Raw genomic sequence first — 72,089 nt, forward strand, 5'->3', positions numbered from 1 at the left:
TTCCAAATTAGTGTCAAATGACATTTTCTCTTAATCTTCAGAAAAAGTTTTATATTATACTTTATACATTTTTAATTCATGACATCGAGTTTTATTATATAAATATCTATTTACTTTAAATTCAGGCAAGAATTATCATAAGAAGATTTTATGTATTAATTTATCTTTACATGAACATTACTTTCAGTATCTTCATCTTAAATATCACTATTTGTCTATTTGTCATATTTTTATAATAATCTTCATCTTTACTCATATCATCCTTATCACAATGCTATCTTTTTAAGATAGTTAATTTGTGATGAAGAAATAAATAAAAATAATGATTTAAAAATTCATTTTAATTTTCTTATAAATGTATTAAAAATATGAAATAAAAAAGTTCTTGACTTTAGACATAGGGAACATGACCAAAATTCAAGAAATTAAAATAATAAAGATTGGAAAAGAGATGAGTGTTATAATGAAATATGATGGAGTAGACAAATAATGATATTAGATATAAAAATCTTAGAAGTAATATTCATATAAGATGAATTAAGATATGAAATTGAATGTGAAAAAGTATGAAGCAGAATATGAAACTTATTTAAAGAATTTAAAAAACTCTTACAAAAATGATATAAAAATATCCCTTGACACTGATACGAAGATTTTATAATAATAAAAAATTAAAATTAAAAATAATTTTTCATATGAGAATTAATATATAATTTTTTTATCTATAAAAATTAAATTACAAAAAAATGGTCTTGTATAGATACTTAAAAGACAATTTAAACTTACTATAGTAAATAGAGAAAAAGTTAATATTTCTACAACATACATTAATAATAAGGACAAAATTAAAGTAAATTTTTGTATTGGGACTGGTATATAATTTTTTTACTTATACATACTAAATTACAAAAAGAAATATTGTATAAGGATTAAAGGATTATTTATTCTATTGATATATCTATTCATACTCCAATAATATATTTATATATTCAGGTTTAACAATAAATATAATACTTATTTATAAATTAATAATTTTATTTGAATATATTTTACAGCGCTGGAAATTTTAGCTTATAACTAAAATAATTTATAATATTTAATTGATTATGGCGACAGATCTTCAAATGCACTTTGCATGTTTGAGTACGGATGATGACTGGGTAGCTATTATATAACATGTAAGTGATAACGTGAGAGAAGTAAATTTTAATTGTATAATTAAAATAAATGGTTAAGATTATAATTAATAATTAATTAAAATAAACTTGAATGTTTACATATGACCGTCTGATCAAGATTAAATTCTTTTGTATTTCACATATGTTCTCTTTAGTTATGTTCTTTATATATATACACTGCAAATAAATATGAAAATCATGATAAAAATACATACCTTTTTTTTAAGTCATTCTCTTATATTAAAATTTAAAATAAGAGTAATGGGTAAAGGTTTAATTTTAATATACAGTCAATGTAAAAAAATAAATATTGTTAATTGATTAATACTTACAAGATACATATATGACTTTTGAAGTAATTATTATAAAAGTCAGTAAAGTTTTATAATGTGAATATATTTCAATTAAATTTAATAGAAAATTAGGTATCTCGATAAAAACCACATTTTCCTTCTAAGTAAAATGTTTTTATTGCAGCATTTAATTAGGTGGAGAAAAGTATTATTTGAGAGTTCAACTTGTTCGGAATCGTAAATGTGTAACCAGGAAGCTAAAATGCATACAATACTCGATTCTTTCTTGCTTGTATATTCCTTATCTCGTACTAAGGTTTATTTTTTGACCCTTTTAAGAAAGTAGTAACATGGAAGCTTTGTCTCAAGGGAGCCTCAGTGCCTATCATGGCTATGGGTAAGAGATGCCAGTCAAATGTTGACCTTTCCTAACTACCAAAGCTTGGCAAATTTATTATAATATTATAAATTAAAAAATAATTTATTATTTTATAGCAAATCTGAAACAATTTTTTAATCTGGAGTTTTTTTGCCACGTGGATCAAATTTTTGCCAAACGACTGGCGAAAGTAATTAATTTTTAAATTTTTTAATATCTATTTCGCCATAAAAAGTACGAAATATGACTTCTTAGAGCGGTTAATTTATAACCGCTCTCATAAGTCTATTTTAGAGAGCAGTTCGAAAGGAACTGCTCTCATAAGTCTATTTTAGAGAGCGGTTCAAAAGGAACCGCTCTCAGTAGTCTATTTTAGAGAGCAGTTCATATTTGAACCGCTTTAAAATTTCATTATTAGAGAGCGGTTCCATTTGAACCGCTCTCAGAAGTACGTATTAGAGAGCAGTCCTGCCGGAACCGCTCTCTTAGATAGATTTTGATACACGTGGCAACATCTGAGATGATTCGCGCTGCTGCTGGCGAAAGTTTATTTCGCCCTGCAGTTAGCGAAACCGATCCTTGATACATGTTTTGCCTTGTTAAGAAGATAGGTTAAATTAAGATTTATAAAATTTGTTTACAGGAATTATTATAAATATTTATTAAAATACAGAATAATAAAAATAAAAATTGAGTTAAATAAAATAATTATATAAAACTAAATATAATAATTTATACTTAGTTTGATTGTAATAAATAATTTTTACACTTATATTGAAGTAAAATTTTAAAATTGTAAAATTTTAAATGCAGTAATCATAATTTATATGAAATGTATGTATAAAATTTGTATGTAAATAATAAAATTTTTTACTTTTAAAAACGTAATATAATTTATATGATTATAAACTAAATGTAATATATGTAAATTTAAATTAGAAAAATAAAAAAATAAAAATATAATTTAATTTTATGCTAGTAATTAGAGTTTTGTATTTATATAAAATTTATGTAGATTTAAATTAGAAATATAAAAAAATAAAAATGTAATTTAATTTTATGCAGTAAGTAGAGTTTTGTATTTAAATAAAATTTGTATGTAAATAATAATATTTTTTACTTTAAAAAACGTAATAGTTTTTATATGATTATAAATTAAATGTAATTTATGTAGATTTAAATTGGAAATATGAAAAAATTAATTTTTTTTAATTTTATGTTAGTAATTAGAGTTTTGTATTTATATAAAATTTGTATGTAAAATTTATATAGATTTGTATGCAATTGGCTGTATATACCTAAGAGAGCGGTTCCGTTAGAACCGCTCTCTAAAATAGAGTTATGAGAGCGGTTTCTTTCGAATCGCTCTCTAAAATAGACTTATGATAGCGGTTTTAAATTAACAGCTCTAAGAAGTCATATTTCATACTTTTTGTGGCGAAATAGATATTAAAAAATTCAAAAATTAATTACTTTCGCCAGCCGTTTGGTAAAAATTTGATCTACGTGGCAAAAAAACTCCAGATTAAAAAAATTGTTTCAGATTTGTTATAAAATAATAAATTATTTTTTAATTTACAATATTATAATAAATTTGCCACCAAAGCTTAGCTCGGTGAAAGCTAAAAAAACTCTCTAGTTGCTTCTTTCTTTTTCCAGTGCTCGTAGGTTTAAAATTTTTTATATTTGATTCAAATTTTTTATTTAATTTATATTTAAATAATTATAATTTATTAGTTTATTGATATAAATTAAATAAAATATTCATATTAAATATAAAAGTTTTTAAATTTATATTAATATAAAAAGATCATATATATATATATATATATATATATATATATATAAAGTTAATTTTAAACTTTGAGTTTAACTCATTAACTTATTTATTTTATTTTACAAATTTTAAATAAATTTGATTTACTAATTTAATATTTAATAATACTTTTTTTATTAAAAAAGACATATAATATAATTTTGTTCATGTGATGTTGCTTTAAGATTAAAAATAAATGCTATACCTTGAGGGCATTTGTAAAAAATCCATTATTACATTTTATTATTTGTAATGTTGGGATCAAATCATTTTATTTGTTGGTTAAATAGACTGATCCAAAAACATAATGATTTAAACAGGTTGATATGTTATTAACACAGTTTATATAAGAACCGCTTTTGAAGTTAAAACGGGATGGCATTTTTTATTTTCAAATTTAAAATATTAGCAACTGCAATTTTTTTTTGTGGGGTCCACACTCCACAGCAACTACAAGTTACGATTGGTTGACTCGTTCAACCCTTGCGTGTAGGTTTTTCTTGGGTCAAGCCCGTGTGTAACTGCATGTAGTTTTAGCCTAGTTGTATTTTGGTCGTGAGGTTAAAGACAAGTGAAAAATGATTACTTTCCTGCAAAATGGATCAATATTTTTTAAGCCCAGCCCATGAAATATTAGTATATAGACAAGCCAGCATAACGAATTGGGCCGATTTTTAAGACCCTAACTGAAAACCTATATATGTAGTTTATCTTTTCCAAATTCCTGTAGAATGTTGACCCAAAAAGTAATGGTAGTTCTTGTAGAATTAAAACAAGTGTTTAGTGTTTACTATGATATCTATACAGTTGAGGGAATATTTTATATTTTTTTAAATTGAGAGTGTGATTTTTTTTAATATTTTAGAGATTAAAAATATTTATATTTTTACTAAGTAGATCACTGATTCTCACTATCTATCATGCATATTTAATATAAAATAAAGGTGATAATTATTATGTGTGTAAGAAAATATAAAATACCCTCTTAATTTAACCACAGAAGTTATCATTAAAATAACCATCAGTAAAAATCTAAAAGATTTTCTTATTTGTTTGAGAGAGTTGAGACTAATTTCTTTTGGGATACTATCTACCTCAATTAATAAATGCAATTATTTTTGTTATTACGGGGCCCATTTCATCGCACTTGATATTTGAACTAATAATTCCAGAGATATGGGAACTTTATTCAAGTGGAAGAGACATGATGTAATGAATATTAGAGTAAATATATTCTTAAAATATTTGTGTATGTGTGTATATATCATTGCTCTGAATCTGAATATTAATCATTTGGTGCTTGGTTAGTGCGTTGTTTGTTAATTGTTATGCTTCTGTTTACTTTTAACATACGTACAAAGAAATTTATTTCCCTTTTGTATTATTCAAGCTATATAAAGAGCAATCATAATTCATAAGTTGACTGCAAGGACTTGTCTCATTGTCAATGAGTATTAGATTTGAAACTCCGTGCCTCTATGATATAGCATTGCTATAAACTATTGAAAAAAAACCAGAGAACAAAATTTCAGTTTTTCTGATCTGCAGCTTGTTTTAAAGAGACAGAAAATCATATACATGAATCGTTTGATAGCTCATGCACATATGTCCCTCTTTGGCATATTTCTCTCAAAAAGCATATGTATGTGGTTCCATACCGTTTGAGAGTAATTTTAGCATAAAATACTTATTAAATATAATTAATGATTTTAACAATAATTTAAAAGGCAACGAATTTTGTTAAAACTATTTTAATATTGTCTTAAAATTCTAATTAATTATGTCTACTTGACAAATATTGAGTAGGATATTCTTCTACGAAAGCCTAGAGTAGCTTTGAACAATTCTGTATACACTATAGTTCATTCTTATTAGGAATCGGATTCCTATACAGCAATATTTTTCTCCATCTTAAATTTGAGTTGTTAGATTAAAAGTTAACAATTAAAAAAGAACACTTCAACTAATAAATCTTTGTTTAAAGAAAAATTGATATGTGTTGAATTTTGATTGGATGAGAAGGTTCCGAACTACGAAAAATTTGCTCCAAACTCGCTGGGTTGCTGAGAATAGTAAACACAGAAATACACTGTGCATCTCACCCTCCAAAAGTAGGATCAACTCACATTTTATTGCCCTGATTTGATTATCTGGCTATAGAAAACTTTTGAATCAAACTTACTATTAACTAATACGTTTATTCCTAAGAAATAATTAACGGAACCCAAACAGTATTTTCAAGAACAATATTCCAAAAAGTTCAGCACTTTCAAACATTTAGTCATATCAGTCACGGAAAATGAGGTAATATCTTCTTATTGCTTAAAGTAAATAAGTTGTTAAATTTTAAGCATGCATGTTAATTGGAGGTATTGATTTGTATTTCAATGCTTATAATGTTCTTTTGACGGTTACTATTTTTTGGCAAATGTTAATTAGTGTTGTTTTTAAGGTACTATTTAAAGAACCAAAATTGATTTTTAATAAAAATCTTTCATTTCTAAGCTTGTATTCAATCTCTTAGGGACATGTTAGGGATAACTATATATGTATATACGTTGTCTTTTAAGTGTATGTTTAATCATTTTAGAACATAGCAGCATTGGTGTGAATGAATGGGGTTGATTATCATACTGTGCACACTCTTTCAATTAGACAGCAATCAGAAACAGTGCACATTGTTGGAAGGTAGCCATGATTATCAAGCACTGCAACAAGTGTTGCCATTTGAAAAAGCTTGATAGTTGGTGGTGCTTTTAAGGACTCTTTGTTACTCGCGCTTTGATTATGTCGAAGAAGCTTGTTTGACAAGGTTGTGTGGTGGTCTCCTACACAACCATTTATTTCAGCTGATTAAATAATGTAAAATATATTATATTACTTTTTTTATTTATTTAAAAAATATGTATTGATTGTTATATTTTTAATGAAGTAAGCACTTTATTTTTTTAATTAATACTATTATAACATTATATATCATTTGTTTATTTTTATTTCGCATCCAAGCGTTAATTATTAAATTTAATAGCAAAAGCTGAAATGTCAAATTAGGCAAGTAAATTATTATTTCTTTCATTTCTTTTAGTATGTTTTTAAAATTTTGTAAACAGATTAAGAAAATTGTTAATCCCTTTATTTTTATCATAATTAATCGTAATTTTTTAATAAATCTTTTTATCTCTTTTATTTATTATGATTTATGGGGTATAACTAGGAGGAAACAAAAATTTAAGTTGTACCTTTAAGTGTGAATAAAGCAAGCGAGTGCTTTTTCTCTTTACCTTTTCTTTTTCTTTCATATTCCCTCTATTCGGCATTATTTGTAGAAAGTGGTGGCATATGGTTTGATCTCGTTACTCTTCGCTGTACGGCGTTGCTTTGTTCCCCATTTCGTTTTGTTTTTCCTATCCAAGTTTTTGGTTTCACGTGGAAAGTAAAAGCAAGTTGTATCCTTTTATTTAACTTCTTCCATGCCTCTCAGGAAATAAAATAAAATATTCTTATGTATATTTTTATTTGCTAATCAAAGGTTTGTGATTTTCTTAAATTTTTAATAACCCATATTTAACCACAAATACCCCATGTCAAAATCTATGTAGTTCACGTGATATAATGTAATTTCACTAATAAAAGAATAGAGTATAAATCTAATCGGTTTTTTAGTGTGTCCAAAGGAATTTCATAAAAAATTCATAAATCCATTGTATGGAAAGAGTACTATGAAAAATTGAAAACACCATTGTATGGGCAGTCAAACTGGTGAAGAAAAATCCAGTAGTACAACTTGAGATGAACAAAAGTAAAGGAAAAATGAAAAGATATGGTGAAACTTACAACAGCTGAAATAAGTGAAAGTTGGATAAGAAATTGACAAAATTCTTTGCATGATGTATGGCTTTAAAGCAAGCAAACTGGATTGTTCTTCACCAGAAATTGTAATATATGTTGTGTCTCAATCTCTAAAACTTAAAATTCATTATAAATCCCCTTGTCCTTCTGAAGAGCATTGGATCAACTCTAATATGTTAACTACCTCAACCATATCTGGACGATTTGAGGGTACTTGAGATGCACAAACTAAACCCAATTTGATCACAGGAATTGCTTCCTCTGAAGCAAAATTTCCCATAAGTTTCTTATCAACACATTGCTCCACTTTGCCATCATCCAATGCACCCCTTACCTTGTCACATAGAACAACCACATCATCCTCCATATATTCCACAGGTCTTTTTCCTGTCACCACCTCCAAAATCAAAATTCCAAAACTATATATGTCACATTTTTCAGTTATCTTAACAGTGCGGCAAGCAAATTCAGGAGCCATGTATCCAAGTGCACTTTGAATTTTGCTGCTCAAAACACAATGGTCTAACATTGGCAATAGCCTCACCAAGCCAAAGTCTCCTATTTTTGGCTCATCAGAACAATCAATGAAAACATTGATAGACTTAAGATTATAATGAATTATGTCCATTTGATGCAAATAGGCCAACCCTTTTGCCATTCCAAGAATAATCTTGAACCTTCGTCTCCAAGAAAGGACATTTTTGCTATTGTCATCATGTAGAAGCTTGTGCAAACTCCCTCTAGCTAGGTACTCGTAAATTAGGAGGTGCAAGGATGGAGTCCAGTAATAGCCCTCAAGTGCCACAAGATTTTGATGCTTGATCTTCCCAAGAACTTGAACCTCTCTCTCAAAGTCTTCTTTAGATTTGGTCAAAGTTGACATTGTAAGTTTTTTTATTGCAACAGAATGGCCATCTCTAAGGACAGTGCAATAAACAACTCCAAATCCACCGCGGCCAATTTCGTTGTCTTTGTTGAGAAGATTATGAGCACCTTCAGCAAATTCAGCATCTCCAGAAAACATTACAAGATTGCCATTGTTTGGATCATTCGCGGGCGAACAACTATAGTCCTCACCACCAGAGAATACAAATGGAGCAGCAGAATGTGAAATTGAAGACCTCACATGAATATTTAGGACAGTAACAGCCACCACACCAATGACAATAAAAATAGCACCAGCAATAGCAATAAGGACAGATATACTAAGCATCATCTTATGATGATGGTTTTGTAAGGAAGAGCCTGAGTTTGAGTAAGAAGAATTGGGATTTAGGACTATAGGCTTTGGATGAACAGAAGGGCAAGAGTGATTAACAACAGAACCACATAACAATGGATTACCAGAAAGTGATGAAGGAGAGATGATGTTGAAGAAGCCACCCTCTGGTAACTCACCTTGAAGGTGGTTGTATGAGACATCAAATGAGAAAAGCTGGGAAAGATTTGTCAACTCCTTTGGTAAGCTTCCTGATAGTTGATTCCATGACAAATCTACATACTTTAGATTTGTTAGGTTTGTAACGGCTGCAGGGATTGAACCAATAAGCCTGTTGTGAGAAAGATTCCTGTACCATTCCATTGAGACGCACAAAGAAAAAAATCATCAGAAAAAATGTAGACTCTTAAACACAATATTTAAATTTTCACTACTAAAATAGAACCAAAGGAAGGATTTTCATTTGTATAAACAATTCAACCGAATTATGTTATAGAGAATAAAGCATGAAAGGTGTCAGCTATGATAGAGAGCTTACAGAAATGTTAGTGCTGAACAATTCACAATTTGGGCTGGAATTCTCCCACCTAAGAAGTTCTTTTGAAGCCTCATTTCACTGAGTGAAACTGCACCTTCTATTTCAGAAGGAATGCTTCCATTAAGCTTGTTGTCACTTAAGTCAAGAATGTACAAAGATTTAAGTTCCCCTATACTCACAGGAATAGAACCAGAGATATTGTTGGTGGCCAAATTTAATACCTGCAAGCTACTAAGACCACCAATTATGGATGGAAGTTCACCAGAAAGTGCATTTGAAGACAAATCCAAAACCTGAAGGCCATGAAAAGATACAGGAATTGGAGTAAGTGAAGGATAACTGCTCCTGCTGAAGCCAGTCCCCGAAAGTGAGATACTTTGTAAACCCATTCTAAATATCCATGAGGGAAGATGGCCTACCAAGTGATTGTGGCTGATGTCAAGAGCCAAAAGCTTAATGCAGCTTACCATTACCTCTGGCAGGTTTCCTGTGATCTGATTCCTTGACAGATTTAATCTACTCAGAGACTCAAGATTTCCCATTGATTTTGGAATCCAACCAGAGAATTTATTTGCTGAAAGATCCAATATCTCTAGACTTTTCAATTCTCCAATCCAATATGGAATGCCTCCTGTAAATGAATTCCCTTGCAAACTGAGGAATGTGCATGAGGTGAGTTTTTGTATTGACTCAGGAAGTCTCCCAGAGAGAAAATTACCACTGAAATCAATCAATTTCAAAAGCAAACACTCTCCAATATCCTCAGGGAGCATTCCAGTAAAATGGTTCTTCCCAAGCTTTAACTCCCTCAAATCATATAGATTCTGAATTCCTTCAGGAATCTCTCCCTCTAGAAAATTATTAGACAGATCAATTGATTGTAGTCCCCTCAAATACCACATCCAGGATGGTAATTGCCCATTTAGATGATTAGATGAAAAGTTCACAGCTACCAATGAGTAGCAGGATCTCAAAGAATCAGGAATCTTACCTGTAATGTTGTTGTTGGCAAATGACACCACTCTTAGAGACCAACATTGCTGGAAAAACCCATCTGGGATTGACCCTGAGAGGTTGTTCTCACTCAAATCAACAATTTGTAAATTCCCAAGGCTAAGAAGATCTGGTTTTATAGTCCCGGTGAAGTTATTCCTAGAAAGTGAGAGAATTTGAAGGAACTGCAATCTGAAAATACCTCTATCAATGTGCCCAGAAAGAGAAAATCCATCAAGAAAAAGTGCAAATACCCTATTGGTTGCAGGGTCACATTTGACACCAACCCAATTGCAAGGACTATAATCATCTTCATTCCATGTAGAGAGTTTACCTCTTGGATCTTCTAGACCAGCCTTGAACACAATCAACCCCAAAACATCATCATTGAAAGCTGAGTCTATTGAGATCACAAGGAGTGGACCAAAAAGAACAAGACATAGTGATAATATGAATTGCACTTGCATCATCAGAGTGAAGTGATATCCAGAATGCATGAATGCATTCAGAGAAGCTATTCATGAATTTGCAGAAATCTATTTCCTTACAAGAACACTGCTATTCCATCTGCTTGCATACGGTAGAAAATGGTTGGCGGGTCCCAACAAAGCATGGTATATAAACAAACGAAAACAAACAACAACCTTGCCACGCACAAGTATAAGAAAGTTTGAAATGCAAGAAAAATAATGAGAGAGAGAAGCACAAAGGTGCTAGTGCTACTATATGCAACTGCTACAGTAGCAGCAAAAAGGACACAAAAAAGTTGGAGAAGTTAAAATCAAATCCTCAGTGGATATAACCAAACAAAAAGAGCAGTAAAAACAAACAAAGGAATAGACTACACAGACAATAACCATGTAAAGGTGAAAAAAAAGAGACAACAAACAAAGTAAAGCAACTTCAGCAAACTCAATTTCTGCTTTTCAAAGTACAGAAATTTTGAGGAATGGTGATTATTGCACTCACAATGGAGCAGAATTTTAGTTTTTGAGACAAGCAAAGTGAGATGACTCAGTCCGTTTTTAGAAAGAAAGCAAAGAGTTAGTGCTTGTAGAGAAAAGTGCACTGACATGTGTTTGAATTGGCATCAAATCCACTCGAACATAAATCTATATTAACGCTATAAATTATAGCTTTCAGATTGAAGCATAGTTTAACCTGATTTCAGTGAGTTTTCAAATACATAAGCATGAGTAAATCAGGAGCAAAAGATAATCACACTAACACCATGTTGTGATATGGTGAAGGAAAAACGTAGAAGCCTTTTTGAGATTGTAATATCCATATAATATGAATCAAACAGTAATTGTGGGTGTTGTTGAGGCTTGTGAGCTGAAGTTGGAATCAAATCAGAATTTGCTTTTGACTATGATGTATAGAAGCAGCTAAAACAACACTGATAGGGAAAAGGTCTAAGAATAAGAAACTGAAAGAAGACACAGAATTTGAAAGAGAAAGTAAGTATAAGTAATCATGGTTCCAATCCAAGTCCAGTTGTTCTACAGCTTATTCTTTTTATTGTGGTTCTGATTTCTGAGAGAGTAAAGTGAGACAATTAAAGGCAAAGAGAGAGAGTGTGACAGTAGAGAAGCTTTTTCTATTGCATGCTTTGGCATGGCCTATGGGAGGAGTTGCTATGGTGTGCATGGCGTGGCATATAGCTTTGTGGGTCAAACCAGAATCATGGGTGTGAACAAGGTTGTTACTTTTGGGACAACCTTTTCATCTGATGTGGTTTGAATAATCCTTGCTAATATTTTGAAACGATTAATATACATACGAATTGAACCAAAAAAAAAGATTTAAAAAACATATTTGTAGAATTAAGCTTTTTAGTTGTTTAAAAAAAATAATGATATTCGTAACTTTTACATTCCTCTTACATTTAATTTTTTATGAGAAAAAATTATTTAAAATGAAATTGTCCCTTTTCCTTTAATATCGTAAAAAATGGTATGAGAATAGTATAAAAAATTAACGGTACGAAAAAATATTTTTCTATTTTAAAGAAAAAAATGTTAACTTTAATCTTTGAATTTTATTAGCCCATTACAAAAAAAAAGTCCTAAAATCTGTCAATGATAATATAATTAATCTAAGGAAGTTACTTTAAAAAAGATTTTACGGAATTTATAATAATTGAATAAATTGTTTGGTAAAGTACTTCATATTTACAAATTTCTTTAAATTCATAGAATAAGTAATTTGGTATCTACACACGTAACATAAAGAGAGAAGCAGGGTCAAATTACGCAATATAAATTATGTCAATTTTTATTGGATAAGTTTATATTAAAACTAATAGTTAGATTATAATTTTTTATTATATATAGATTACATTTATAAAATTTTATACTAATTCAAAATTATTTGATACATCATTTATATTTATCAGCATTATTATAACATATGTTTTTAAAATATATAAAATAATAATCCTAATATGTTACAATGCAATAATAGGATCAACAATACTTATATTTTATATAAGCTATTAATAATATAATAATTAATATAATTTACGTGAATATAATTTCATCCTCTTTATATGAATAAATTAATAGAATGAATATTTCAAATTGACAAATGGAAACTTTTATTAACAATACGCAAAAGTAATATTTTCAGATATGCTCTTACTTTATTCAAAACTTTTCAATTATCTATGAATTGTTATTCACGTAAAAAGTTAAGTGAAGCAAAATTTTTAACTTTGATCATATTTTTTTCTGTCCTTGCCAATGCATTTCCATTTTTCCGGCTGTAAAGCAAATCTCATTTCGGGTACTAAGTACAAGTGCTAATGGCAGCCATTGCACAAATTTGTAAACACTTTAAATTTAACACGTGTATGAAAACATTAAAAATTTGTAAAGGTAAATTTAATGCCACTAAATATTTAAATGTACATCCAAACAGTGTCAAACTTACTAATTGAGCCTCTTCATTTTCATGGGTTCCTACATCATATCCAACGAAGATATATTCAACTCTAACTCGTTCTGAAAAGTTGAAAAAAGAGCTTCGTCTTATTTGTTAGAGTTTATCTATCAAAATTTCAGAATTTTTATGATAAAATTTCTTCCTCTTTCCCCTTCTAAAGCTATTGATGATAGCAACAGGTACTGAAGTGCAGTGTACGGACTACAGATCCAAATGAATTGTATCAATCAAATGTGTGCAGTATAAGAATAATGTTAATGGAAATGTTCATGAGAAGGAAACCTAAATGAAAGTAGTTCAAGGCCTCAGGCAATAAAGGGAGGCAAACCATTGAAGGGGTAAAAACAACAGAGCAATCTATTGAGATTGACCAGTCGAACAAAAAAATTTCTGTTCAGATTGACCTGAAATTGTGGCATGGATTTACCTGAAGTTTGAACCAAATATGATTAAGGGTGAATAACATTCACAAGGCAAAAGCTTTTCTAAAAATGTATAAGTCTAGTTTATGTATATTTTTAAAAAAATAAAAACAAATTTTTTCATAAGTTAAAAATAATTTATATTTCTTTATTTTTTAAATTTTTTTATTTAACTTCTCTAAAATTTAAAAAGATAAATAATTAATCTTAATTTCTTTTCCTACGAGCACGTTTATAGAATTTTTTTTCCAAATTAAGTCGTAGTTCAAACCATTCAAAAAACTTTTTCAACCTCACAAATTGACTTATAATAATAATAATAATAATAATAATGCATAACTGAAATCTATATCTGTAGAATCTGTTTGAAAATGGATCGAATTTCCATGTCTCTGATTACCCATCACCACATCAATATGGTAAACTGCTACAAGTTGCGTAGCCAGACTCGTAGGCTCTGTTCTTATTCTTCAGACTGCTCATCAAATAGGAATAGGAAGGCAATCATGCCTCGAAGAGATGTGTCACCAAACCAGTATCAAGTCACACAGGATTAACGCCCGACTAGAAGAAAAGGTATGTTCAACTAGAAATTCAGCTATACGTAGTCTCGAATTTATAAACAGAGGTGAACAAAATATAAATTAATTTGACTGGCATATATGATTGGCAATCGATCTACACAGAAAGTTCAAACATTTATAGCTTTCAATTTCAAGCACTAAGAAATGACTAAAAGAACTAAAACATATTTCAACAAGTGCAAAAACATAAAAAATGTAAAAGAAATGCTTCCTACGATCAGAAATATTTTAAATTTTAACTGTTAAAAAATTAGCAGAGTATTGAACCATAAAACAAAAGCAAAGGAGGGGGTGGATCCAGCAACTGAAGATCTAAATTCCATAACAATCTGTGTATTAAAAATCCAAAAATGGACCTAACTTCTTGACATATTCTCTAAGCCTCCTCAGTCCTTACGCACAAAATACAGCTTGCCCATCACATGAAGGATGGCAACAAATGCTATAAAGCCAATGCTCATTACAAGAACCACATTAGGGGAGATCTTGAGTCCAGGGGCGTCATCAGTGTAAAATTGAAGCATAGTTCCAGCTGCTCCTCCAGAGGCCCCACCACCGGTTGTTCTCCTCCTCCTCATGCTTGCAGTTGCGGCTGCACTTCCTCTTGGGGGAGCTGTTCCACCTAAAGCCATTTTCTGAAACACAAATTTCATACATACATTACGAATGTTAAACTAAGACCAACATACAAAACCTCCTCAACGATCAATGAGTACAATTTCATCTTCTCAAAACTCACACTACCTTACCTCAAGAAGAATTTGGAAACAAGTTAGTGTTGCAAATGCAACGAAAATCTAAAGTACTCAACCGTCAAACAAATGAAAAAGTAATGCATAACATTTGAAATTAACTCAAATTAACTGCTTATCCTATTTATTCTTGAGGTTCATAAATCTTAGAAATTCCGATACGTTCCTGCCATGTTACATCTGCTATGAATGCATGAACAAGCCACATGAATACTCAAACAAAAGGCACAGACCTTAAACTTAATCAATTAACAATAACAACCACTAAAATTCAAGATCTGCAGAACCTACAGCACAGAAACCCTACCCAGATCCTAAAACACACAAGCAATCAATTTATGCACAAGTGGTACACCTCACTATTAAACAATCACGAACCCTCAAAGCAAACTTCAACGGCCAGATTGAGAAAAACTCATTCAACGAAAAACAAATAAAAATTGGATCCACAACGTCATAGTTCACATCAATTACACCCAAAGTTGGCAGAACCTTTCGGGAACAAACCACGAAAACCAATATTCAAACTAAACTCATTTGAGTTAATAAACAATTCAAATCGGAGAAATCAACCAAATTCATAATTCAAAAATTCCAACTACGGAAAAAATTGAAGCAGAACAGATCGTTGATATGAATCTTCACTTTCAGAACCCTAAAATTTTAGAATAAAAAGCGAGATCCGTGATACTTGCAATCTAAGGGAATGAGAATAAAGAAAGCGAACAGAAAAACCGAAACGAACTTGAATGATTAATTCCGGTGAGCGAGGTTTGTCGGCGTCGGAGAGTTTAGACGGAGAAGTCGCCTCGGAAATATAAAATTGCGGTTGAAATGTTATTGGTCTTATAATAGAAGGGGAATTTGACTAGGTTTAGTACACGTGAAAACAACCAATCACACTTCACCATGTCATATCAAGACTAATAGATCAATAATCGGCTTAATGATTTAAATAATATTTTTTTAAATAATTTTTTTATATTTATTATAAATAGTAAAGTTAGATTAAAAATTGAAGTTTTATAACTAAATTTATAAAACTTTATTGATTATAAATTTTTTTATAGTAATAATTAGATTAAAAATTAAATTAAAATAATTTTAATAAATTTGTAAAAATATAAAAATAACCAGAATTTGTAAAATTAAAATTTTATAGTAGCTGATACCATATAAAAAAAAGTTTAAAGAATAATTCTGATATCTTATTTCAAAGAATAATGTAACATATATATACATACAAGGGTGCTATAATTCCTCCTTTATTAAAGGAATGACAGCTACACAAGTTACCTCACAGCGGTAATAATGCCTAAATTACAGCTAACACAATATGTGATTGTCTAATACTTGCTAATAGAATATTTGACATATCTTAACAACCCCACTCAAGTTGGTGCATGGATATTGCACATTCTCAACTTGAATAAAGACTCATTAAACACTCTGCTTGACACTCCTTTGGTGAGAACATCAGCCAACTGCAATTCTGATCTTACAAAGGGAAAGGAAATTATTCCAGCTTCAAGTTTCTCTTTGATGAAATGTCTATCAATCTCCACATGCTTTGTTCTATCATGTTGCACTGGATTGTGAGCAATTGCTATAACCGACGTATTGTCATAGTACAAACTCATAGTTTCATTTTGTTTAAAGCCCAAATCTGATAGCACATTTTTAATCCACAAAAGTTCACATACAGCTAGTGCCATGCCCCTGAATTCTGCTTCAGCACTAGATCTTTCTACTACAGGTTGTTTTTTACTCCTCCAAGTTACAAGATTCCCTCCTATAAAAGTAAAGTATCCAGAGGTAGATCTTCTATCATCTTTTGAACCTGCCCAATCTGCATCAATGTACCCTTCTACTTTTAAGTTTCCATGATTTGAGAACAAAATTCCTTTTCCAGGAGTGGACTTCAAATATCTCAAAATCCTCTCAACAGCATCCATATGAAGCTTTCGTGGGTCATGCATAAATTGACTAACAACATTCACTGCATAGGTAATATATGGACGTGTATGAGACAAATAAATTAATTTTCCTACCAGCCTTTGGTATCTCCCTCTGTCTATGCTTGCTGAATTTGAGTATTGAAAGAGTTTATGATTTTGTTCAATTGGTGTATCAACTAGTTTACTCCCAAGCAGTCCAGTTTCCGATAGTAAGTCAATAGTATATTTTCTTTGGCATAAAAAAATACCATGTTTTGATCTAGCTACTTCAATACCCAAAAAATATTTGAGGTTTCCAAGTTATTTCATCTCAAATTCAGATGCAAGGTATTGTTGTAAACTAGAAATCTCATCTTGGTCATTTCTTGTAACAATCATGTCATCTACATATATAATCAAAGCTGTAATTTTTCCTTTTCCTCTCTTCAAAAATAAGGTGTGATCAGAGTTACTTACTCTATAGCCAAAAGCCTCCATAGACTTGGTAAACCTTCCAAACCATGCTCTTGGGGATTGTTTTAACCCATATAGAGCCTTCTTTAATTTGCAAACCTTCATTCCAATTGAATCTGTCATGCCTGGTGGAGAATCCATATAAATTTCTTCTAAAATTTCTCCATGTAGGAAAGTGTTTTTCACATCAAATTGTAGAAGAGGCCAATCTTGGTTTGCTGCTAGTGACAGAAGTATTCTCACAGTGTTAAGCTTGGCTATCGGTGCGAACGCCTCTTGGTAATCTATACCATAAGACTGAGTGTAACCTTTAGCCACAAGTCGTGCTTTATACCTCTCAATAGTTCCATCAGCTTTATGCTTAATTGTAAATACCCATTTCCAGCCCACAATTTTCTTCCCTCTAGGTACGGACACAAGATCCCAAGTGTTGTTTTTTTCTAAAGTTGTCATCTCATCAACCATTGCTTTGGTCCATCTAGGATCTGCCAAAGCTTCCTGTATATTACTAGGAATAGAAATTGAAGATAATTGAGATACAAATGATGCATATGACTGGGATAACTTGTGAGATGACACATATTTACTAATGGGATATTTAACTTTGGCTTGGAGGTCTGGTTCATATTTAGCTGGAGGTTGACCACGGTTAGAACAGGGTGGAAGATTATATTGGACAGTAGTAGATTCAGTATTTGGTGTGCTGGTGGTCTCACGCAGACAAGGATCAATTTCATGATCGGTTTCATCTAAATTAGTATTATCAAGGGTAGGGTCAAAAGAAACAATTTCATGATTAGTTTCATCTATATTAGTATGATCAGAGATAGGATAAGAAGGTACCTCTGAAGAGTCAAGCCGAACCTGTGGAGAAGATTGAGCCAATTGGTTATGATCAGAAGACACTATATTATCCAAAAAAGAAGTGTCCATATTTAGAATTGGCTCACTTCTTGCAGAATGATCCTCACACGATAATTTATCTTCACAGTATAATTTTATATCTGGGATATCAAACATACTAATATCATGACTATGTACTTCACTTTCATTGCCTCCCTGAAGTGTAGAATCAACATAAAAAAATTTATGTTCATTAAATGTCACATCCATAGAGATATAAAATTTATGTGATGGTGGATGGTAAGCACGATAACCTTTTTGAGTTGATCCATACCCAACAAAAACACATTTTAAAGCTCGTTCTTCAAGCTTTGTACGTTGATGTGGGTGTAAGTGAACATATATAACACATCCAAAAATATAGGGTGGTAAATAAACTATGGAAGGAAGGATACAATGATCAGACAACACATCTAAAGGCCTTCGAAAGTTAAGCACACTAGAAGGGGTTCGATTAATCAAATAAACTGCAGAGCTCACAGCTTTACCCTATAAATGAGATAGGACATTACCATCTATCAAAAGTGATCTTGTCACCTTTAATATATGTCTATTTTTCCTCTCGGCCACTCCATTTTGTTGTGGTGAATAAGGACATGTAGTTTGATGTAAGATGCCTTCAGAGTTCATGAACTCTATTAACTCAGTCTTAAAATATTCCCCTCCATTGTCTGATCGAATGATCTTAATATATGTGTTAAATTGTGTAACTATCATATGATGGAAGGAATGAAACACATTAAACACATCACTTTTATGTTTAAGCAAATACACCCAAACATCTGTGTGGATTAATGAAAAAGGAAAATCTATTTTTTTATTGCTTAAAGGAAACACAACACGATGACTTTTTGCCATTACACAAGTTTCACAAAGAAAATCAGAAATTTTGCATTTATGAAATAGTGATGGAAATAATTTTTTTAGATAACCAAAAGAGAGATGTCCTAATCGTCTATGCCATAACCAAATTTCCTTTTTGTTTTTATCTTGTATGTGTTCATTCGCAAGACAAGCCAACGCTCCGTTATGGGTTTGTTGTGAGACATTTTCAAGATAATATAGTCCTTCACTCTCTCCACCACTGCCAATCTTCTCCTTGGAATGGATGTTCTGAAAAAGACAATGGGTTGGATAAAACGAGGCAACACAAGAATGTGATTTGGTTAACTTGCTGACAGAGAGAAGACTACAGTTCAATGTAGGAACAAATAAAACATCAAAAATTAATAAGGATGGTGAGAGGGATATAGTACCTACACCTTCAATAGGAGATGAGACCCCATTGGCATTAATAATAGCAGTTTTAGAACAATTAGGGAAAAAATTAGTAAATTTATGTGAGTCACAAGTCATATGATCAGTAGCACCTGAATCAATTATCTAATCACTATCCCTAGTAACAACAGAAAGATTAATAGCAGAGTTAGATATACCTGACTTGGTCACAAATCCGGCAGCAGTAGAACTATGGCTCTTGGAAGTAGCTTCTACCTTGGTATTGGGAGTAGTTTTGCCTTTTGGATGCCAATCTGGATAGCCATGGAGTTTAAAACATGTCTCCATTACATAATTATCCCTATTGCAGTGCGTACACTTGCGGATTCCTTTCTTAGGAAACTTCTTAACAACAAAGGCAGTCCCCATAGTAGACTAACTATCAAGCATAGCCTCTTGGCGGTTTGTCTCGGCACAAACAGTTGCATAAATTGATTAAACATTTGGAAGGGGAGTAGTAGCAAGGATACGACCACGAACTGCATCCAAATGTGTATCCAGGCCAGCCAAAAAGACATAAACTTGTTGAGAATTAATCATGTTGTTATACTTTTCAACATCTTTAGGACATTCCATGGTACAATTCGTGATAGTATCATACTCCAGCCATAATCTTTGCAATTTATAATAACAGATCCTCCATTTTGCTGAGTAGAGATTACCTCATGATATAATTGATATGATCGGGACGCATCGTGGTTGACTGAGTATGTTTGTTGCACAGTGTCCCGGATGTCCTTTACCGTAGTTAAGCGAATAAAGAGGGATCTGATTTCTTTCGTCATGGAGTCCAGAAGCCAAGACTTGACTAGACAGTTTTCATCTTCCCATGCTTCATATTCATCAGATTTCTTATTTTCTGGTGCAGCCTTTGTTCCAGAGATGTAACCCCAACGTTTTCTGCCTCTGATCTTGTTCTGTGCATTCAACGACCACTCAACATAGTTGGTGCCGTCAAGCCGTTTAGGGGTGAGCGCTTCGTGCATATGGGTAGCAGCGGAAGTCCCAGAATCATGTTTCTCCTATTGATTTTTATCGGAAGAAGCCATCAGAAATATTCAATGAAATAAAGAAGCACTGATTCCTATATTGTAGAGGATGTCGGTGTTTGGCTCTTATACCATATAAAAAAAGGTTTAAAGAATAATTCTGATATCTTATTTCAAAGAATAATGTACCATATATATACATACAAGGGTGCTATAATTCCTCCTCTATTAAAGGAATGACAGCTACACAAGTTACCTCACAGCGGTAATAATGCCTAAATTACCGCTAACACAATATTTGATTGCCTAATACTTGCTAATAGAATAGTTGACATATCTTAACAATATTTAGATTAAAAATTATAGTTTGCATTTACAATTATTATAGTAATTTGAAGTGTGAATTTATAAAATAATAAAAAATAATTAAAATAATTAAATACAATAATAAATAGTTAAATAAAAAAATAAAATTTAGAATAGAAAAATAGAAAATAGTAGTATCAAATTGGTTGATTAATTATATAAGAAATGATAATTAGAAAATAGTGTATAAAAATAATAACATAAATTCTGTTTTTTATATTAATTAACATAAAAAAATATTAAAAAAAATATTTATTTATGATTAACGAACAGATAATTACCAAAAAAAAAGTTATAGTTAAAATTAAAAATATTAAAATTGATCATACTAATTTATATTAAAATTATAGTAGCAAAAATTTGAGTTTATAAATAATTGAAAGAAAAAATTAATTAATATTAGTTAATTATCATGAAATAATAAATTTAGTTATGTAATTTAAATTATTGGAGTAATATTAATTAATTTAGAATAAATAATTATAGTTATATAATTTTATTTATGATGAAATAATAAATTTATTTATTGAATTTAAATTTTAGAGTTATACTAATAAGATGAGATTAAGTTATTTTAATTAAATAATTTAATCTTTAATGAAATAAAAAAATTAGTTATGCAATATAAATTTTTGGAGTGATACAAATTAGTTGAAATTAATTATTGATTATATAATTTAATTAATGATAACTAATAAAAAATTAAAAATAAACAATATAAAATTGTATTATTAGGATTTATGTTATAAATTTATTGAACATGTTATATTTTATAATAATGATGAAACTAATACACACATATATATAATATTTTTTAGCTGACTTTATCTTCAGAACATAATAGGATCATTCATCCTAAACCACAGGATCCTTCATTATTACATTTGCAGAAGATTCACGTGTCTGAACATATTTGGGGTAGTCGGGAACATCCTATTTTGAATGTTAGAAATAGTCAGTTTATTCTAGCTGGTTTGGATGGTGTTCCACAGGAGATCCTTTCACATTTAGAGCTTGCGGGATTTACTGAGATTGTTCATTTATGTCATTTTTCATTAGACCTCTTGTTGATCACTTTTCACTTGCCTCCAGTGAGTGTACGATCACTTTACAGGATATATTCATGTTGTTAGGCTTATAGATTGATGAAAGACCTATGATAACACTTATTAGAGGTAATTATGCTGATATTGTTGAGGAGAGTATAGGGATTAGACTATTACGTGATGCTTTTGTTGCTAACTTCGTGAAGACGAGTTGGTTAGACCAACATTTTACCCATGTGACGACGCATGCACAAAATCCTTTACAGATCATCCAGTTTGTTAAGGCTTACATGTTGCGGTTGATTGAGAGTTTTATGTTAAGCGATCACTCCAGTAGTAGAGTGTCAGTGAGGTACATGAGGATAGAGCTTGAAAAATTGAGCCCACTAATTATACAAATATCTTATGTAATATTTGACATATTTATGTTGTTCCATCGTTTGTAGCTTTACTAGATGTTCTATGACATATGATACTTCGTTTAAATTCATACATTGTTCAATTTACATTAACTTATGTTATGCATATTTCTTATAAACAGAAGAAGGGTCATAATGAACATATTGCCAAATAAATAAACAACAAAGAACCATGCTGATAATTAACATTATACATTGTATAACTTCATACATAAAAGCCTCTATACTACTCATTAGGCAATATAGAAGTACATTGACGTATATTGTGACCAATTTGATGACAAATACTACGTCTTTATCTACTTTGTGACTTAATCCAATCTATTTCATTCCTAATTCAAGTTGATTTTGGTCTTCCCTTACTTCTAATTCTTGTCTCATCAGGAACTAACTTTCAATCACTGCGTGTAAACACATTACTGTCATTTTATAGGAAGAACCACTGTGATAAATATGCATTGACGATATTTTATACAGAGTAAACATCATCAACATATTGCCAAAAGTCAATACTTATCAATACACAAGTATTTTTTATTTTTTGATGTCGAAGGATTTAAATCTTTTTCTAACTTACTACTGAACTACTACGTAGTTGGGGAGGATTACTTTTGCTTCGTTTAAACTTATTTTCTTGGTAAAAATTTAAATGGGTTTGAATTAAATACTTATTTTATGGGTAAAAATTTAAATGGAATTGAAGAAGTTGTTGGGCTTTGGGCCATCATCTTAAGTTGACCTTTTTAGTCATCGTCTAAACTGGTTAAGTAATGAAGACTAGTTGGATTATTTAGAATGTATATAAAAGAAGTAGAAAAAAAATGATTGGAGAATAAATCTTTAAAAGAAGTAGATGAAACAATTAAAAAAAAAAAGAGTGGTTGTTAGAAAATAAAAAATCATAAAAAGTTGAAGTATTTTATCTAAATAATAATAATAATAATAATAATAAATGAGATTTAAAGTTTCAAAAAGTGACTATAAATAAAAAATTTAAGTCCTCAGTCAAAATTTTTGTATATGATAAAAGAAAAAAATTGGGCAATAAATAGAAAAAAAAAACAAAAGAATAAACTTTATTTAAGATACATGTAATAGAAAAAAAAGTTATGAAAAAATAAATATTTTAAAAATACTAATATATACAAAGGAGAATCAATTTCTCTTTATTTTTTTTTTATATATAATTCTTGTTTTTTTTCTTCTTTTTTTTTTATTCTCACTTGTTCATGCGAAATTTTTATAAAAAATTTAATCTAAATATTTTTTCCTTCTCTTCTTTTCATCTTACTAGTAAAAATTTAATTTTACAAAACTCTAATTTTTTAAATATTTTTTCAAGTGTAAAATATTTTTAAAATTTTTTAAACTAAGAATAATTTCATGCAATATTAATTATTTTTTTATAATAAAATAAATATTTTTAAAGTTAAAATATTTTTTATATAATTAATTAAAAATTAACTATTTTAATCAACAAACATAATAAGATGTACCTTTTATACCCGTAAACGATTTTTAAATTTAAATATTTTTTTAAATATTTTTTAATTAAAAACTTTTTTAATGTTTTTTTTAATAAATTTTAGTAAAATTTTTTTGTTATTAATTTCTTTTAATTAATTATAACCTTTTTTCTGTCCTTTTTTTTAAAAAATAAACTTTGTTAGAGACTTTTTATCATCAATTTCTTTTAATTGATTGTAACCTTTTTTTTACCCTTCTTCTTTTTACATGTCCTTGTCATCCATTTGTGACAATATTATTTCATCACATAAGATTAAATTAAAAAAAAAATTAAATGAGAAATAAATCTTAAAAAATTAAAAAAAATTGAATTCCATATTTTTTTCATGTTTATTAATATGGTGGGTTAAAAATTAAATTTTGATTCAAATTAAGATTGGAAAATTTTAAAATAATTGAAATTTATAAGTATATAAAAATATATATTTAATTTAATAAATTTTTTTAAGATTTGAATTTTAAATCAAATTAAATTTTTTAAATAAAAAAAATATTAGAAGAGATCACATCTTTCATTTTTGAACAAACCCTAAGAGTATTAGTTAATAATATCCTGTCATAAAAATAAAAATTTCCACAACTAACAGATAATATGAAGTGAGTCCCCGTTGCTCTTAGTCTCTTCGTTAATAAACAAATTGTAGTATATAACTATTTCAGTCCCTTCTTCTTGCCAGCCACTCGTAAATTTTATTTTGAATGATAAAGATATTCTATTTCTTTAATCCATAATGAACGAGTTCTGTATCATACATTTCAGCGTTCAAAACAATTGTGGTCCTCATCAACATGTGTTCCAATGTGTTTGTACCTAATTTTATAGACCTTACATCTTCGCACAATTCACCTTCTCTTACTCACAACCTATATATTTATATATTTTAAAATTAATTTATTATTATTTCTAGACTATTTCTATTTTTCCAAACATTTAACATAATATTTACTGAAACTTATATTTAAGATAACAAATTAAATTAGAATATATTTGTGCTAATTGATCTGTTATTTGAATTTTTTTTTATCAAAATATCTTAACTTCATATGATTTTGTATAAAAACAAATTTAATAAAAAATTATATTATGTGATGTTTAAAACCATAATCACAAAAATAAAATTATATAATTTAATTATTATATTAGTAAAATTTACATTCTACAAAAAATATTAAATAATATATTATTTTTTATAAAAAATTAAAAATTACAAACTTATAGCTTCTAACCGTAAATTTTTACTTATAATTAGAAGTTTATAGTTGTATAATAACTTAAAAAAATAAAAATATTTGATATAGACTTAAAATTATGTCTCTTATTAATTTAAAATACATTTAAATAAAAGAGATAAAAAATAAAATAAAGAAAAAGAAATAAAACTATCATAAAAAAATTGATAATATATATATATATATAATTTTAATTGTACAAAGAATAAATTATTTTAAAAAATTAAGAGTAAGAATGTAATAAAAATATTAATAGTTAGTTTTTAAAACTAAACAATAATTTAAGTAACTTTTGAAAGTTGAGTAAATTAATAAATTATAAATTACCTTTAATAAACACAGAGAAGGTCTAATTATTTTAAATATTACAAATATTTTGATTTGATGTCTTTAAATATCATTACTTTCCCGTTTATTTTAAATGTTTGATTTGATCCTTAAATTATTGATACATAAAGAGAAGCAGATAGGAACAGAGTGGGTAACAATCCAAACGCATGAACGTTTTGCTGAGTGCTCTGCATCGATCTGGATCCTGTCTAGCTCATAAACAAGGCGGAACAGAGTATTGGCTCATAAAATTAGTTCAGAAATGAGCCAGTGTGTGCCTAGCTGTGATGCCGACGACAATATTCCCATCGCCACAAAACTCCCTCTTCTTCCCAACTCCAATACCATTGCCTTTCAAGTCCCCATGTAAATTTAATCTCTCTATCTTGTTTCAATTTCACTTTTTTCATATTAATATATATACATATAGCTGCTAATGGTGGAACATGAATTGCAGGTTCGACTACACATGCAGAAAGGGACAACTTTCGAAGCTCCTTAACGAAGACAGCACTGGAAACTTTAACACATGGGACAAGTCTATTGCAAATGATACTTTAGCGTCCACAGTTCAATGTGTCGGCGAAAACAAGCATGAAAGTCAGTTAATTTCATGGCCTAACCCTCGCCAAATTGCGATAACTGTGGACGCTTTAGTGCCATGTTCCTCGGAACAGGGCATGCCGCAGGTTGTAGAGTCAGGAACGCTTGGCGCGTGCGTGGGACGTTCCTCTGAGACTGTGAGGCGGGAGTTAAGTGGCTGCGGAGATTGGAGTGCGAGTGGTAGTGCCACTTGTTGCAAGGACGTGACTGTGGGTTTCAATTCTGCCTCCATGGGTTCGCCGGAAAACACCACCGGCTCCGCCAAGCACTGCACCGGGACCACCACCAACGACGACCACGATTCCATTCGCCACCGTGGATCACAGGTAAGGCTCTTGATTTTCACTTTGTTTAGGATTTAATTTTTTAATACGAGGAAAAAGGAAAAATTAATTTTTTAAATAAAGATTAAAATGATATTTTGTAAAATCAAAACCTAAATTATCGATGTTTATAATTTGACAGGCTAAATTATTTACTCTTTTAAAATTTATAAATATTGATATATTTAATTTTTAAAACTATGAAAACATAATTTTAATCTTTAATATTATCAAGCAAAAAAGTTATCATAATAAGTCTTAATATGATCAGAAGAAAATAATTTTAGCGTCTAAAATCATAAGGATATAGATTTACATAACTTGTATTTGATAATTTTAAAGTTTGACATATTCTTTAATTTTAAAAATTAAATCGGTTTATATTCATAATTTTACAACGTGATTCGATATACCCTAAATCTTTTCTTTGGTAACAGTTGATTAATTAATTAGAGTTTTAAATTGTTTTACTCAAGAAAAAGATTTTTACCAACTTTTTAATAAATTTTTTATTTCCAAAATAAATTAATCCAAAAATATGTGACCAAATTTGAAACAATTTTATTTTGGACAAAATTTAAGGATAGCTTTTCTAAGTTTTGTTAGTATTGTTTATCAATTAAAATTTGAGTTATTTTAATAATCTGTGGTAACATTAAATATAAATATTTTATTAAAGTAATTTAAATTTTAATTGATAAAAAAGATCAATAATATTTAAAAAATAACATGTAATTACAGATAAGCCTTTGAAAGAACTTCTTTCAAAATTTAAAATACATGAATTTTTTTTCCTACCAAAAGTAGTGAATTAATGGAGAGAATTGATGCTAATTTGGTGATTTGTTATGATGTTATGCGATGGAAATTGTATAGAGTGAGGCAGGGGATGGGGATTACAAGGCAACAAGAATTGATAGATCTTTGGGGTCCAATAAAAGAAGCAAAGCTCAAGCTGTACACAAACAATCTGAAAGGGTTACTTGAATTCTCTTTTCACCAATTATATTTTCCATGTATTTTATCATCATAATCTGGAACTTGTTAATGCTTTGCTTTTCAGAGGCGGAGAGATAAGATCAACCAAAGATTGAAAACATTGCAAAAGCTGGTCCCATATTCCAGTAAGGTAAGGAAGGGTAGCAATTTATTTCCTTTGCTGATATTATAATATTTTAATGTGATAACTAAGCTAGGTTTGTCCTACAAAAATGGAAAATTATTCATTTGTAAAAGAAAAATATAAAAAAAGTAATGGATGAATGCAGTAGATAGAATAATAAAAATTGATAAAATACGACGAAATTATGAAAAAAATCATAATTCTAAAACATGTTTCCATTATTTTTTAAAATTATTGTAAGTGATAAACGTGGCCATTCAGCTGCCGCATCCTCCTTTCTTTCCCCTGTCACTCAATGAGTGGTCCCATGTGATGAGGATACAGTACCATGGCATGAACCCCATATCACATGCTGGCATCTCCTTGTACTTGTTTTTTGTTTACTTGTGTGTATTAAAATATCTTAACCAAGTTATAAACATAAATTTAATATTAAAATGCATTACATAGAATGATCATTCGCATAAACCAAACACATTAAAGAAACAGATAAATTAAATACGAAAAAGTTGAAAGTTGATTAAAATAAAAATTAAGAAAACATAAATGAAATTCAATACCTTGGTCGTGCATGTCCAATTAAAACAGTGTTGAAGTACATATATGCATGGGGCCCGGGTCGAGTTGGGTCGATTGGGGATGTGTCTATCTGATAAGAAACTTGGTCTTGCCAATCAAATGGCTACAGGATAGTTATGGAACACGATTATGATATTTTCACACTTTTTGGAAAGTGTTTTTGGCGTGTAAGGAAGAAATACGAGTAAAAAGAGAGAGAAAAAAATAATAAATAAAAATATAATCAGTAATGTGATTTTTGAAAAAAAGAGAAAGAAAACAATTAAAAATAAAAGATATGTAAAATAAAGATGTGAAAATACTATTATTGCACATAGTAGTTATTATTTTTAATGTTAATATTTTGTAAAGTTAAGTATGTATTTATATTATTTAAATATAGAGATATAATTATTTACATATTAAAAACCCACTTAAAAACTGTTAAAAATAATTAAAAATTTCTTTTAAATAAACTAAATCAGATGCTCATTAACTCTTACTCAATGTGACGTTTGTCCTTTTCTAACAAAATTCAGGAACCATTCTATAGGGCTTTATTTTGCAGTCATGTATTTGATACAGCGGTTGTAGTACTCATGACGTGTTTGTGTTGTTTAGTAAACATTTTCGTTAATTTGTTGAGAAAGTTTTTGAAAAACAAGATTATTTTCTTATAAGTAATCTGAACCAATCGTGCACCTAATTCTCGAATAAAAACATTTAAATTTTGTTTAGATGTTTGAAGGGAAAAGAGAGAAATGAAAAGAATTTTTTTTAAAAAAAAAGAGAGAAAAAAAATACTTAAACCCTTTATTTAAGCGTTTAATATTAAGAGAGAAAATAGTGTTAAAGAAGCTTAATTATATAGATAAAATTATTGTTTTTTATATCTTTTATTTATATTTTTTATTTTTTTTTAAAATGAAAAAAAATTCTCTTTAAAAATTAATATTTTTTATTTTTTATAATTTTTTTAAAAATTATTATTTTAAAAACTAATATACTTTGAAAAAAAAAAACTAACTACGAAATAGTACAAGAGAGTGAGAGTGAAAAAAAACTCTTAAATTGAAAAAACTAAAAAATTATCATTCGATGTATTCACAAAGACTCCTAATTATCCTTCTCTTAATTAAGTAACTTCTAAAAAAATAATAAATTTCATTTACTATTTCTTTCCTTTTTCCTTTATTCGTAAACATGACACTCAAACATAGTTTTATTAAATTTTTATAATTCTTATACATATGTGAAAAATACACTAGTGTGGAAAAAATATTTTATAAAAAACAAATTTTCATATCAGTTGAAGAATCAACATAAATATAAATGATGTTTTAATAGTAAGTAAGAGCATTTTATATAGAAATTATTTTTATATTAATTTTATTATAACTGATGTAGAAAGTATAAATATTTCACATCAATTTTAAATGTTGAAAGTGCATTATTTTTATGAAGTTTAGGTGTGTATAATCAACATTTCAAGAAATTTAAAATATTTTTTATATTGCAATTGTCAATAAAAACATCAATAAGGAATACATTTTATCTGTTTATTTTAAGTTTTAATACCTTTCAATTACAAAAGTCATCAAAACACTTCTACTCCATCAAGATTTTTCAACCAATCACAAACAATTCCAAACCATGATCTATACAAGCAATTTTATAAACAAGAGGAATATTTACTAAAATTTAAGCTACTTTCTATTCTAATATTATCAGTGCAAACTTACTCTTTGTATGTCATATAAATTATAAATATCTAAATTATTAAGTAATTATTCAAAATTTTCATCAACCATAAAATTGACTAAACAACTGCTGTATCAATGTAAATAGTTTAAAAAATACTAATAACAAAATATCCACCATTCAAAAGTAAAGTGCTATGCACATAAAGTCTCTAGAAAAATAGTATAATAACTTAAAATAATGTCAACTAGTTTCTTTTAATTTAATAACAAAATATTTGTTTCAAAAGTTAAAAACGGTGTTAAGATCTTAAAAAATAAACTATATATCAAACCAATAGTAATGTTAAAATATAGAAGAGGATGCTTTCAAAATAGAACGAAAATAGAATGAAAAGAGAGACATTTAGATACAATGACAAGATGTAATCAATGACCAAAGTTGAAAATATTGTGGCAAAAAAAAGAGAGAGAGAGAGAGAGATTATCAAACTTGCACAAAAAAGAAATAAAAAGTCTAAAATGTTTTGTGTAAATTATTTTGCAAAATATGTGATATTATGTTCATAAAATTGATAAATATTTTTCTACATCAATTGTCTTTAAAAATATATGAAAAACACTTTCTATATTAGTTATATAATATAACTGACGTAAAAAATGTCACACAAATTTTTTTAAAAAAAATTTCACCTTGTTTTTTATAATGATTATTTTTATAACTAATATTAAAAAAATACTTATTACATTGATTATTTTTATATTAGTGTAAAATTCTATTGGTGCAATGGAAAACTATTTCCTAACTTTTAGCATTTTAGTAAAAATCAATAGAAGTAACTTTTATAATTTCTAACTTTGAGAATTTTATACTAATTAAGTGTTCCAACAAATTAAATTTTAAAATAAAATTTTTAAACATAAAATACTTTCCAAATAAAATGTTAATAGAAATAAAGTTCATAAAATTTTGATCATCCTAAATCAATAATAATATAAATAATTACTCAACGCACACAACTGTTAAATATTGAGACACATCTTAGGGCATATGGAGACATTCCACTACTCCATCTAAACACTTTCAATCACTTTCAATTGGGATAGGGTCTTATGTAATTTACAGGCTCAACTCAGGGACAGCTCAAAACAGCCCTAAATTTTTTCTTGTTCAAATTTTATATACCTTTTACGTTATCATATTTGTAAAATAGCCTTTTATTTCTCTTTTCTTCCTTTTCCTGTTAAATGATTTAACATCTTAAATAGAGTGTAACAGAGTAAAGGAAAAAATGATATAAACTAATTAAATTTGTTATTTAAACAACTAAAACTTGATACTTAATACAATGTTATATATTTACTCTTTTTTTTTTCTGTATATTCTATCCTAAAATTACATCACAAATATGTCTTCTCCGGGGGTAGAAAATCATGCATAAGCCTAATATCGTTCAACATACCCCTCAAGCATGCATAAACACTCACCGGAAAGAAAGAAAATTGGAAAAAAACGATGTAAATCTTTTATTAACCAAGTCAACATTTGAATGACAGCTCACAGGTTGAGTATAGAGTAATTAGGAAATTTACTACCAGAAATCAAACATTGTGACAGGGAAACAATAGTTTCAATAATAGATTATAAAAATTGGTATAAAAAATAATAAAATTACTCTCAAATTATAAACAACTTTATCTTTTCAAATTTTCAGACAAAATATCTTGATTCTATCATGGGAGCTTCTTGACCTTGTTAATTTTGCAGACCGATAAAGCTTCGATGCTGGATGAGGTGATCCAATATTTGAAGCAATTGCAAGCTCAAGTGCAAACGATGAATTGGATGAAAATGTACTCTTCCATGATGCTGCCAATTACCATGCAACAACAACTTCAAATGTCTATGATGGCTCGTATGGGCATTGGAATGGGGAAGAATATGGGTATGGGTATGGGTATAGGCATGGGCATGGATATGAACATTCCCAGTTTCTCTCCTGTATTTCACCCTAGTCCCTTCATGCCTATGGCCTCATGGAGTGCTTGCGGTGGCGATCAATTTCCAGGAGCACAATCAAAGGTGATGTCCCATGTACTCATTATTTTGCATTCCATAATGAGTGCATGATTTACATTTCTTAAAAATCACCACGAAATTATTATGACCATTTGGTTTCTTTTTAAAACTTTAAATTATATGATAGATGCACTATCACCATGTCAAAACACAACCTTAGAATACTCAAACTTGTGATTTTCTTTTTAGGGTGGGGAGGAGTTGGTAAAAGAATGAAGCTGACTTTTTTTTTTCTTTTTCAATTATTTCAAATAATGCCTTGATCGACTTGTTATATTGAGAAAATCAATTATTTTATGGAATTAAATTAATACTTTATTGTTTACTGCGACGTTTTCAGTAGCTTCCGAAGAACTTCCTCCAAAATGTTAATTAACACTCTTCTGCATACACTCTTTATTACATTTTTGGTGATTAGTTTTCAAATCAATTTATAAGATAATTATTTTAATTTTTTTAAAAATTGACCAATCACGTATAGCATATTACGAGTAGTTTCTTCTATAAATTACAAAATAGTGATGTTAGAATTATACTATTTAACACAAATTTAATTATTAGCTAACGATTTATTAAAAAATAAATTAAAAAGTGTGTGCTAGTAATATATATATATATATATATATATATATATATATTTATATATTTTAAATAGTGATTGTTAAAAAGGATTAACTACATGCAGCCCGTGACAGTGGATGCATTCAGTAGGATGGCTGCTCTGTATCAACAGCTATATCATCCTCCGTCCGCTTCTACTTCTAAGAGTTGAGCTCCTACATGTTCTATGTTCCCATAACAGGGATGAGCAATGAAAAGGGTGTGTATATTTATTTTATTGTGAGAGAATGAAATAAAGACTCATCAGTTTTTTTTTTTACTGTCAGCAAAATATGTAAAATGTAATTTCATTCCAAGATGATCAAATCCAATAGTGGAAAACAATATGTTTGGAAATGTACATAGGGTAGTTCTTCCCCATTTGGTCACTATTACCACTACAATGTGTGACTTTGAGACTTCTTTGGGAGTAAATAAGCAATTTTTTTTTATCTTCCATACTTTTAAATAATTAATAAATAACATTGTTTTAAAAAAAAAGTGAAAATATATTAAAAATCATAAAATAGTGTATTATTATGTTTTTCTAAAAAGTATTTTTAATCATTTAATAAGTGATTTAACATTTGAATAAATGAATTAAATCAAAAAGAGTATTAGATGTTGTTATTTCAATTTTTCTTAATTTATTAGCCACATAAACCACCCTACGATCGATTATCCAACTGCTAAAAAACGATTCAATCGTCGCGAAGACAGCGTCCAAACAACGTACGATTTGTAGATGTTATAACCAAGAAATCTGACATGCATTGTTTGGTTAAAGTTCAACATATATAAATTATTGAATACTGTATAAATAGTTGCGATAATGAGTTTGGTCTCTCACATTGTTCGGTTCCACGTGCATAACATTGAGATTTCCACCTAGTAATATACATTCAACCTCTTATTGCTGAAAGCAATCATACTGCTGGAAAATATTCATATATTAATTTTAAGTTTAAATATATTTTTTATATTTTAATAAATTTTTAATTTTAGGCCCTTTAATGATTTTTTCATTTCTACTTTCTTAATTTACATCAGAAAGCACTTTTTCAAATTGGACAAGTTTGTACAAGTTTCTGTTTTAATTACTTAAAAGAATGGTTACTAACATTTTCTCGAGTCATTCACTCTTTCTCACTAATAACTTCATTCTCACCATTGTTCACGTACCCTAATTGCTTGTCTCTCTGTTAGGTAAAATTTTATATTCCATGAAAGGGATTCAACTGCTGCCAAACTAGAGAATGTTATCCAAGTTCAATCTGCAATAGTTAGATTCTATAATACATGCATATAATATATTTTAAAATATCTCCTTGTCTGAATAAGCGATTTGTATAGATATGACTTCAACTTCTTTTTATATATATAAAAATATTATTATTTTACAATATTTAAAATATTTTTTTTTATTATAAATTTTTCATTAAAAGACACTCATTTACTATTTATATAAATAAATAAAGTTTGATTAATATATGTTTTATTATTTTTATTTATTTTTTATAAAAAGAATCGTATAATAATAATTTATTATTATCATTATTATAAAAGACGGGTCCATTATACAGCTCCCTTGATCAGGTAACTTTGATGACTATAAATAACAAGTCTAACTATGCCCTTTCAATTATGTTTTCCTAAACCTCATTAAACACTTTCAACGTGATCCCAACGCTCCCGATTTCATTGGAGTTTTTTTTTTTTTTTTCTTTGTTTTCATGTGAGTTGACAGAAAATCATTTGTCATTTCAGAAATAAAAACGTGTGTTGTTCCCCCCACTGTAACAGGTGTTCAGAAGTAATTTTAGAAAATAAAAATCATAAATTTTACTTTGTCTAAAGAATAAATTGTATAAAAAAAAAGTTAATTAAAACTTATTTGTACAGATGTTTATAATATTTGTCTTTAAACATCTGGTATAAATTAACTGTGTAAATTAAATAACTTTAAATATATTTAATTAGTTTCATAGATTAAAGAATAAAATAAGGTAAATTTGAAGTATATTTAATTAGTCTCACAAATTATTTTTTAATTTATTTTATTTCAACATATTGCAAACAACTGAAAAATAGAGAAAAACAACATATGCTTCACCCGTTGTGGTTTCCGTTTTTCATGGTTCAAAGCAATTCATCGTAAAGTTAAAGTTAATTTTTGAAAAAACAAATTATGTAAGAATTTTTATTTAAGAGTTTTTAGATGAAAGATTTTGTATTAATCTTTTTTTCTTCTTTCTTTCTTTATCATTTTAACCGTTTTTTTTCCATTTTAAACTTTTAAACAAAATCTAAAAAATAAAAGGAATAATTTTTTAGCTTTAATTAAAAAAACAGTTTGATTTTTGTTTAAAATTAATTATAAAATAAATTTCAAAAGGTATATAAAAAGCAATTGATTTGAAAAGAAAAAAGAATTCATGAAAATGGTTGATAAAATATCCTCAAGATTACTATTTTTAGTTATTTGTTTATTGTCTAAATACTTGTGTGATTTTTACAAAAACATATTCGTTTAACTAAAATGTAATTCTTTAAAAAAAATTATTTATAATACTTGTGATTTTACTATAATTTTTAATTTTCTATAAGAGAAATTTTAAAATTACCTATTTAGAGATGCTGAAGCGAACTTAAGAGTCAAAAAATATATTTTATTTAAATTAATGATAAAAAATAGTTGAAATAATTATTAATTGAGTTGGAAATAATATTAGAGTAATACAAATTTTTTTAATGTAATTGTTTGATAATTTTAAATTTTAGAATCATTTTCTGTTATTTTTCTAATTTACTTTAAAATTGAACAAATACATCTGAAGTACGTCCTGAGTACAATTAATCGGACACAAAGTTCTCATTATTAATAGAAGTTTGTTATATATTATTCCAAAGTTTCACTTACAATTTAAAAAAAATTTGGACATTAAACTTTTAAAGGACTCAACTAATCATAAACTCATCAAATGCAAATCTGTTTATTTATTTTTATTAACTATTTTATTTATTTTTTTATATTTTTATTCATCCAATTATCTCATTCTACAAGCAAAACTCTAATTTCAAATCTATATTGCTTCAAAATTTATCCCCAACTTAAATGATGCACCAATTTGGTTCACACCCTTCAAAAATTTTCCTTTTTTAAAGGGTGTTTTGATGTGTTTGATAAGATTGCATCCTGAAAAGTGAGGCCTGCAATGATATTTTGTCAAAAGAAGGGGCAAAAATAGTGAATATAATTAGTTGACATAGATAATAAGCTTTTATGAGTGAGATTCTTACTACATTGTCCTTATCTGCGAGTTCATAACCCGCACATGCAAACTAGTTTGAAATTGCATTTCAAATAGAATAATGGTGTAAATACAGATAGCTTACATATAAAAGGATCTAACAATGAAACGACTTCTAAGTAACTTAGCAATCTTGTTGTGTACTTTGTCCTAACATATGCATTTACTTTTGACCATCCATGTTACAACACAATAACTATAGGAATGCACTTTGCTTTCAAAATTTAAAGCTCCAAAACAATCAAAAAATTTGTGTTTCTTTAGCCAATTATTTTGTTAGAGCTATTTGCTTTTAAGTGATGAAAAAGAAAACATACAAAACATTACTTTTCTATAAATGAAAAGGGGAGAGGAATATTATAGATACAAAATGGACCTTGAATGGTAGCATACTTAGTTTTTAAGTAGTTTTTGAAGTATAAAGTATGGAGTTATTTATTTGTCAAGAGAAAGAGTGGTAGACTATGTCGTCATTTATCTCACTTCAAATCTCTAGTATGTAGCTAATAGTTGGGGGGCTGCGCCCACCCTACAAGGAAGCTATGACTCTTGGATAAATGAATTGATTCAAAGTACGAAAAGTAACAATTTGATTTGAGAACCTATGTAAAATTATATTTGTGACCTGACTTAATCGAAATTTGACTTAAATCTGTTGATTTTGTATTTTTTATTTATTTATTTGAACGAGTATTAGTCAGATTCACAGTTTTGGTTCACCCCTAACTCATATTATACATTTTGTTAGATTATTTTAACAATAGTATTTTTTTTTGTTTTAAATTTCTCACTAATAAATAGTCTCATACTTTTCAATAATTAACCTTTCTTCCATTATCTCCTTAATTGTTTTCTTTTAATTTTCTAAACTATCTATTTTTTTATTGAATTTATTTATTTCTTTTGTTGAAATTCAATTCAAACAATTTTACTGGTTTTGTATCTGAATTTTAAAAAACTTAAAATTTTTAATGAGATAGTTTTCAAAAGTATCAAACTATATCAAAATATTATATTCTTCTCTAAATGTTTGAATTACTTATAAAATATTATTAATAATACCCATAACAATTATTACTGTTTAAAAATTAAAATTATTTAAATTTTATCTTAGCTCAACAATGCTATAAAATAAATTGAATAATTAGCTATATTATCTATTATGAATGAAATGTTAGAATTACTTGAGTATAGAATTTTATTAAATAATTTTGTAACTCAATGTTAAAAAAAATATAAAATTTAATATTTACATTGCATTAATTTTTTTAATAATTTTGTTTAAAATTTTAAAATTTAATTTAAACATAACAGTATACTTAATTTTTGATGAGTTTAATAGCTTCGTATTTATTATTATTATTATTATGGCTGCTGCTGCGGCGGCGCATGGAAGGGAATATCGAAAAACTTTGATATTTGGCAAATTATGTCTCCTAAAGCTAATAAGGTTTCTTGTGAAATGTTTGGATCTGCTCGAGAGGTGAAGAAGTAAGGTTTGTAAAGAGAGGTGAATCCAAAACTTACTAAAAAGTTATTAAATTTTTAATTATTAAATTTAATTTGTTTTATGGTTTTAATAATTTTTTAATAACAATTTATTGCTCTCAACCGCTTAAACTAAAGATAGATTAACATTTTCCTAAAGTTATTCCAAATGTTCTCAATTGACATAGTATTTGCTCCAAAGTATTTGGTTTCAAGATGTAGATTCTTCCAAGCATTGATTCCTTTTTCTTGCGTCTGCTTCTCCAAGCTACCTCCACGATGATTCTCCTCTCAAGTATAATTAATGGGCTGAGTAAGTGCAATAGAAATATCAATGCTCAAGCTAGTTAGAACTTAAGTATAGTGGTAAGAGGTATACAGAAATAAGGTGCATTTACTTAATTACCTGAAACTTCTCTGTTTAAATGTTTTCTTCCTGCCCCTAATATCTGGGTAAGGTTTTTTTCCTCTTTGCAAAGGGTGTAAATGATGCATGGTTGTTTCATATTAAAAGTTTTAAATTATGAGATTCTCTATGATGAGATCTTAAAAACATTTTAAAAGTGAGATTTTGGTTTGTAAAATATGTGGCCATATTATGGGTTCAAATTAATTAGGAATTAAATTCAAGATCGTTAAATTTAACATCTTTCAATATGCGTGTCTGTATTTTTTTATACTTCTTTCTTTTCTATTTGCAAGATTTAAACCTGTTACTGTGACTCATACAATTAATGGAACTAACAAATTAATGTTGGTTAAGGGTATATTGATTTTTAATATGATTCGCACAATTTTTCACATATCAATTCTCACAATATTCGTAGATAACCAACAAATTAATGTCAGGAATGTGGCCATATTATGGGTTCAAATTAATTAGAAATTAAATTCAAGATAATATTTGTGGATAAGTATATTTGTAAAAAAGTAATAAAGAGATTTTAAATTAAGTTTCTAAATTATTATTTTACAAAAATTATTTTTAAGTATTAAGAACATCTTAATTTAACTGTTTAAATTGAATGGATGCGCAGTGAATTAAAAGTAGGAGCAATTTAAATTTAAATGACAATTAAAAAGACACTAAAGTAATTATTGACAGAAATTAGATAAGATGAGTTTAACGCATATGATTTCACCTATTACACCTTTCTATATATTTTTTAATTTAATTTCAATATTAGTTTCCCTAATCTTTATCAATCACCCATACTTATCCGGTTAACACTTAATAGTCATACAATGTTTCCCTAAGCAATTATTCCATGATCATGAAAGGTAAAAGTAGATAAAACATAAAGAGTCTATAAATTTGTTAATTTAATAACGGTTGAAAGAGAATAATTAAGTTTGATCCACCTAATCCTTTATCTTGTTTTATGCTATAATTTCATATATTAATTACATATAATACGATTACCTATGATGTAACTAATTATGATATGTTAAGAGTGATCAATTATTAACATGCAAAATTCAATTTAATAAGATAAAAACTAAACTTTAAAAGGAAACAAACATCATCATTAAATATAAAAATCACATATAGTATTCAATAGGATCTGTCGTAGCTCTAACTATGAATTTACTTACTCATAACAAAATAAACGACAAAAAACATGATAAACAAATCTATAAAAACTCAAAGAAGAATTAAAACTGAAAAAGTTCAAAAGAAAAAAGGATGAAAGTAGCCATTATTCTCCAAAGGGCGCTCAATCACTCGTTCAGACTCTGAAGGTATACTCGTTGTCTTTGTTAATAATCTTTAATAACTTTTAATAATTGATTAAATCAAAACTTAGAGGGAGAAGATGGTGCTTAGAAAAGTGTCCTTTGCCAGCGACATGAGTTTTATGTATATAGAATGTGGAATGACTTTCATCATATAAGCTTTATCTCTAAGTAAAAAAATCAGTTTTGTCAACTTTTCGAAATCCAAACTAAAATCTTCTTCAAATTTTTTGAATTCTATTTAGATTCAAACTCTCAAAATTAAAAAAATTAAATTTAAAAATTTAATCTTAGATTAAAGTAGTACAGTTGTGCATATTGACAAAGCATGACCATGCTTAAACACGGAACACGTCTATGACGAGTATGAAATACGGTCGTACTTTCTTGTAAGGTTAATTGCAATTATTTGATTTTTTTTTCCAGAATATTCTCATCATACATGGATAGTTTTCTTATGTTTAACTGTAAAAATTAACAATAGAAATATTGTGAAACACTCAAAATAACCTCTAAGTATATAAATATTAATCATAAAACATATTAAAATATAGATTTATCATATAGTTAATTTAACATCACTCAATATGTGTTTGTAAGATTCTCAATATTTTAAAATCATATGAGGTTCCAATTAATTTAGGCTGAGTCGGATTAAGTCATTTAAGATGACAAATCTTTTTGACATATTGTTTTATAATGATACTTTTTTCTTTTTTATTTGCAAGATTTAAACTTGTTATTATGACTCATACAATTAATAGAACTAACAAATTATTGTTGGTTAAGGATATATCAATTTTTAATATGACTCGCACAATTTTTCACATGTCAATTCTCAACAATTGTTTTATGATAAAAAAAAAACATTTAAAATACAAATTTATACTTTAATTCAATGTTTTACAAGTAGATTTTAAGAAACTTTTAATTCTCAAGCCTCCGTGTCGCCCCCATGTACGTATGTGGCTGTTGTTGAACTATCATTTTACTCTTCTACGTACCAATGTGTAGTTGTTGGGATGAAAAATCTTTCAGGAATTATTGTGTCTCGCGTGATACCAAACGTTGACGTTTCTCCAATCGATCACAAAGCTTTCACGAGGATTATTCAATTAATCATTTGTATTGAAACTTATCATGTTGGTCCATATCATGAAAACCAAACCTTCCATTGTCCATCCTTTTCACTAAAGCCTAAAAAGACTGGGTTGGATGTTATGTATTTGTTTAACTTAGACCATTAATAGGGAGTTGGAACATGATTCTTTTAATTTTTAGCACATGGCCAGTATTCATAACTTACGAAACACGATTAAATCTCGTAACCATAACATTTACAGATGAAATGGAAAATAGGTTGGAAAAACTTGTGAAAAAAAAATAGAGAAAAAGTAAGGGAGAAATAAGATGAAAAAGTGTGTTATTTAAATCGATAGAAATAAAAAGTAAAAAAGTTAGAAATTTTTTTAGTAGTTTGTGTTAAAAAATATTTATATAATAATAAAAATTATAAAAAAATAAAATTTTAATCTAATATTTTTCTTAATAATTTGATATTTTTATATTGTTTTTAAAAATATATTTTTAGTAAAAAATTAAAAAAATTAAAAAAACATCGGATCTTTCCTGCTCAAAATCTCACCATTGATAAAAGTTAATGGTAGATTTCACACGATTTTTTTTCATTCGTATAAAACAAAGCATTCAAACTGTATATATATATATATATATATCCTTCTTTAATATTTTTATTCTAAACCAGCAAAACATTAAATAATGGCATCCTAGTTAAATTGAAGGATACCACTAATAATATCACATACCAATGTATATAACACCAAACGCTTCATAATTTTGGTTGAGAGGGAAATCTCTTGCTCATTTCGTTACGACGCTCATGAAGCCAGAGACAGATATATATGATGTTAGCTTGAAATCAGAGGCCAGTGGCTTATAATTAATCTTTCTCTACATAACATAGAGGAATAATGGTGAGCACGAAGGATTGGTTTCCAAGCATGTATGGATGCTATTCCATGATAGTGCTGTCTAATTATTGCATAAGAGCAACTTGGGTTAGTAGTAGAGACAGGCTCTCTACCCTTGCCTTGTGTTAATACCATTCTTGCATAGCAATTTTTTGTGTGAACACCAATTTTACATAATACTTGTTTTTTAAGTAAATATTCATTTTAATTTCCAAAACACAACATTTATTTTAGTTTTTTTTAACACAAGAGTAAAAGAATAACTAAAATGAGGATTTTTAAATAGATAAATAAAATTAGAGATAAAGTGATTGAAAACTACAATTTGAATGATTAATTAAAATAGGTATTTAGTCCTTAATTTTGACTTTCAACGATCCAATGATAGTCTATGAGTAATCTCCCACACCACAAACTTGTAGACAAGTGTGATAATAGTGAGGACAAAGGGCTAAGAGTCATCTATGATGAGAGCTGAAGTAGGGTGCTAATCATATGTTCACCAACAATTAATTGACAAGAGCAAGAAGCAAGTGATGTTGAGTCATCAAATGTAAAGACCAAAACTATAATGCTGCGCACCCTCTCCTTAATCTGCGGGGAAAAACATTACTCGTCTTCAACCATGTTCTTGACTTTTAATGAGAATTTCTTTCATAAAGCGTCTTCAACGTTGAAGATTCATTATTAGGAAACATTATTCATACCAAATACCAATTTCCAAATCCCCATAAACAAGGTAGCTCTGTCTTTTGGACAAGGCAAAATTGCTCGTTTGACTACGGAATTCTAAGTATAATGACAATGAACATGTTTTCAACGGAGTGAATGTCACTTTAATCTTTTTAAATTATAAACATAGATCACTTTAATTTTGGACTTCTATTTTACAAAATGACTTTTATTTTATATAAAATGACCATAAAACATAAAGTAAAAATGGACCAAGATAAGTGATACTTATAAAATTAACAACTAAAGTAATGTTTTTATAAAATCAAAGACTGAATAATTGACACTTAATAAACTGTCGAACTATACTGGGCTTTTAGCCCAAACCAAAATCCTATCAATTGAGGCCCTGTCAGATTTGTTTTAAGACAAACAAATTGGGTTCATTTTGGGCTTTCCAATGACACCTTTTCCTTTACAATTTTTTAATATATCTTGTCTTCCGTATTAAAAGAGAATTAGCCGAGACTATAGACATGTGGTGCTTTCAGACTATCTAATGATTTTTCTCATTTTTTCAACAGCCATTTTTCCAATATTTCTAAAAGCATCCTATTTATTGGAGAACTAACAATTTCAAAAATCAAACCTTTAACTTGTAGTGTGGGAAATGAAAATCAAAAGATAAAAGGAATCAAGTCATCGAGCACTTTGTTTCGAAGTTCTCCCTCTCTTCTGTATCAAAACAATTGTCATTGAAGATAATGTATAAAGATTAAAGTAATTAGTTGTTGGATTTTCCTCTTAAAAGTATCTATCACCAACTTACTACCACGTCCAATCTTTATTTGCTATTAGCAGACATACTGATATTACGTAATTAAGCATACTTTTAAGCTAGCTATAGCTGTAGTTTGTGTGTTCACACTAACAATGCCAAGAGGCATACATACAAAGAAGCAAAGTTGTGAATAAAACTAATTCAGAGTAATCTTAAAAGAGTGTACTTTGTTGTGACATGGTTACCTTATCATATCGATCATTCAAATCCAATATTATTTAATATGGCTAATTTGTCTCATTCATGCAAGTTCTAGGAAGATCCAATAGAATATCTCCAAACTTAGTTTTCTCTGGGTGGTGCCAGATTATGTTGCCTAGGGGCCAACTTGCAGACATGCCAATACGTCTTTTAAGCCACAAAAATCCTGAAAATACATCTATCTGGGTAGATTCATGCCTCCCCATCTTTTCCTCCTGTTTTATTCTTTTGTTGCATTGAATACTTTATAAGTAATTTACTTATAAATCAATTATGCGTGTCGGTTCCTAATTTTGTACTTGATAAGGAGACAATGAAATCGAAGTCTCAATTATTGTAATGGAAAGACCATCATTGCTTAATGTTCCAATATGCTTTAGATGCACCTTTAACCTTCTAGATCAAATGGCAATTATAGACACATATGAGATTTAAGTAATATTCTTTTAGATCTTGATCGATTTATTCCCAAGTAGTGAGTATTCTTATAGACAACTATATTTTGGACAAATTTAATTTTAAAGTAACACCTTAATTTTTGTTAAAGAACATTTAAAAAAACATTAAGTGTTAATGTGTTATGCTAAAAACTATGTAATGGTCTTTTGTGTATCCAGGTTAATTTAAATTTGTTTTGGTTGCATGCAATTCGATATCGAATCGCCTCTATAAATCAATCAAGGAAGGGTAGAATCTTGAATACATGAATGTTTCCAAAAACAAACCTTGTCTCTTAGCATGTCAGGTTGAAAATCTTACAATATCAGGTCTTAGTAGTGGTAGAGGTTTTTTTCTTTTAATTTAAAGAATGAATAATGCATTGGCACGTACGAAATTGGTGAATGATAATAATAGTTAAATACTACATATACATCTCCAGCCTAGTACTCTACTCTTAGTCGGATAAACTTCTAAAAAAATCATGTAGAAGAAAAAAAATAATATAAATTTTTACTAAGTTAAAAATAATTTATTTTTCAAATTTTAGAGAAATTAAATAAAAAATAAAAAATATAAGATAAAATATTTTTAACTTATTAAAAAATTATTTATTTTTTATACTAATTTTTCTTTTTATAAAAATATATCTAAAATTTTATCCGACCGTATTCTTCCCATCCAATATTTTGATTTTTCTCCTACTCATTGCATGCTAAGATCACATCCAATCAATTTCTTTTGAGAGATCTTAATCATGTCATGACTCGATGAGCTATAGATAATGGAACTTGGTCAGAGGCATGCCAATCTCATATTTTTAGCACTTTAAGCATGCTATCCACTGTACATATTCTATTAGATTATATCATGTGCATTTCAGAAGCCTTTAATAATTTCGTATAAGGCTGGAACTTGTATGAATGCCTATGACAACTAGTGCGAATTCCCTCTCAAAAAGAAAAATGTATCTTTGAACCTTTTTCTTTAAAGTTCTCCAGCTCATCTTTCAAAGTGATTTTTCTGGATTGCATCAAACCTCATAATTAGGCAGCCTACAGCAACACGAAGAGTTGGAAAATACAAGCAAATACTTAAGAAATTATTGTTGGGAGAAAATGTGCCGAACTCTTTTCATGTATATTTAGAAGAATTTGTTTATAAATTTTTCTTAAAAATTTTAATTATATCAATAATTTAAGCATTTATGTAATAAGAATTTAACTATCAATAAAGTCTAAAGATTATTAATGAGAATTTTTTATAAATATTTTACGAACTACTAAAAACCAAATTTGTGCATGCATTGCAAAAACAAAGTATCTATGAGCAATGAAAGATAGGCTTATGTAATATAGAATTCTCCCATTTTCCCCTGTGAAGGACGCAGGAAACAAGAAAGAAGAAGATTAATGCACGTGGTAGCTCAAGTTACAAAGCCAAGATTGTACGATTTTATTAGGGGTCAAGTCCATTGCACGTGTATTAGAAATTGGAACTACACAGCACAAATCTCCAAAGCAAGGGTCAATGGTCATTACTCAATTTATAAACGAAAATGATACTTCCCTGTCTTCATATGAATTAAATTTAACATGAGTTGAATTTAAAGTATTTGTTAAAATATTAATAATTTGTTAAATTATAGTTATATTTAGGTGTTCTTTAATTTTGTAGGTCCAAAAACACCCACCCAATAACCTGCCAGCTATGTGTAAGGAGCGTATATATCTTCTTCAACCTTTACCTCAGTGTCGGCGGGGACCGCAGCTTCTAAGAAACAGGAAATCACAACTATTTACATTTGTTTTCGTAAGATTCTAGGATGATCCTTTTCGCTACATAAAAATTTGAATTTAAATGAAAAATCAATGTCCGTGAAACTGTTCATCTCAAAAGAAAAATGGAATTAATTTTGGAAGGAATTGCAGTATACAGTTTAAATTTGTTTAAGTAAATTTAGTAAAAACTAATTTTAAGTTAAGTTAAAAAAAATTTGCTTAAATAAATTTAATAAAAAAGTAATTTTTGCTTAAAATAAAATTATAAAAAAATTTAAAACATCTTTTTTCTCTTTAAATTGTAGAAAATTCAAGAAATTTATTGTTTCTCATCGATAATTACTTAGTTACAAAAAATTCTTATATATTTTATTCTACCAAATACTTCAAATGTATTATTTAATGTGCTACTTGTGTTAAACATCAAAGAGATAAAACTATTTATAATCAAGTTAAATTGTTGAGAATAATGATAAAGATTATAAAAATGATAACTTTGAGAAATTGGTTGGAAAATAATTGTATTATTATATATTTTAAAACACTTAAGTTTTTATTTAATGACCATAAGGTGTGACCACATGATCTGACACAAATATTTCTCAACTTTTATTTAGTTTAAAAAGAAAAAAGATGAAGTTTTAAATTTTTTTGCAATTTTAGCTTAAACAAAAATCACTTTTTTACTAAATTTGCTTAAGTAAACTTTTTTAATTTAAGCCAAAATCAATTTTTGCTAAAAAATTACAGACTGAAGAGAATCCGAATCCAGAAAAATGAGTTTAATTATGACTTTTGTCTCTTTAATTTGGTCCATGTATAATTTTGGTCACTTGATTTTTTAAAATTAATTAATTATCTACCTTAAATTTATATAAATTTAGTTTCTACGTTAATTTTAATCAACTTAAAGTGATCCTAAATGTTTAAAAGTAAAAAATTTAGTGAAATTTTCATGCACTTTGGAAAGTGGAAACAAAATTATGTTGTAAGATCAGGGATATTTTAACAAAACTTCGACATTTGGATTGATATGTTTTGAGAAGGTTTAAAATAATTTAAGTTCATATTCAATTTACTAAAATTTTAGGGGCAATAAGGAATTGAGTATTATTTTTAATTATTTTTTTTAGAACTTGAGTATTTTATGAGAAAAATTTGACAAAGAGATTATATTCATACAATTTTAAAACTGAAAAGGCTTAATTAGTTTTAAAAAATGTAAAGAGAGTAAATTGTACATAATATAAATTAAAGAAACTAAAATTTACATAATATAAAAAAAAGAAAGATAAAAACTGCAAATTTAGCTAAAAATTTAGAACAGAACTACATACTATTTATCAACGACAAATAAAAATGTATTAAAAATAAAATTTATTAAATAAATAAAAATAATAAAATTTTATTAAAAAATATTTATTATATAAAAACATACAAATAATGAAGAATATTTTTTAATGAAAAATTTCTTATTTTAAATATTTAAATTCAAACCGAAAAAGTAAATTAACAAAAAAACAAATACACTATCACGTATAATATTAATTTTTAAATATTTAAACAATATAACTGATCAACAAATTATCCTCCTGAATTTTGTAATTGCAAAAGAATTAATGGATGACTATTGTTGACGACATGAGCCAAATCTACGTTTGCTTATTCCTTTCGATATTTCATGTTTGGGTGCACGTCATCAACATTCAGCCATGACATTTTTGTTCCTTTACCATGTTTCGAAGATTCAGTATAAAGCCACTCTATTTTTTATTTTTTTAACCTCTTATGTTTTGTGTTTTACATTTTAGTAGTCCTTTGCTGCACTCTCATAATCTGAGTCTGACTATAAGGTGGCACATCTTCCCTCATATTTCATACTTTTTGAGTTATTACTATATATATATATATATATATATTGTCATTTAAGTTTATTGTCTTTGATTTTACTTTTGTGATATTAAATCTTAGAACATATTATATTTTTTAAAAGGAATGTTTAAAATACTTTACTTCCTTTTATTTTCAAATATACACTTCTCTACTCTAATAATGATAAATATGTCTCCTGATGGTGTTTTATATTTTTTACAAATTTCTGTTAACTATTTTTTCAGTTTTTAGTATCATCTATTATTAATTTTGGTATTTTTTAACGTAAAATAAAGTTTTAAATATTGTTATTATTAACTTTATAATTTTATCTAAATTTTTTAATTTTTCTCATAAGATTATAAAATTAATAATAGATGTTCAAAATTAATTATCAATGATGTCAACAATCACAATGACAGAAAAATATTTCTAGCAGGCTCATTTACATTGAAATTGAGTCAAATGTTACAGACATTCACCTAACTAAGAGCAAAAAAAAATCAATTTTAAGAATGGAGAATGTAATCTATTCTAAATTTTATCATACTATTCTTTCTTCATAAGAAATAAGATTATATTTTCCTGACATTTCAACATATAATTTGACTCCATCAGTGCCCATAATTAAATTTTCCTGCAAGCCAAAAGAGCTCTGAAGTCCCAGGGCTAGAATATGCACACTTGAAAAATCTGTTTTGACTCCTATACATTAACAAAACCTTTTCAGAATAACCATATTGGAAGGTTATATTAATTATTATCAATTTCCCTAGGTAACGATTGTTCTGCTGCCTAAATTTCCCTAGTTAGTCTGAATCTACAATGCTGCTCGCAATGTAAGCTTCTCACAAGATGGAAGGGAGAGGCACTACAGCACTAGAGTGGAGTAAAATTAAAAATAGAAACAACTAATGGGTTAAATGATAAATAATTGAAGGATAATAATTGCCAAGTCGGCATGTTCTAGGCCATTACTCTTTGCCATTTATTATTTTAAAAGCAAGATCAATGGCTCAAATTTAAGGGGCTTTCATGCGCCCAAAACTTGTGAAGAACATGGGGGAAGACACCGTCTTGTTTTTTAATACAAAGTAGAGAGGGAGATGACAAGGAGAGAGAGAGCTTAGCTGGTGCCGTTTGTACTTTGCCATCATAAAGAGGTGCCACTCATATCTTAATAGTTTCCATTTTTTACATTTTTCAATCATCAAGCTTCCACCCACCATCCCTAACTCCAAATGGCAAAAAACCCCATTTTTTCTCATAGAAATAAAATAAAATAAAATAACACAAAATAATAATATAATAGAAAACAATAAAAGATCATATCCCTCTTTCTTTATACCCTCTACCAATAGTTCCAATTCCCCTCCACTCACCCTAGTGCCAACTCCATTCTCCTTTATATATAAATCTCACATCTCAAACCTTCTTCTACACTAACACAACCCCAATTACTTGCGGCTTATTTTTCAACAACAAATACCCCCCATTGGACTTGGGAGCTTAAACCAATCCCTTTCAAAACCTTCTTCTGTAGAGCAAAAAAAATTCATTTTTTCATGGCTTCTTCTATTACAATATCCCCAAGAAAGCTACGCTATGATTTGTATTCTTATTCATACCAAGAGGATTCAAACACCCCATTAGTGATAAATGTTCTGGCTTCACTGATTGAGAGGAGTATGGCTAGGACACAAAGGATTGTGAACAAGTGTTCTGGTGCTTTGTCCAAAGCAATTAGAACAAACATCTTTGATTGTAGAGAGATTCCTGATATGACCATCCAATCCTATCTAGAGAGAATTTTCAGGTACACAAGGGCAGGACCATCGGTGTATGTTGTGGCCTATGTCTATATTGACAGATTCTGCCAAAACAATCCTTGGTTTCGGATCAATGCCAGAAATGTTCATAGACTTCTCATAACAACCATAATGGTGGCTTCTAAGTATGTAGAAGATATGTAAGTTCTCTTCTCCCCCCTTGTTTCTTTGTCTATCTTCTCAGAGGAATTTTCACAGATATAATTTTTTTTAGGAAAATGCTAACCAATATCTAATTTTGTTTAAAATATAAATAATAAAAATTTTAACTTAAAAAAATTATTAATATACACTCAGTGATTTTAAATAAATCTTTGATTGATTCTTTAAAGACACTGATTATCAAGAGTTTTTTTAAAATCAAATTTGAAACTTGTTTTTGATTATAATTTGGTAATAGGTTTGTTAAATTGAGACAAAGTTTGTTTCTTTCGGTCTCAATCATTGACAATACTAGCTAACAGCCAGGGAAATGGACATTTTGTTAGGTCACCTAGTTTTGGTGGATGTTGTTATTATGTGTGATAATTGGTCCCTTTTTTTGTTGTATCCATCTTTGCGTTTTTAAAATTTCTTGTATTGAAAACAGGGCATGATGTGATACTAAAGTGGCTTCTTTTTCTTCTTATGTGGCAGGAATTTCAGGAATTCATACTTTGCTAGAGTTGGGGGATTGACAAAAAATGAATTGAATGAGTTGGAGCTTGAATTTCTTTTCTTGATGGGTTTCAAATTGCATGTGAATGTGAGTGTATTTGAGAGCTATTGCTGCCATTTGGAGAGGGAAGTTAGCATTGGAGGAGGGTACCACATTGAGAGGACCTTAAGATGTGCTGAAGAAATCAAAGCAAGGCATAGAGAGGAAAGGGGTTACACACAAATCGCACGTGTAATGTTGTAGAATGGTTAGGAATTTTTGCTGTTTTTGGTTTCATTTTTTGGCCTTCAAATAAAGAAAGGTAGTTTATATGTACAGATCAGTGTAAATCAAAATGTTTGTTGGGGGATTGAGATTTTAGAACAGGTAAGCCAAAGCGAGAGCGATGTACAAATTTATGTTGTTTTATCAAAGCAAATAGTAAATTTTATCAAGAGTTTTGAGATTTTAATTATGTCTTTGTGTGTGCATTTTTTTAACCCTTTCAACTTAATATATTACTTGGCTTCGATTGAAAATGTAGGTGTCAATGTGAACATTCTGTGGACACTCAAGGAGGATACTCTACGGTGTTCTCATATTTTAAAGTATAGGTCATAGATGTGACTTAAAGAAAGAAAAAACATAAAAATAGGCGCAAGTGCTTTTAAAAAATAGATGTAAGTGATGAAAAAATTCATTTAAAACAATGTCTTAATATTTGGTAACGAAAAAACTTATTATTATCGCTTAATTTTATCGTCATAAACAATTAAAATTAAAATATATAAATTATATAAATAGAAGTTAATTTGAATAGCAAACGATTCGATATTGTTTAAGAAAGATTTTAAATTTAAATTTTTGTGTATGTAAAAATCTCCAATAATAAACTCATCACTTACATTTAGGCGCGACCTAAATCGGATCTGAATTAAACTAAATAAAAAACAAAAATATATATATATATATATATATATATATATATAAATTATATGAATCTTTTAAAAAATTACATAAATTTTTAATTGATTATGTGGATTTATGTGTTCTCCTCTTCTTCACATTTTCTATTTGAATATTTTGATTGAGACAGACACGAGTAAAAAATTTGATAGCACCATCAAATTAATTCATAAGGATAGAGCAAATCATTATAGTGCTCTAACAAACATGCTTAATCTATAAGCAAATCAATTGGGTGATAATCAATTCTGTGAGCTATGCGGAGCATTATTGAAATACTTGATTCTTCGATCGAAAAGTCAAAGTGGTTTAAGTTAAAAGAATTGCGATCTCATGAAAGAACAGCTACACAACTTTTCTAGTTAGCTACAATTTTGACAAAATTTACTTAAATTCAAGGGAGGTTGTTGAAAATATTTATGGGTTAATTATAAGAAGTAAAATACTCATTGGCGAACTATTTTTTAAATTATTAATATATATCATCACATGACCAAAAAAATTAATAACAGGAGATTTTTGTATTTAATTATAAGTGCCAACCTTTTGGTCTAAATTCAATTATAGGAAGATCAATTAATTAATCAATTATGTGGCACATGATGAAAATAATCATTAATCATGTTATAATTTTCCATATTTATTAAAAAAGTTATTTTTCAATTTAAATGAAAATATGGATCATGTTTTAATGGAATATTATGAGTGCTTTTGATAGCCCGGGCGTCCAATCCTGGAAAAGGGACTCGTTCCATATTTAATCATGCCATTGTTATAATAATCAAATCAACAATTTTTCTAGAGGAACAAAATCTACTATTATATGTAATCCTAAATTACTAATTCACCGAAATGAAATAGAGTTTAACATTTAACAAATCATTATAAGTCAATTTGTTTCTTAAGATAAATGTAGTTTTTTAGTAAATACTATTTGAATTAAAAAAAATCCCTACCTTAAATTAGACCACTGATTTTTTTTTTCTTAAAATTTGTTAATATAAAAAAAATTAAATTAAAATTTTTGAATCATTTCAAATTCTAACATATTACAATATAATCGATCATCAGTATAGAATTTTAAGGAAAATAGCAACATCAGGATGACATAATTTTTGTGATAATCTACATTCCACCGATCGCCATTTTGGCTGATTTCACGGAATCATATCTTTGATGACTTATTGCAAAACAAAATAAAATTTTATTTTCAATTACTAATAAATTATTGAAAGACGAACTTAAACATTTGGCACCTTCTGCCCATGCCTCCACACTTGAATTATTTAAAATAACAAAGAAATAGAAAACAAAAACATATTTATATGCATGTGAAGAGCTAGTTGCAAGGAAGTAACTAAGCAAAATGATGGCCCAGCATCACCTAAAGACCGGTGTTGTTTTTTTTTATTTCACCTATAATCATTACATTAGAAACCAAAAGAGAGAGGGAGAAAAATAATCTCTGAAATATGAAAATGATTTTTATGTTTGAACTTTTTTTTATTTTAGCTTTTATGTTCCTACAAATCATTTGTTTTAGTCTATCTTATTAACGTGATGTAATAATAAGTAATTGTGACACATCAATTTTGGAAGGATAAAAAATTTGAAAAATTTATATCTATTTAAATATAAGAATTAATTTCATATTTCAGAAAAAAGAAATCTAAAGTGTGAAGCATATAACAAAAAAGCTTTAGCTCTTGTTGAAGTTGACCATCCAAAGCTGTACTGTGTCTTTTATGTACGAATCAGCATGTCAATAATAGCATGGCTTTTTTTTATTATTTTAAATTTTTTGTGGATATGATGCATCACCAGCCAAAGACAAGTCCAATAGGCGCATGGAAGATGGACAGAGCATCTTCATTTTAAAGTGATTAAAGGACATTGAGCCTCTCTTCTTCCTTTCTCTCTGCCTACTTTGAGAAGGAAAGAAGAAAGCAATTTGACATAAAGCAAATTATTAGGCTTTAGATAGATAGATAACTGCTTGCTTTATGAGTCTTATAATAATTCTCTCTAGGATCTTACTGTATAGTTTTATTCCTATACAAGCCCAGCAACATTGCCTATCATAAGCTGTAAATTAAAATTATTTCTATCTACATAAACAATCTCTTGTTTTGATTTAGATCTTTTCTACACTTTAAATTATGTTAAATATTAGTTATTTCATGGTAGTTAAGGTAAATATTGTGATACTTTTTCATTAAATTAATGGTTGAAATAACATATCTCATAAAGTAATGTTGGGTTTTAAGTAGGAATGACTTGTCTGTCTTGTTTTGTTGAGTATTTAAATTTTCATACTAAACTTTGTCGTTCATAATTTTTTAATTGAATTAATAAAATATAAATGCAATTATAAAATAAAAAATATTCCTTAAAATACATCAAGTAAGATATAAAACTATAACAAAATTATTTATATAATGTTAAATAAAATATACTAAAATATCAAAGTATAGCATAATATATGTACAAAATCATTTGTCTAAAATATAAATTTTGATTATATATGTATGCACATGCATGCAAAAATAAATGAATACAAGTATTATTATACCCATCTAAATTTACTGATACTCATTCGTATCCAAATCCAAAACCTGTTAAACAGTATTCATCATGAATGTTTTTACATCTAATAATTTTAAGACTCACTCTCATCTTAATTCTAAGAATAGATGGACTTCATGTAAGAATTATCAAAAGAAAAACAAAATGTGTATGGATAAAGAAACTACTGTGTGGAGCTGGATCGGGCAACTGAACAGTTCAATATGGAGAAGCCGAACCCAATTACCAAATGGGACATGCACCTACCTAACTTACTTGAATACTTATTATATATGATGCGACAGTGGAACCACAAACAATACAGTTCGTGGACCTTATTGTCTATTCCAAAGGGGCGATTTTATGTGTTGCACATATCGTAATCTTTTGGGCTATACATGTAAATATAACTACCGAAAATTAGTGTCACTATCCCAATAAAATATGCATAGGTAGGGTCACAGAAAATATATATATAACAAAGAAAACAAAAGTGGGTAGATAAAACAAATGAAAAGAAAAAAAAAGTATATATATATATATATATATAAAAGAAAGTTTACCTATGTGTACCATCCTCCATGCCAATCATTGAATATAGAAATGGGAGCAAATCCCATTGTCTTCGTTAGAAAGAAACAATCTCTTTATTTTGAATTTTGATTTGTGAATATTTTAAGATTCTTAGTACTTGTTTGCTTTTGGAAAGATATATAAAGTATAAACATAAAGAAGAAAAATAAATCGTTTTATTCACTCCCTTCACTCTTTTTATCTTGCGAGTCGAAATCAATAAAGCATATGCAATGATATGGTGTATCGATTTCTGCTTAAATACAATTAAATGTTGTTTCAAATTAGAATTTGAATTAAATTTGTAGTTTTGCATGATTTGTACGTGTGAAGTGTTGTATTGTGATTTAAGAATATGTTAGTCATATTATTTAATGTGTAGTGATATAGGAGCGATCAACTTAAATGATGTGACAATATAGATAGATATATATTATTAGATGACATGGAATTATTCACACTTATTTATCTATTTACATTGTTTTAATTTTTAATTTTATTATATCTATAAATTTATTCTTATTTAAGTTTAATTCCTACCTATATTCAGTTATTTTTAATACAAAATAATTAACAATGTAACATAATTTGATAGACTAACATCTTTTATACATATCTTGTAGATAAATAAATATAATATAAATTATTTAATAATTTTTTAATAAGTAATTAAAATGAGTTTATTCAAATAACTGACTTGAACCCGTATGATAAATATAGGAGTTAGATTTATACTCGAGTCTGAAATAAATATGAACTTTTTATCTCAATCTGATCAAACTAGACATGAATGAAGCTTATAAAAAAAATTTTAAAAATAAATTTCACCTGTTTTGAATACAATTTTTATGAGTCCAAATTAATTGTATGCTACTCGTTACAGGCCAACCCGAATGGGTTAGGCAACTCATTTTACAAACTTTAAATTTAATTATAAAATTATTTATTGGATTAAAAATTTCAATAAATAAAATAAAATAAAAACAATATGTTATTTTGAAATATATAAAAAAAAATCTATTTGATTGCATTATTATACTTATTCAATTTTAATCAAAATTAACATAAATAATCAAGATAATATATAAATATAATTGAACAGTTAAATAAAAAAAATAAAATTATGATTGACATAAAGTTATTTACGGTATAAGAATTCATATAACTTATATTAACAAAATTAGATCTCTTTATTTTAATCATTAAATTTTATATAAACAGTGAATATTATACTTATACTTAAATCAAATATTATAATCTATTTCGATTATATGTCGTATATTTCATGCATGTGTGCACACATGCAGGTATAAGACATATTATGTGAAAAAAAAATGAAGCATATTAAATATTTGTGTGATTTTAATTAATTTTTAACTTTAATTATTTATGTATTTTAAAAATTTATTTGTTTAACTCTCGTATAAAATAGTTCATATACACGTGATCAGAGATATCAATTTGGAGTATAATAAATATAAGGTTTAATTACACTTTTATTTTCTTAACTATAATGTTTATTCAATTTTAGTTTCTTTATTTTCTTAATTTAGTATATTTATTTTTTATTAAATTATTATCTAATTTTTAACAAGAATCGTATACATTTTTCTTCCTCTTTACAATTTTGATTCCTCAACTACTATGTTTGGTCAATTTTAGTCCTTCAATTTTTAGTTGACTAATTTTAATTTTTTTATTTTTTAAATTTGACAAATTTAGTCTGCCAACTATTATATTTTTTCTTTCTCCTTTCTCTCACTTGGACTTTATCATTCCCACTATTACACTTCATCTTTTGTTATATTTCACTTCTACTCTTCCTCTATTGTTCCACTTTTCTTCTCAAACGTTTATATTGTTTTCTATGTCACCTCCACTCGCTTTTTTTATTTCTCATCTTTCTTAAAGATGCAAACTTTGAGCGTAGATTTGAGACTTGTTGTTTTGAGGAGTGTATATGCTTATATAGCTTGTAATAGAAATTTGACTTATTTTGAAGGAGAAGAAAGTATTAATAGAATTTTTTCGTTGGACATAATCAACACTTTGACTACTAGTTTATGATGACTTAGTAAATAGAGTGTTGTTCGCATTGGCACCTCCATGTTAGAGTCTATCCCTCCCATAATCTTCTTTGCTTGTGGAATGTGAAAATAAAGAGAAGGTAAAAGAGCAGAGAGTTAGAAAGAGTAGACATATCCAAACAAGATGGTGTTCATCATGAAGGATTAAAAAATGTATGATTTGAGAGAGGGAAGAGGAAGACCATAAATAAATGTCAGAGTCTAGTTAGAAAGAAATGAGAAATAAGAGCTCTATCAATAATGGTGAAATTTGATAAGGAAAAGAGGATGAAGAAGAGTTTTGTCAAAAATGACAGATTATGGCTAGGGAGAGAAGAGGAAAAAGAAAATTGTACGATTCTTGTTAAAAATTGTATGACAAATTAATTAAAGGACAAAATTTGTTAAATTAATAAAATATGAGGACAAATATTGCACAATTAAAATTTGAGAAATTAAAATAAAAAAATAAAAACACAATAGTCGGAGAACAAAAAGTGTAATCATATGGTTCTCGTAAAAATTTAAATGGTAACTTAAATTGAAAAAATAAAAAAGACTAAAGATAAAAAATGCAATTCAGCCTAAATATATTGCATGCATTCAATTTTTATTAATATTGTATTATTTTTTATTTCTATTATATATATATATATAATATTAATATTTATTTTATCATTTTATTTTTTTATATTTTGATTATTATTTTATTTTTGTTTTTACTATAATTTTCTCCCCATTTTTTTGTTGTCAAAATGAACCACCCTCTAACATGACCCAAATAAAGTCACCAGTCCAAATATCCTGTGGGCTTGACGGATATTCAAGCAGTGCTAAAACACGTGAAGTAAAAGCCTTACATCATTTAGTTTGACCCACTATTCTTCGGCCTACAAGTATCTGGCCCAGTCATTAGTAACCCATTCAATTTGCAGCCCATTGCCATTATTAAAAAAGTGAAAATTAATCAACAAAATTTTAAAAATAATAAAAAGTGGCCTGAAAGTTGAAAGAGGGGATATTTATTAGAAGTGCTATTATTTTATTTCAAAATTTAAGTTTGTAACCCGCAGAATAGTAGTAACCACAAACTTATCTAATATAAACCATAAAATCGAAGTCTAAGACAGTTTAACTCCGCTGAAAGTCCTCTTAAAGAGAACATATTATAATTTAACATAATGGTAATTTTATTCAAGGAGTAGTCTTCTCTTTGCTCAAGTCATATTATAGTTGATAGTTTTTTTTTTATGTACTAACACTTTTATCTCTAATTAATAACGTTTTTTTTGCTTTAAATGTAATTAAAATTAATTTTATTTTCTTAAAAATAAAATTATATATTTTAAATATAAGATAAAAACAGTTATAACTGTTATCCTATAATAAAAATATAGAAAAAAATAGAGAAAAATTGTATATCCATATTGTAAATCGATAAAAAAAAAAGTATATTAATTAAGAAAATATATTTTAATTTATGTAAAAAAAAAATTTAAGACAATATAAGTTATATATAAATTTCTTACAACTTATACATAAAAAAAATAATGAAAATCACATCTTAGAATTGTAAAATATTGCATTGGAGATAAAAATTTAAATAATTAAATATTTTACTATTTAATTTATTAAAGTTAGAAATATAATTAAAAAATTTTAAAATATGAAATTAATTTTATTTAAAAAATATATATTTAAATTACCTAGTAAAAGTAATTATCTAGTGAAATGAGTTATAATATAACATAATTTAAAAAAAAAATTTATTATATGAGATCTTAACTTAAGTTTTTACAATTTATAACGTATAAAAGTAAAGACGCTACACATTAATATTATAAATTATTATAATTAACTTGATTACTTGTTTAACTATTTGATAATTAAGGAGAGAAATATTTAAAAAAAGATATTTAAATTAGTCTATGAAATAATTATTCAACAAATTTAAGATGAATTATAAATTATTTTATTGATAAAATAAAATAATTTTAATGAGTAAAGTATTAATTTAATTCTCAAAAGTACATGATTGTATCAATTTTATTTCTAAAATTGTAAAAGTCTCAATTTAGTTCTCTAAGTTTCAAATTTTGTTTTATTTTAGTTCCTTAAGTTACTTGGCATTGACCAGGGCTTATGTGACACTAAACGAAATGTTAAACTGGTAATTACATATAACTGTTTCAAATTAGTCCACCAAACTTAAAATTATGTTTTAATTTAGTCTTTTACAATTTTCTCTTCTTCTTCATTCTTCCTCTAACGTTCTTCTTCTTCTTCTTCTTCATTCTTTAGCTTAAACATTTTTCTTCTCTACCAAAACCATAGTGAAAAGATTGATCATGTGTGGGGGAATTCAATCTAAAGGTTGTGCAATGTCTTCAAATTCACAAGAAAACTGTAGTGGATTGTGTTTCAGGAGAGTAGGTAGAGATGGAGTAAGGAGAAAAGAATAAAAAAGTATGTTCTTTCTATGGGAGAAGTAGACACACTATGGATACATGTTATAAAAAGCATGGTTATCCCTCATATCTCAAGAAGAATTATGCAATCAGCAATTATACGACTAAGAATGATGATGATGACAAAAAAAGAATAATATCTCAGAGATAGGAAAAAGTTCATGTTTAAATTTTTTTTTCAACAACCTAGACTAACAATCACATAATTAATCATTTTACTTCTATTACACAGGATTTTGATTCAAAACTATTAGGTATCATTTGTAACATTTTTAATCATTTGTGTTCTAACTTTTGGATCATCGATACATGAGCTAGTTATCATGTATGCAATTCTATTAATTAATTCCAAACATACAGAAAAATTAAACTCATTCATAGAAAACTATCAGATGGAATTTAAGTTACCACATCTATATTTGGAACTAGTTTTTTTTTCAAACATTTCTACTTGACAAATGTCCTTTTCATTCCTAATTTTAAACTTAATTTGATTTCAATGTCAAAGATAACTAAAGCTTTATCATGCAAACTATTTATTTTTTATGCTATTTGCCAAATTGAGGAAATCTACTTTGAGGATGATTGGTATAACTAGCATGCAAAATAATTTATACAATGAATCCTTCAAAATAGTTAGATTTTTTTTTTTATTTTAGAAATGTGTAAACACTTTTTACAATTACAGTAATGATGTGTGGCATTTAAGATTGAGTCATCTCTCTTATCATAAACTCAAAGATATACAAACTATGTACCATTTGTGAAATGCAATAAAGACAAAATTCTTTGTGAAGTGTGTTATTTAGCTAAACAAAAAGAGACTTATTTTTGCTAATTATAGTAGTACTTATGATGGTATTTTTTTGTTTGATACATGTAGATATATGAAGTCTTTTATTTGTTCCCTCCATTTTTTTGTCATAAATATTTTTAACCATAGTTAAAAATAATATTAAATGTACTTAGATTTACTTTATGAAACAAAAGAGTAAACTAACTTCTTTGATCCAAACTTTTGTTGCTCAAGTTAAGACTCAATTCAATAAAAGAATTCAAAATCATTATAATTGAAAATGACAAGAAATTCAACATGTGTGAGTGGTTTTAAAACAAAAGAAATTTTGTACCAAACTTTATGTGTTGAGACACCTCAACAAGATGACATAGTTGAAAGAAAGCATCAACATATTTTAGGTACTACTAAAGTTTTTATGTTTCAGACATACTTAAATAATTTTGAAATCATGTTAATCATGTTTTTTTTTTCTTATACACATGTTATCTACAAATTTTCTAAAAGAAAATTCATCTTATCAAGTTCTACATAATAAACTTTATGATATTTCTTATTTAAAAAGCTCTGGTTGTTTGTATTTTGTCTCTACTATTCATTCTATCATAACCAAACTTGATTAAGAGCTAGGAAATGTATATTCCTAGGATATCAAAGTAGTATAAAGGGTTGTATTCTTTATGATCTTAAGACTTGAGAAACTTTTATCTCTATATATATTTTGTTTTATGAACAAAATTTTTCTATGATAGATAAGAACAATAATCAACAATTTAAAGATAATGTTTCTTTAATACAACAAAACCTATATTTATATTAATAATAACCAAGCACAATAAGTTAATAATGGATATTATAATGCTATGAAAAATTCTCTGAGAGAGAAGACCTCAACCAAATTTGAAGGATTATCATTGTACATTAGCCACAACAGGCAGCTCATCAAACCATCCAAATATCATGTATCTTATTTTTTTTTATATTTCTTATAATAATTTATCTTATTTGCATAAATACTAAACTTTTGCTAATTTTTTTGATATTGAACCAAAGTCTTAAAAGGAAGTTGTTCAACATGGTTGTTGAAGATATGTTATTAATGTTGGACTGTAGGCTCTTTGGAGAAAAACCAGACTTAGGTTCTAACATTTTTTCTTTTTGGATAAAAGCTCATTAAATGCAAGTGAATTTTCAAAGTCAAGCATCATGCAAATAGGTCAATTAAGAGGCACAAGGACATATTAATTGGAGAAAAACCCTTTTGTCCTGTAATGAAGATGACAACCATCATACTATTATTTTTAATAACATCAATTTTTAATTGGCACTTACACCAATTGGACGAAAATAATGCCTTCTTATATGGCCATCTTAATGAAAAAGTATACATAAAGCCTTCACTATGTATTGAATTACAAAACAAGAAGGTAGTTAGTAAACTTACTAAGTCTATTTATAGACTTAGACAAGCTAAGAGAAAGTGAAATGCTAGTTTGACTAATGTTCTTATTTCATTATATTATTTTAAATCCATAATTTATTATTCTTTATTCATAAAAAGAACATCAAAAGGCTTCACAATTATTTTTACTTATGTTGATGATTTAGTGCTTGCTAGTGAGGATTTAAATAAGATCAATTTATGTTAAACAAACTCTTTATAAAGAGCTTGGCATTAAAAACTTTAGACAACTCAAAAAAAAAATTGAGTTTAAAGGTAGAGCCAAATTTTCTAAAAGCATTTATTTTAATCAAAAGAAGTATAATTTGGATTTGTTTCAAGCCTTGAGTTTATTGGCTTCAAAATCTTGTTTTACACCGATGAATCACACTCATAATTTTCATAAAGTTTTTTGGACATATGTTTGAAGATGTTACAAAATATAGAAGATTGTTTGGAAGATTGATTTACCTAACTAATAATATGCCAAATATATCTTATGTTGTTGACAAGTAAGTCAGTTTCTTGATTATCCTATTATTGCTTACTATCAAGTTGCTCTTAGGGTGTTGAAACACATAAAAAATGCACTAGAGAAAGGTCTTTTTTCTTTAGCCACATCAAACTTGAAATTCATAGGTTATACAAATTTTAATTAAGGTACTTGCATTGACTCACTAAGATCCATTTTGGGTTTCTATTCCTTTTTAGGACAATCTTTGATATCCTTAAAAAGTAAGAAATAATTTGTTGTATCCAAATCATCCTTGGAAGCATAGTATAAAGTCATGGCTCTAGCAACATATGAAGCTAAGTGGATAGTCTACCTTTTATAGGCATTCTATCACCATTACTAGTGATACTATTTTATGACAACAAATCAGCAAGATACGTAGCTGCAAATCTTATTTTTCACAAAAAACTAAACATATAGAGATGAATTGCCATATTGTTAAAGACAAAGTTGAATCAAGTTTTTTTCATATTAAAGTTTTGACAAAATCTTTAACTTTTAATCCTTCCCAAGTTTTTATTTCCAAGCTTTGAATGTATTATATATGTATTCTATCATGAGGAACATGTTACATGATATATTGTTTTCTAGAGTTATTAGTTATTAGTCTGATTTTAATTAACTTGTTATTAATTGTGGTTAGTTTGTTATTGTATCTATTTTTTAGTTTTATAAATAGCCTGAATTGTTCTTTCTCAAAGTAATTTTTCTTATAATCATTCTTTTCTTTGTTTATGTAATAAGAATTTACGTTCATTATTTTTATAGTTATTTTCTTTACTTTCTTCTTTCTACACATTGTACCGTATGTTTTAACAACCTTAAATAAAATTAAATATTCAAGACTGCTACTATTAAACATGTTTTATGAGATAAACTTGGATCTTAATACGATCTTTTCATTTATTATTATTTATACATTATGAAAGTTTTAAGTTTTATTTGAGAGTTTATATGAAAAAATAAGAAAATAATTTAAGAAATAAGAGAAAAATAAACTAAACGATTTATTAAAAAAATTACAAGTTTATGAGAGTTTAAATTTTTTAAAAAAAAAGTCTTCAACTCTCTTTCTACATTTTAAAAGCTTTTAAGCAAGTGTTAATATTAAATAAATTCTTCTCTATTTAAAATTTGCAATAAAGTAACTAGATTAATTTGCTTATAATTTTATTCTAATAAAATTATTTATTTTAAGAATTAAATTTTCAACATAATTAATTTTTTATTTTTTTAAAATATCACAAATACCTTTTTCAAAAATCTATACTAAAGACTATTTCAAGTAACTATTTTAATTAATATTTTTTAATAATGATATCAAAAGCACAGATCATCTTCTAGCTGAGAAAAATTTCTAAAAATTGGATTATTTTCTTTTTTAGTATATAGAATCTTAAAATCACTTTTCTTTTATCCTATCTACTAGTAACATTGGCCCAAACAACCCAATTTACCTAATAATAACTTAATTTTACATAACTAATAGTAGGATGATATTTATTTTTTCTTGGATTGAATAAAGTTAAATTTTCTTCTATTTTTTTGTTATTTACTCTATCTATTGAGTTTTTATTTTTGAAAGAGAATTTGTTTTAGAAATTATTTTCACACTCATTAAGATACGTGAATTATTTTATTAAACATTTTTGTTTATTTATTTATTTAAATATGTTTAAATTTAATTAGATCTAAATTCTAAATACTAATGCATTATATTATATTAAAGATATTTTTATCAAATAAACTAAATTTAAAGAATATTGTATTTCTAACGATCTTAATTTAAATTTTTAAAATTTGAATTTTGACACACTATATTACTAAAGATGAAAAAAATTGTTAAATTCAATCTTAATATAAAATTTAAATATTTTTATTTAAATAATAAAATACTTTTTATTAATAAAAATTCAATATTTCTTAAATTTATATAAATTTAAAATTATTTATACAATATTTGAAATTTTTTATTAAAATTAATTTTAATATAAATTTTAATTATTAAATATAATATTTTTAAAAATTGAATGCAAATATATTAAATATTAATAGAGAAAGTTCTATTGCTCGTAGTAATATTACTCGATTAAAACTCTCTCTAACAAAAAAATATGTGGAATAAAAATATATGTTTAAAATTTATATTAAAAGAAATTTAAGAGCTTATTTTCTTTTTCATGATTACATGAGATTTCTCCTGCTTTAAATATTTATTTTTTAAATTCAATCATAATTTATTTTTAAATATTATTTTTTCCGTAATATACCATTGTTTTTGGTATTTTCCTTAATATACTTTTCTACTTTATGTTTTGAATTTTATCGTATTTTATATAATATAAATATTTACTCTTATTTAATTTCTTAAAATATATTAAATTTTATAATACTACTACTTTTAATTTAACGATATCCAATATCCGTAAACTCACTTATAAATAGCAAAAGATGCACCCATTTGACCGGAATTCTAAATTACCGGCAAGCTCTCCGTCTCAAACCTCCGACAAGACGAACCTCACTGATCGGATTTAATTATTGCGGTTCGTCTCAATTTTTTGTTTCGTTTTCTTTCTTCTCGTTCCTCAGATTATTATATGTGCTTATCACGGATCTATGTTTTTCCCCTAAAATTTTAGGGTTCTGAAATTTAAGATTTATGTCGACGATTTGTTATTCTCCATTGATTTTTTTTTTTGCTGGAATTTTTTAATTGTGAATTTGACGGCTTTTTTGGTTTGAATTGTTTATTATATTAACTTTCATGGATTTCGTTGTATAATGATCTCTGATAGCTTTTATTGTGATTGATGTGGACTATGAGGGTGTGATCCAATTTTTGTTTTGTTTTCCGTTGTATGAGGTTTTCTCAATCTCTGCAATTGTAAGTTTGTTATAAGGGTTTGTGATTGTTTAATAGAGGGGCTTACCAATTAGGCAAAATTGATTGATTGTGTTTTGGGGTCTGGGTAGGGCTCCTGTGCTGTAGAGAACACATGGTTTTGCCGATCTTGAATTCTTAAGATTGTTATGTGATAAAATTTACAATGATGCACAGATACTTTAAAATTGTTATATCGTATTCGTGCTAGATACGGTGTCATGGCCATAGCATCCAAGCTTAATTGCATTACTTTAAAATCTTTTAAATATACATTTTTTTCTTAGATAATTAAGAGATTAATATTACTACTTGACTTTTTAAACTTGATTGTGATTATGTATTTTTAATAAATATTTTAACATATTAATGATCAATAGCAATACAATGATGATATCAAACTAATATAAATTTAGATATATTCAAAAAATAAAGAAATCAATAAAAATAGTAAAATATAAGTAGTTTATACAAAAAAAATTACGTAATATAATTTTGCTATTCCTGTATCTTAATTTTTAATATGGTAATGTATTTATGTTTGTCACCATATTGTATCGAATACTCATACCCATACCCATGCTACATATCACCATAACCTTTTGCTGGAAATGCATATCCACTTGTTGTTTGTCCGTTCATAGCAAATGTAATGATACTGGAGCAGAATAAAGCTTCTTAATTTTATGAACTTGAGAAAGTGAAAAAAAATAATTTTCGATTTCATAATGGAGTTTGCTGACACTCCCGAAAAAGCTCTAAAATGAATATGTACATGCCAAATCTTGATTTCTGTTGCTTATGAGATTATGTTACACAATACTTTTTAATTCTTCTGGTAGTGCTGTACTTTCGATTTTCTGTGTGATTGCATAACGAACCTGTTTTCAAAATGTTCTTGAGGTGAGTTATGAGAAGCTGAAATTGTACTTGTTGATTCTTTAGAAGGTTTTGTATGTTGGTGTTATTAGTTTAACATTCGTTATGTATGTATGAAATGCGTGTTTCAGAAAATGGCTTTAGGTGGAACAGCTCCCCCAAGAGGAAGTGCAGCAGCTACCGCAAGCATGAGGAGAAGGAGAGCAACCGGTGGTGGGGCCTCTGGAGGAGCAGCTGGAACTATGCTTCAATTTTATACTGATGACGCCCCTGGACTCAAGATCTCCCCAAATGTTGTTCTTGTAATGAGCATTGGCTTTATAGCATTTGTTGCCGTCCTTCATGTGATGGGCAAGCTGTATTTTGTGCGTAGGGAGGCTTAGGGAATACATCAAGAAGTTAGGTTCATTTCGGACTTTTTAATACACAGTTTCTGTTTTGCAATTTAGATATTCTGTTGATCCACCCATTCCTTTGCTTTTGTTTTATGGTACAATCCTTTACTATTTTTTAGCCATCAAAATACTTTTTATCGTAAGCAAAAAAAGCATTCCTATTGCATCGTTTTGTTTTTGCACTTGTTGAAGTATGCTTTAGTTTCTTTTAGTCACTTCTACTTGAAATTGAAAACTATAGATGTTAGAATTGTTGGTGTATATCAATTGCCAACCATATATGACAGTCAGATTAACTTATTTTGTTCACCTTTGTTTATAAATTCGAGACCTATGCATAGCTGAATTTCTAGTTGATGCATACCTTTTCTTCTAGTTATAATTGCCTTGTGAATGACTTGAGGCTGGTTCGGCAACACATATCTCTAAGAAGCATAATTGTCTTGCTATTTCTTATTTGATGAGCAGTCAGAAAACTTAGAATTAAGCCTGCAATTCTAAGCAACTCGCAACCTATTGTAGTTTACCATATCGATGTGGCAACATAAAAATTCAATACAATTTAAACAAATATTTTGTTAGGGATGCCATAACATCTACCATAAACTATCATATTGATTTGAGGGTCACGTAAATCTGTGGTACAATTCAAGGTTAACCTCAATAGATTGCACAATTTTTTACACCGTCAATGAGTTGCCACCTGTTCCTGCATGAGGCACCGAACCACTTGGTTGGTTTTCTCCTCCTGAATATCTCCAGGAGCATTATAGTACAAATCTTTGATAGATAAAATTCCCTTGGATCCGTACTCCTCATTTCTGTACCCATTGCTATCGTCAATAGCTTCAGAAGAGGGGGAAAAAAAATCACCATAAAGTTTCTTAAATTATGATAGATAATTGTAACAATAACACAAAGTTCTTTCTTGCAAATTTCTGAGTGTTGAATGACTTGCTAACCAAAATATAGAGTTGAATTATTTTAGTTCTATATGATGTAGACCCCTGTGAGTTGGTAACCTTCAAGTTTTAATTGTTTAGAAATGCCAGCTATTTGAATCCGAGCACTCGTGACATGTGGGGAGGCATAGACCCGGTACACGAAATGAGATATGCTTTACACCCTTAAATTAATTATATTATCGTTGAAAAATTTTAAGACAATTATTTTACTTATAACATTTTTTGCAGTAGTTTATATACACGTGTGTGTCTAGTGTATTATGATAAAATTAAAGCAAAAATAATATACCAACTGAAGTTAGTTCAAGGATAACATGCTTGATTCCTTTTAAATAAAGTCTTGAGTTGGAATATTGTATATGAAAAAAAATTCTCATTGAAAGAGTTAATCCCATCATAATGTAGATGTTTCCTTCTATAATGCTACATAGTATAAATTGATTGTCGACGAAAATATAAAAAAAATTGAATAATAACTCTTGTAACGTAATTTCCATCAATCCTCACAGTTCTCTTAAAGTTTAATTTTAAAAATATAACATTAATATATTGATTCGTAACATTTTGTACGTGATTTCGTTGGTACTATTTAGCAATTTAGCAGTTCTGAGTGTAAAAGGTTACAAAATAAAAATATCATTAGCAATTAAAATAAGCAAAATTGATATTCGTTCTCTAAATTTAATTTAACTTTCAATTTACAGTTCTTTTTTCACAATTCGTATTAATATTTTTCCTTTTTTTTTAAAAAACAAGTATCGTACAGCGTCATCCGAAAAGGTTGTCTCAAAAGGGAAAAATGTTGTTCGCACTCGTGATTCTGGTTTGACCAACAAAGCAATGTGCCACACCATGCACACCATAGAAACTCTCCCCCATGGGCCATGCAAAGCATTCAATAGAAAAAAGCTTCTCCGCTGTCACACTCTCTTTTACTCTTTGCCTTTAATTGTAACTAGAATAAAAAGAAGCTGTGGAAAAAAAAAAAACTGGAGTTGGAACCATGATTATATATTTATACTTATTTATAAATCATAGTCAAAACAAACTCTTCTATTGATTCCAACTTTAGTTCACAAGCAACAGCACCCACAATTACTGATTGATTCATTTTACACTCTCAAGAAGGCTTCTACATTTTTACACACGTGTGATCTTTTGTTTCTGATTTTCTTATGCAAGTTATGAAATAAAAACTAATAAAGTGTTGAAACTCTCTCGAAAGTTCCTTTTTTTTTTCAATTTAATTATCCATTATAAGAAATATAATTTGAAGTTACTAAAATTGTGTGACATGTATAAAATTTGTTATTAAATTTATGATATATATGATTAATTTTTATTTCATTGGAATTTTTTTTTTTTTATAATGGTGACAAAATTATAAGTCCATTATAATTTTACATACAATGAAAAAAAATATGTTTGTCGTAAATAATTTTCATTAATAAAAAGTATTAGTGACAGTTTTTTTTATCAATCATTGTTAATATTAAACTTAATATTTTACTAATAAGAAAACATAATTCTTCACTAAAATAATTTATATTTACAAATTATGATTAGGGATAATACTTGTACACTTGTAAATAAAAATTTAAAAAAATGATTGAAATTGTAAATTAAATAAGCTAAGAAATAATATAAACTTATTTATATTTATTATCTATAGTACTTTAAATTTAGTCCATAACTTTAAGCTTACATAAAATAAATATTTAGTATTAAATTAAAATTATTTTATAATATATGTAGACTACAAAATAAATGCATAACATGAATTTAAAAACAATAAAAATACTTCAAACATAGATTTATATGAAATGTTATATAAAAAATAATTACATAATAAAATCAAATATTATAAAGATTACAGTGGTGAATCAAATAGTCAATTAAAATATGAATTATTTTATCAATATAAAATTAATTAATCTTTTAAATCGGTACTAATTTAATGACAACTTGAGTTACAATGACTATCGGCAACAATTTAAAATATCATCACAAACTTATTACAGTAAAAACTTTTAATAGTTGTTATGGTAATTATTATTGTTACAATAAATATAAATTTTTGCAATATCTTTAACTTCAACAAATTCAAATATGCACAATGAAAAGAAAAGTCAATCTTTAAATTAATTTAGTAAAATGTTTAGATAAAAGGCTATATTATAAATAGTTTTAAATTGAGTTTTCAAGAGGTCTAAGTGGGAATTTAGTTAAAAGAATGTGTCAAAGTTGCAATAACACCAAAAGTAGCATTAGAATTGATTTAGAAAACAAATGGACTTAAAATGAGATCATTCTCCAAGCCTCTATCATAGATCCAGATGTTTCGGGCATTTATCTCCTTGTCGTACTCAAGATAAATATAGTTTTATGTTGACTCACACACAAGTTTTTGCAAAATGAAAGGCTCACAATGTGCAATGGGAACATAGAATAAATAGACTCATTCAGATACGCGTATAACATTTCATATAAAGTACCAAATATACACATATATTAACCATTTTAAAAGACAGAACATGTAAAATGAAGAAAATGAAGAAAATAAAGAAAGTAAAATGTTTAATTTTAAACAAAACTAGCTTGATCACAAATTAAGATTACTATAAAGATGAAAAATGATATATTTGGGGGTGGAAAAGAAATATAAACCAACCGACAACAAAGGAGAAGCATAGGTAAGTTTCCTTGGTTTGGAATTATAGGGATATGAATAGATATGGTAGTTTGAACCACTCTCTTCTCCCTCCACTCACTAATTCACAAAAGAGACACAAAAAAGAGAAAGAAAGCACACACTCTTAATTTCTCTCTCCATCCATCACATACATACACACTCCACGGACCTCCTTTGGTACCTTTGACAGGCGGCGCCACTACCACAAAGTCGTAGAAAAAGTCTCTCACCCTCTCACCCTTTTTCCACTTGTCACCACACTCTCTTGCTGTCAAATAACTCTTGCATTTCTCTCTCTCATCCACAAATCAACCCAACCAATACTCCAACTAAAAACTAGGACTACTACCCCTTAATTTTCACCATACAACCCTATAACAACTATCACTACAAGAACAAACTCACCCTTTTTTTATTCTTAACTCACTTCCTAATCTCATCTATCTGTCTCTTTCTTTCATTCCTTCCTTCACCCTCTCCCTCCCCCTTCTTTCTTCTTCTTTTTTTTTTTTTACCATTCAACCTATTAACTCTCATAATTATATGGCTTTGATTGTGGATCAACAATCAAACTTCAAGCATTTTTGTAAAATTTGCAAGAAAGGTTTTGGTTGTGGAAGAGCTTTAGGAGGACACATGAGGGCACATGGCATAGGAGATGAAAGTGGTCACATGGATGACGATGATCAAGCAAGTGATTGGGAAGATAGGCTTGGTGGAAATGTGCCACCGAGCAACAAACGCATGTATGCTCTAAGAACAAATCCTAATAGGCTAAAGAGCTGTAGGGTATGTGAGAATTGTGGCAAAGAGTTCTTATCATGGAAATCTTTTCTTGAACATGGAAAGTGCACCTCAGAAGATGCTGAGTCCCTTGTCTCCTCTCCAGGCTCTGATGCTGATGATGGTGGCGTTGGTGCTCGTAGAGGATGTGGTTGGTCCAAAAGGAAAAGGTCTTTGAGAACAAAGGTTGGTAGCTTCAATTACAATTGCCCATCAAGCGAAGAAGAAGACCTTGCAAATTGTTTAATGATGTTATCGAATGCCATTGTAGATCCTCTTGTGGCTGAACCTGAAGAATCTTCTGCCTCAGCTAGCAAAGAGGAAGAAAGAAGAAATCCCATGAATTTCATTTCACCATTGTCATGCAAAGTTAATAACAACAATAACAACAACAACCTCATTGATAACAAGGCCAAAGGGGTTGCCAAGGGCTTGTTTGAATGCAAAGCATGCAAGAAAGTTTTCAATTCCCACCAAGCATTGGGTGGCCATAGAGCAAGTCACAAAAAGGTTAAAGGTTGTTTTGCTGCAAGACTAGACAACCTTGATGACAATCTCACCGAGGATGATGTCATTGCACATGAAGAATTCTTCCCTACAAAATCAAACTCCGCCCTCCAATTTGACCACGGCTCTAACCCCACATTAGCCTCTTCCTCTAAGAGAAAATCCAAAGTTCATGAATGCTCCATTTGTCATAGGAGCTTCTCTTCAGGACAAGCATTGGGGGGTCACAAAAGGTGCCATTGGATCACTTCAAATGCTCCTGACACATCCACATTAACAAGATTTCAACAATTCCAAGATCACATGGATCAAATACCAAAGTTTGATACCTCTTCTGAGCCACTTGATCTCAAGTTAGACCTTAACCTTCCTGCACCCACTAATGACCTTTCAAGAAGGAACGTGTCTACGGAAATTTACTTGCAACCATGGCTTGCAACAAAGGATCTTAAAGATGATAACAATAGTCAGTGTCAGAGTCTTCACAACCATAATAACAATGTTGATAATGACAACGATGAAGACAAGAATAATAATAATAACTCAATGCAAAACGTGGATAATGAAGCTGATAGTAAGATCAAGTTGGCGAAACTTAGTGAGCTTAAGGACATGAACATTGCTGGTAGTTCTTCGCCATGGTTGCAGGTTGGAATTGGTTCAACCACTGATGTGGCCACTGATCACTGCTGATTTACAAAATTTTTTAACAAAGCACTTTGAGCACTACTGCATTCAGTAAGTGCTTTGGAATTTTCTTTTTATATTTTTTATTAACAAAGAAAATGTAAGTATTTATACAAACATGATCACAGTTTAATGTGTTTATCATATATAACTTACACTTTTCTTTTTCTTTTTATTCTTTTGTACATTTTTATGATATGAAATATTCTGAATAAATTAAAAGATTAATTTTTGCGCAGCATCTTGTTTTTTTTCTTTTGTTTCAAAGCTTTTTTTTGTTCATTTTGGCTTTGTCAGATTCATGAGAAAATACTTTCTTTCTGTGTAACTATACAATAGGGAGTGCTTTAGTGTTTTATGATATCAGAAAACCATTTTTTTCCAGTTAAAAAAGTGCCACTAACACAATTCCTCTAAGACAAGCAAAAGTTTGCCAAAGGTATGGTGTATCTACATAATTTAAACAAAGTCGTACACACAAACATTGTGAGTTCTTATGCTTGTATTTTAAAAATATTTAGGTTTAATTGCATTTTATTTATTTATTTCAATTTATGTGTGATTTTAGTCTTTATAATTTTTTTAACTACTAAATTTTTCTATTTTTAAAATTTTTCAAATTAATTTTATTTTACTTAAAAACCACACATTATTATTATTTGTCCAAATATTTAACGAGTTTATGATAAATTTATTATATATAAAAATATGAAATGTTTAAAACAACAAAAATCAATAAAATTTTGACAAGATTTAAAATAATTTAAGATGTAAGATTAATATTCAAAGATGATTTTTTGTATATTTTTATGGAAAATTGATGTTTAATTGATATGATTTAAGGATACGAAAGTTTAAAATAATTTAATTGATTCAATATATATTAAGATTTAAGTTTGAAAATATTAATAAAGAAATTAAAAACATAATTTTAAAAATAAAAGAATTTAATCAACTAAAAAATGAAAAAAAATATCATGTCAAAAAGATAAAAATATAATTATGGAAATATTTTTCATAGGAAAAAATGAAAAGTTGAGATGGAGTTTGAAGAGTAAGATACGGGATGGTGACCTGTACGTTTTCCATATTCCACGCTCTGCCACGATTTGTTATTTCCTTCCCTCATACAAAGTTACCTCATCCCTCAGTTGACCATACTTTACGTGGCCGTAGCGTTTTCTGAGCTAGCTATTGACTTTGAGGGGGGATGACTAGCAATAGACTCTCCCTAACGTCTTTTTTTAATTATTAAAAATTACAAAAATATAAAAATATTTAATTCAAAAATAAAATCCATATAATTTTTAATAAATAATAAAAAGTGTGTTAAAAAATCAAATTAAAAATATATGTTACGAAGTTACATTAAATTTACCAAATGTTTATTTTAAGAACTTCTATACTAAATTAAAACATCCTTTTTAATTTTATTTCTGAAGTTATACGACAAGGTTTTTCAATTTTGTATAATAAATGAATAAATTAAATTATACAAAAATAATTAACAAATTATTAATCATTTTTATATTTTTATGTAATAAATAATTTTTAATAATTTTTTTTAAAAAATTAATTATCATGTGTTCATAAGCTTATGATAAAAAAAATTGTATAACGAGCATTTTTCATAAAAGCAATAATTGTTATTTAAA

At 27.8% G+C, this 72,089-nt stretch overlaps 6 protein-coding genes across 6 annotated transcripts; 4 read left to right on the top strand and 2 right to left on the bottom strand.

Annotated features, from left to right (window-relative positions):
* Positions 1-7,642: 7,642 nt before the first annotated feature.
* Positions 7,643-10,803, bottom strand: LOC113851447 (leucine-rich repeat receptor-like protein kinase PXC2). Its single transcript, XM_027481934.1, has 2 exons — positions 9,273-10,803; positions 7,643-9,083 (listed from the first exon to the last, which is right to left on the bottom strand). The coding sequence occupies exons 1-2, from the start codon at positions 10,760-10,762 to the stop codon at positions 7,643-7,645; spliced, it is 2,931 nt and encodes a 976-aa protein (XP_027337735.1). The 5' UTR covers positions 10,763-10,803.
* Positions 10,804-14,429: 3,626 nt separating this feature from the next.
* LOC113850367 (protein transport protein Sec61 subunit beta-like) lies at positions 14,430-15,850 on the bottom strand. Its single transcript, XM_027480889.1, has 2 exons — positions 15,715-15,850; positions 14,430-14,852 (listed from the first exon to the last, which is right to left on the bottom strand). Exon 2 carries the CDS (start codon positions 14,847-14,849, stop codon positions 14,604-14,606), a length of 246 nt encoding a protein of 81 aa, XP_027336690.1. The 5' UTR covers positions 14,850-14,852; positions 15,715-15,850; the 3' UTR covers positions 14,430-14,603.
* Positions 15,851-25,557: 9,707 nt separating this feature from the next.
* Positions 25,558-32,701, top strand: LOC113849356 (transcription factor UNE10-like). Its single transcript, XM_027479217.1, has 6 exons — positions 25,558-25,834; positions 25,926-26,397; positions 27,271-27,372; positions 27,458-27,523; positions 31,544-31,858; positions 32,541-32,701. Exons 1-6 carry the CDS (start codon positions 25,731-25,733, stop codon positions 32,625-32,627), a joined length of 1,146 nt encoding a protein of 381 aa, XP_027335018.1. The 5' UTR covers positions 25,558-25,730; the 3' UTR covers positions 32,628-32,701.
* A 15,548-nt stretch (positions 32,702-48,249) lies between these two features.
* Positions 48,250-49,616, top strand: LOC113850544 (cyclin-U2-2-like). The gene is made up of 2 exons (XM_027481111.1): positions 48,250-48,756; positions 49,253-49,616. The coding sequence occupies exons 1-2, from the start codon at positions 48,353-48,355 to the stop codon at positions 49,515-49,517; spliced, it is 669 nt and encodes a 222-aa protein (XP_027336912.1). The 5' UTR covers positions 48,250-48,352; the 3' UTR covers positions 49,518-49,616.
* A 13,444-nt stretch (positions 49,617-63,060) lies between these two features.
* LOC113850542 (protein transport protein Sec61 subunit beta-like) lies at positions 63,061-64,868 on the top strand. The gene is made up of 2 exons (XM_027481108.1): positions 63,061-63,188; positions 64,537-64,868. The coding sequence occupies exon 2, from the start codon at positions 64,540-64,542 to the stop codon at positions 64,786-64,788; it is 249 nt and encodes an 82-aa protein (XP_027336909.1). The 5' UTR covers positions 63,061-63,188; positions 64,537-64,539; the 3' UTR covers positions 64,789-64,868.
* A 4,132-nt stretch (positions 64,869-69,000) lies between these two features.
* Positions 69,001-70,440, top strand: LOC113850982 (zinc finger protein ZAT9-like). The gene has a single exon (XM_027481483.1). The coding sequence runs from the start codon at positions 69,001-69,003 to the stop codon at positions 70,438-70,440; it is 1,440 nt and encodes a 479-aa protein (XP_027337284.1).
* Positions 70,441-72,089: the final 1,649 nt, after the last annotated feature.

The sequence above is a fragment of the Abrus precatorius genome, unplaced genomic scaffold (genome assembly GCF_003935025.1).
Source record: "Abrus precatorius isolate BTA unplaced genomic scaffold, Abrus_2018 Scaffold9, whole genome shotgun sequence".
NCBI classification, from domain to species: Eukaryota; Viridiplantae; Streptophyta; class Magnoliopsida; order Fabales; family Fabaceae; genus Abrus; species Abrus precatorius.

Coding starts and splice junctions, on each gene's coding strand:
- LOC113850367 (XM_027480889.1), bottom strand. CDS start 14,849: ATGGCTTTAGGTGGAACAGCTCCCCCAAGAGGAAGTGCAGCCGCAACT.
- LOC113849356 (XM_027479217.1), top strand. CDS start 25,731: ATGAGCCAGTGTGTGCCTAGCTGTGATGCCGACGACAATATTCCCATC. Junction 27,373..27,457: donor TACACAAACAATCTGAAAGG/GTTACTTGAATT, acceptor TTTGCTTTTCAG/AGGCGGAGAGATAAGATCAA. Junction 31,859..32,540: donor TTCCAGGAGCACAATCAAAG/GTGATGTCCCAT, acceptor AACTACATGCAG/CCCGTGACAGTGGATGCATT.
- LOC113850544 (XM_027481111.1), top strand. CDS start 48,353: ATGGCTTCTTCTATTACAATATCCCCAAGAAAGCTACGCTATGATTTG. Junction 48,757..49,252: donor TCTAAGTATGTAGAAGATAT/GTAAGTTCTCTT, acceptor CTTATGTGGCAG/GAATTTCAGGAATTCATACT.
- LOC113850982 (XM_027481483.1), top strand. CDS start 69,001: ATGGCTTTGATTGTGGATCAACAATCAAACTTCAAGCATTTTTGTAAA.
- LOC113850542 (XM_027481108.1), top strand. CDS start 64,540: ATGGCTTTAGGTGGAACAGCTCCCCCAAGAGGAAGTGCAGCAGCTACC.
- LOC113851447 (XM_027481934.1), bottom strand. CDS start 10,762: ATGCATTCTGGATATCACTTCACTCTGATGATGCAAGTGCAATTCATA. Junction 9,084..9,272: donor TGTTCAGCACTAACATTTCT/GTAAGCTCTCTA, acceptor GGAATGGTACAG/GAATCTTTCTCACAACAGGC.